Source organism: Schistocerca americana, chromosome 1 (genome assembly GCF_021461395.2).
Source record: "Schistocerca americana isolate TAMUIC-IGC-003095 chromosome 1, iqSchAmer2.1, whole genome shotgun sequence".
Lineage (NCBI taxonomy): Eukaryota > Metazoa > Arthropoda > Insecta > Orthoptera > Acrididae > Schistocerca > Schistocerca americana.
The window spans coordinates 489,043,320-489,115,408 of NC_060119.1; the positions used below are offsets into that span (position 1 = coordinate 489,043,320).

Genomic DNA, 72,089 nt, shown 5'->3' on the forward strand with positions numbered 1-72,089 from the left:
TCCTCAGCAGTTAGGAGGCCTAAGTCAGTTACAAAGTCTAACAGAAAGAAGAAGGTTCTGCTGCTAGGTAGTTCGCGCGGTAGAGGTGTGGGGGGTGAGTACCAGGTCACCAGTATTGTGAAGCTTAGTGCAGGGTTGGCTCAGGTGACTGACAGCATAGGGGAGTTATGTAGGAATTTTACGAAGGAGGATCAGGTAGTGATACTGGATGGAGCAGGGAATAGTCGTGATAGGGATGGGGAATATGATGTAGGTGGTGACCTGGTAAAGGTGGCACTAACTGGTGGCACTAATGTGCATTTCGTGTAATTGTTTCAGCGCCATGATCGGTCTCATCTTAATGCGGCTGTTAGGCACGTTAACATGGGGCTGGAGACGGCGCTGATGGCAGAGGGCATGGCTCACATTTCAGTGGTGCCAGTTGTGTCTGTCAGTAGATCGGGCTTCACTAGGCATGGTCTGCATTTCAATAGGCATGGGAAGGAGAGGCTGGCAAAGCTTATAGGTGACAGTGTAGTGGAAGCGCATGGATTACTGCTCAGGTTTTTGCATTCTTGTGGTAGCTTATTGAAAATGGATGCAGCAGTACACTGCACACCTTTCTGCACAAGATCACACATGCAAAAATTCCTGTAGTAGTTGGTGCACCTTTTTTAGACAAGTCAGCTGATGGGTATACCTGAGTAAAGGAAGTCCCTATAACCAAGGGCTCACCTTCGGAGGACGTCATGTTTCCAAGTAGAGAAGGAATTAGCACATTTCATCAAAATATAATAGGTATTAGAGAAAAAGTTAGTGAACTGCTTATAGACGTTGACTCTGAAATTATTGGTATATCGGAGCACCTCTTAAATAATTTGATAATTCAGAGGCTTCCTTTACCAGAATACAGATTGGTTGGCTGTTTTTCAAGGAGTTCCTCGCGGGGTGGGGAGTAGCCATGTATGTAAAAACAGTATTCCATTTGAGTCCATAGACGTGTCACAGCACTGTACTGAACAGATATCTGAATGTTGTCCAGGGGCACTTGAATTTAATGAAACTAAACTTCTAATTGTTGTTGTTTATAGGTCCTCTAACTCTGACTTCAGAGTATTTCTGCTCAAGCTAGAGAAGGTTCTTGATTCACTTTACAGGAAGCACCAGAAGTTAGTTATATGTGGTGACTTCAATATTAATTTTGTAAATGATAGTGCAAGAAAAAGGATGTTGGTGGATCTCCTAAATTCATATGATCTGATGCTGAATGTGTTTTTCCAGCAAGGGTACAGGGGAACTGTAGCACAGCCATAGACAATATTTTTATTTATTCTTCATTTTTAGAAGGGGATTCTGTAATTGAAAGAGTGAATGGCTTTTCAGACCATGATGCACAAATTTTAACACTGGAAAGCTTTTGTACTCAAACAAATGTCACATACAATTACAAACTATGTAGGGAAGTTAATCCAACAGCAATAGACTTTTTTAAACCTCGTCAATGAACAAGAGAGGCAGGATGTTTATAGTGCCGATAACATAGATCACAAATATAATGCTTTACTTAATAAATTTCTCATGCTCTTTGAGAGTTGCTTTCCATTAGAATGTTCTAAACGGGGTACTAGCAGTAAAAGGCAGCCTGGGGGGCTGTCTTGTGGGATAAGCATATCATGTTAAACTAAGCCGGAATTATGTCAAAATGTTAGAAGTACTCATAATCAAGCTACATTCGCCCATTACAAACAGTACTGTAAGGTGCTTAAAAATGTTATTAGGAAGGCAAAGAGTATATGATACGCATATACAATAGCTTACTCACAGGATAAAATTAAAACCATATCGTCAGTTGTGAAGGAAGTGTCTGGTCAGCAGCACAAATCAGATATATTTACAGTATTTAACAATCATTTTCTTACCATTGCTGGTGAATTAAATAAAAATTTAGTTTCTACTCTGAATCATATAACTTTCTTGACAAATGCATTTCCGAGATTCATGTCTGAAATACTCCTCTGTGATACAGACAAGGGGGAGATTGAGTCAATAATTAAGTCACTGAAGACTAAGGACTCTCATGGATATGATGGAGTGCCTAGCAGAATATTATAGTACTGTGCTGCACATGTTACCCCTGTATTTAGCCATATTTGTAATTTTTCCTTTAGGAATGGTCAGTTTCCTGAACGATTAAAGTACTCAGTAATAAAGCCGTTTTATAAAAATGGAGAAAGCGATAATGTAGGCAGTTTTAGACCTGTTTCTATGCCATCAGTGTTTGCTAAAGTTATTGAAACGACTGTGTATGTAAGGATCATTGATCATTTTGCTTCACAGGATTTGCTATCAAATGTACCGCTCGGCTTTAGAAGTCGTTTAACAATTGAAAATGCTATATTCTCTTTTCTCTGTGAGGTACTGGATGGGTTAAACAAAAGGTTTCGAATGCTAGGCATATTTTTTGATTTAACTAAGGCGTTTGATTGTGTCTATCACAAAATATTGCTCCAGAAGTTGGACCATTATGGAATATAGGGAGTAGCTCACGGTTGGTTCACCTCTTACTTTAGCAACAGACAGCAGAAGGTCATTATTCACAATGTTGAGAATGACTGTCATGTGGGGTATGAGTGGGGTACAGTCAAGTGGGGGGTGCCCCAGGGATCAGTGTTTGGGCCACTCCTGTTCCTTATTTACATAAATAATATGCCCTCTAGTATTACAGGTAACTCTAAAATATTTCTGTTTGCTGATGGCATGAGCTTGGTAGTGAAGGATGTTGTGTGCAACATTGGTCCAGTTTCAAATAGTGCAGTTCAAGACGTAAGTTCATGGCTTGTAGAAAATAAACTAACGCGAAATCACAGTAAGATTCAGTTTTTACAGTTTCTAACACACAATTCAACGAAAATTGGCGTTTTAATTTCACAGAATGGGCATATGTTTACTGAAACTGAACAGTTCAGATTTCTAGGTATTCAGATAGGTAGTAAATTGCCGTGGAAATCCCACTTTCGGGATCTTGTTCAAAGACTTAATGCTGTAATTTTTACTATCCAAACGGCATCTGAAGTGAGTGACCGTTCGACGCGAAAATTAATCTACTTTGCTTATTATCGTTCGCTTATGCCGTATGATATTATATTTTGGGCTAACTCTTGCCAATGTAAAAGGATAATTTTGGCTGAGAAACGGGCTGTTAGGGCAATAAGTGGTGAAAATTCACGAACCTCTTGTCGACCCCTATTCACAGACTCTGGGTGTTTTGACATTGGCCCCTCAATATATATATGTCATTCGGGAGGATGGCGGTTCAATCCCGCGTCCGGCTATCCTGATTTAGATTTTCCGTGATTTCCTTAAATCGCTCCAGGCAAATGCCGGGATGGTTCCTTTGAAAGGGCACGGCCGACTTCCTCCCCTAATCCGATGAGACCGATGACCTCGCTGTCTGGTCTCCTTCCCAAACAACCGAACCCAACCCTTACTGTCATTACTTGTTAACAATGTTAGCTTATTCCCAAGAATAAGCAGCTCTCATTCAGTTAGTACTCGGCATAAATCAAACCTGCATTTAGATCGAACTTCCTTAACTCTTGTGCAGAAAGGTGTGCAGTGTACTGCTGCATCCATTTTCAATAAGCTACCACAAGAATGGTGAAACTTTAGCAGTAATCCATGCGCTTTCAAATAGAAACTGAAGAGTTTCCTCATGGGTCACTCCTTCTACTCTGTCGAGGAGTTTCTTGAAAAATTCAGCTGATTCTTGTTGTATTGTTGATTGTGCTTACTTAAACTTATGGCTTGACTTATTTCGGGTTCATAAACATTTTATTTTTATCTGTTATTAATTTTATGTTGTAATTTCATGTACTGACACGTTCCACGACTTTTGAGATGTGCTCCTCAATTTGGTGCTGCGGAACTTGACGTGTAAATAAAATGAATAAATACCATTTCCCCATATGCCAGTGACGAAAATGTTTAATTCAAGCTAACCGTGGCTGTATGTTGTAGGATTTCATTACAAGTCCGATGATCATGTATTTGTGTATCCCTACATTGAACTCAATGCAGAAAAACGCTCAGTGAAATTGTCTCACTTCAGTACCAATTCGTGGAAAACCACGTCAGTGGAACTGAGACAGTGACATGTTTTTCCACAGATTATTGCACAGTAACAAAACAGCAACAACGTTATGGTGAGATATTTACATTTTTTGTTGACTAGAGGATGTTTGGACATCATCCGCAGTCTATTCCCAACCGAAGGTGACTGTAATGTTATCCGTACAGAGTTAAAGAAAGGAAAGCTAGATACTGCTTACACGGTAAATCAGTGGGTTATGACACTCCAGAAAGTTCTAGTAGCGTAAGCGTAGTTGATGTTGAGCAGTTCATGATCAAAGATTACAAAACCTTATTTTCCAGTTTAAAAGAACCTGAACCGCTGACAAATAATCAAGGGAAGTAGAAATGATGACGTAAAAATCACTGAAGCCATAAGAGCTGTGTGACTGTAAACAATACTGCAAGTGGTCTGGCCTCTAATCCATATAATTTCCAACAGGAACGGATTGTTAATTATCTGTTGCTTGAATATGGTTATGAAAATGACATACCAGTAAAAGCTCCTACGGCAAAGGACTTTCCGAAGTATGTAGCATCCAGTGATCCCCATGCAGGAATACGAAACGCAAAAGGACAAACACGTTGATTCAGAAAGTGAAGTATAGGGCTCCGACTGAATGTGTGAATGTATTGTTTACACAAATGTAAACCCATTTAAGTCAAAAAACGTGTTGTTTATACACGGTGTGATCAAAAAGTTTACGTCTGAGGGCGTTATTGCAGCTTATAAGCAACGTAGCGCGACTACGATGCGGTTATACAGGGTGGTCCATTGATCGTGACCGGGCCAAATATCTCACCAAATAAGCGTCAAACGAAAAAACTACAAGGAACGAAACTTGTCTAGCTTGAAGGGGGAAACCAGATGGCGCTATGGTTGGCTCGTTAGTGGCGCTGCCATAGGTCAAACGGATATCAATTGCGTTTTTTTAAATAGGAACCCCCATTTTTATTACATATACGTGTAGTACGTAAAGAAATATGAATGTTTTAGTTGGACCACTTTTTCGCTTTGTGATAGATAGCGCTGTAATAGTCACAAACATATGGCTCAAAATTTTAGACGATCAGTTGGTAACAGGTAGGTTTTTTAAAATTAAAATACAGAACGTAGGTACATTTGAACATTTTATTTCGATTGTTCCAATGTGATACATGTACCTTTATGAACTTACCATTTGTGAAAAAGCATATGCCGGCCTCGGTGGCCGAGCGGTTCTAGGCGCTACAGTCTGGAACCGCGCGACCGCTACGGTCGCAGGTTCGAATCCTGCCTCGGGCATGGATGTGTGTGATGCCCTTAGGTTAGTTTGGTTTAAGTAGTTCTAAGTTCTAGGGGTCTCATGACCTCAGAAGTTAAGTCCCATAGTGCTCAGAGCCATTTGAACCATTTTTGAGAACGCATGCTGTTACAGAGTGATTACCTGTAAATACCACATTAATGCAATAAATGCTCAAAATGATGTCCGTCAACCTCAATGCATTTGGCAATACGTGTAACGACATTCCTCTCAACAGCGAATAGTTCGCCTTCCGTAATGTTCGCACATGCATTGACAATGCGCTGACGCATGTTGTCAGGCGTTGTCGGTGGATCACGATAGCAAATATCCTTCAGATTTCCCCACAGAAAGAAATCCGAGGACGTCAGATCCGGAGAACGTGCGGGCCATGGTATGGTGCTTCGACGACCAATCCATCTGTCATGAAATATGCTATTCAGTACCGCTTCAACCGCACGCGAGCTATGTGCCGGACATCCATCATGTTGGAAGTATATCGCCGTTCTGTCATGCAGTGAAAGATCTTGTAGTAACATCGGTAGAACATTACGTAGGAAATCAGCATACATTGCACCATTTAAATTGCCATCGATAACGTGGGGGCCAATTATCCTTCCTCCCATAATGCCGCACCATACATTAACCCGCCAAGGTCGCTGATGTTCCACTTTTCGCAGCCATCGTGGATTTTCCGTTGCCCAATAGTGCATATTATGCCGGTTTACGTTACCGCTGTTGGTGAATGACGCTTCGTCGCTAAATAGAACGAGTGCAAAAAATCTGTCATTGTCCCGTAATTTCTCTTGTGCCCAGTGGGAGAACTGTACACGACGTTCAGAGTCGTCGCCATGCAATTCCTGGTGCATAGAAATATGGTACGGGTGCAATCGATGTTGATGTAGCATTCTCAACACCGACGTTTTTGAGATTCCCCATCCTCGCGCAATTTGTCTGCTACTGATGTGCATATTAGCCACGACAGGAGCTGAAACACCTACTTGGGCATCATCATTTGTTGCAGGTCGTGGTTGACATTTCACATGTGGCTGAACACTTCCTGTTTCCTTAAATAACGTAACAATGCTGCGAACGGTCCTGGCACTTGGATGATGTCGTCCAGGATACCGAGCAGCATACATAGCACACGCCCGTTGGGCATTTTGATCACAATAGCCATACATCAACACGATATCGACATTTTCTGCAATTGGTAAACGGTCTGTTTTAACACGGGTAATGTATCACGAAGCAAATATCGTCCGCACTGGCGGAATGTTACGTGATACCACGTACTTACACGCTTGTTACTATTACAGCGCCATCTATCACAAAGCGAAAAAAGTGGTGCAACTAAAACATTCATATTTCTTTACGTACTACACGAATATGTAATAAAAATGGGGGTTCCTATTTAAAAAGAAACGCAGTTGATATCTGTTTGACCTATGAGAGCGCCATCTAGCGGGCCAACCATAGCGCCATCTGGTTTCCCCCTGCAAGCTAGACGAGTTTCGTTCTTTGTAGTTTTTTCGTTTGATGCTTATTTTGTGAGATATTTGGCCCGGTCACTATCAATGGACCACTCTGTATAAGCACCGACATATAGTGCAAGGGGTTAGTTTGGCATTCGTGTCTTCCCGACGTACCTGCGGTAAATATGGTAACGTGAACTATGGCGACGTTATTACCAAATGCGTCCAAACAGGACCAACGTGCTGTTATTCTTTTCTTGGTTGCCGAAGGTCACACGTCGGTAGACATCCATAGGAGAATGAAGAATTTGTATGGCGAACCAGGACTTTCGAAAATCACCGCCGAGGAATGGTGCACCAAGGGCCCCTACTGCATCATGATAAAGCACGTCCACCTTCCGCAAAATTAACGTCGTAACGCCCAAATTACGACATCTCAAGTGGGAGACACTCGAGCATCCGCCCTAAAGACCTGGTCTCTCCCTGTGGGATTACACACCTTTGGTCCCTTAAAAAAGCCTTGAAGGGTCGACGATTTCAGCCGGACGAGGACGTGCAGCAGTCAGATACGGCGTTTTACCAAACGGTTATCTTCAACCTGGTGCGTCGGTTGGATGATTGCCTCAGTGCTCACGACGATTTTGCCTGACTGGCATACCGATTCTGGACTGTTCGACTTTCGAACAGAAACGTTTTGATCGCACCTTACGTCTTTCTAACTTAATTTGAGCTCTGTCATTGTGAATTTTCACAACCTGGAATATAAAGACTTTTAAAACAGCGTGAAACAAGGTTTTTAACGTTTTTTCATACTTAAAAAAATGGTTCAAATGGCTCTAAGCACTATGGGACTTAACTTCTAAGGTCATCAGTCCCCTAGACTTAGAACTACTTAAACGTAACTAACCTAAGGACATCACACACACCCATGCCCGAGGCAGGATTCGAACCTGCGACCGTAGCATCAGCGCGGTTCCGGACTGAAGCGCCTAGGACCGCTCGGTCACAGCGGCCGGCTTTTCATACTTAAACCATTAATTGGATTTCACTGATATGAAACAAGTTATGTATATCTACATTAGTTATCTACGTACGAAACATCGGTATAATAAACTAGATAGTTTCAAGATATACAAAAATAATTGATATATTTGGAAGGAGAGACAGCATTGGTCGTATATTTTTGTTTATTATTGCAAAATCGATTTTCGGTCACTGGTGTCAATACTAATTTAAGTTATATATTACAGCACTGAAGATGGTCACTAAGTGACCGAAAATCGATTTTGCGATAATAAACAAAAATATACGACCAATGCTGTCCCTCCTTCCAAATATACCCATTATCTGGTCGTAGTGCACAGGACACTATGGAGTCGCCAATCAATAAAAATAATTGATTTTCTTAGAAGTAAGATTGGTGGACTTATGCTGTTCTGGGAGTCACGGCTTCTGATTGGCGTTACATCTGACGAGTTGTGACCGGATTAGTTTATATACCGGTATGTCTAATAATGATGTTCAGTGAAAAGAAGAAAAATTTTTAATCTTTAATAAAGGTAAGACGCTTTTTCTTGATTTGCACAGAAATACCTTTATTTACATACTACACATGTTGATCAGACAGCAGTCCAAATTATTATATTGTATTATATTGCCCGGAATACCTGTTATCATAAAATGCAAAGAATTATATCCATCGACGCCATTGCATTTGCTTCGCTCTGACTTAAGTTGTGTAATTCCAGTGGCGTCAGCCATCTCGTGGAGTCACTTTTTCGTCTGCACCTGGTACAGCATGTTGAACAGCGTATACGATCCATTCAGTATCTGTGGGATAGAATACGCTTTGTAATATCCAAGTGAGACTGTCATAATTAATAATCTAACCTTACACTTACAATTTGTTCTGGAAACTAAAGCCAGAAGCTAAACAGTGATCCTTAGGCGCACGGAACTGCTTTCCTTCACTTGAGATTTCACGTTCCTCCATGCATCCTTTTAACAGCGGGAAGATGACGACTTTTACGCGTCACCGCGGCCACCTTTATGCGCAACGCGTACACTGACATCATGGTTACTGCTATTCGCAAGCGCCCTTTACATCGCATAACCGCAGTAGTTATGTCTGTAGAGTCATTCTTTAACGGAAATAACAAAGGATCCCGCACTCTTCTCAAGAGTTCTTGAAAGAGTCCTTGAAAGTGAGCACAAATGTGCCCCGTCGGCTTGAGACCCTCAACAGACTTCCAGAACCGTATTTTAGTGCGAAAGCGCGACTTATCAGTATCTTGCATGGGATTGTTTGTGTGTAGGCCTGCTGTAGTGCACCCACCGATGGTCCAAGAAGACGTTTCTGAATGTGGTTTGGACACGAAGTTGAAGCTTAACATCCCGTCGACAACGAAGTCATTAGCGACGGTTCGCTAGCTTTGTTGGACAGCGTGTGGAAGCCAACACATTGTTGCTTTCATGAAGTATAAAGATCACACTATTCACTGGTTGTTTAAGGAAACAATGAAAAATTAAATTTTGATTGCCGGAAATTGCGCCTCCAGATGCTGTAACCGACTAACAGCCTCGTCATAATATATGACTCGTCTCTAAGAAGAGCCTTGTGTTTTCAGCGCACCGAAACACGAATCATAGAGGTGTGGGCTCTTCACACTCGTAGGTTAAGGGAGTGATTATGTGGACTATCGTTTAGAGACCTGCGCGAATACGGACGTGCGCGGGTGTATCTGGGGGACATCTGCAATAATAAATAGTTTGTAGTTAAAGGTGCCAGTAATACGGTTTTCGTCTATTTTTGCATTGTACGCGATAGATAATAATAATTATTGACATATTAAGTCACTCGGGATGGAAAGCCGCTATATTGGCTTGAATATGCCCTGTCATGAAGAGCCTAGATGCGTTGCTGACATCAGTTGGCGATATGCTTATCTCACTGGTTTTCTGCAACGTTTGCTCGTTCAGAGGCTGCCTTACATCTGAGTCACTCCTGTTTCGTTTACATTAGCAGAGCTCGCCTCTCGTATTTACCGCAAGCTAATTCAAAGCGAACTGAAGGCTATTTTAGCACACCCAATCCATTGGAATCTTCGCTTCATGGCCTGATACCTGTTTATTTAATAATTACAAGTTCAGTATACATAGTGTTTCACGATTCTTATTTCACGCTTCCGGGCATTGTAGAGGGGACAGTAGAAGATAAAGTTCTTATAAGGAACGTATGTCCATGAAGGTACCATAAAACATATTTGGAGATCGATCACTTTCGAATCTCCCGCTTAGCGGCACGTACACAAACTGAGAAGCGAGCGCCGTCGTAAGTTCCTATAGTGATTGTGATGTAACATAACATTCTCGTCCTTGTACGATAACGGCTGCGGGAGGCTGTTACGTTGGCAAGTAGGAGGGGTTGACAGAGTTTCTCCACGCCTGCATCGCACTCTCGACTTTGAACAGGAATTTCTTCGTCACGTAGAAGAGAACCCAACGACGAGTACTCGAAACGTTGCCCAAGCTATGGAGTCCTGTAGAGCACACAGGACTCTGCTGTGTGCGTGTCATGAAGCGGCAGATTTGAAAGTGATCCAAACATACTTTACACCCAAGCGGTAGATTTCCGGGCATGGATGCCTTTTCAAAATTTTATCTACCAAGTTCCCTCTACAACCCATAGAAACCTATAACAGGTATTGTGAAACGCCCTCCATAATCAGCGGTGCTACCAAAGTTTCTCTTGGAAATACATTCGAAGAAAAAAAAAAGACCCATCATGAAGGAAGTATCCGAATGGAACGGAAATCGGTAAAAGTGATGCACTTGTACAGACAAGCAAATGATTACAATTTCAGAAAGTGGATGAGTTATTCATGGGAAAGAGCTTCACAAATTGAGCAAGTCAGAAACGCGTCGGTCCACCTCTGATCCTTATTGAGTTATTCGGGTTGGCATTGATTGATAGAGTTTTTAGATGTCTCCTGGATGATATCGTGCCAAATTATGTCCAAATGGCCTGTTAGATCGTCAAAACACGAGGTCGTTCGAGAGCTCTGCTCATAACACTCCAAAAGTACTCACCCGGGGAGAGACCTGGCGACCTCGCTGGTAAAGATAGGGCTTGGCAAGTACTAAGATATGCAGTAGAAACTCTCGCCGAAAGCGAATGGGCATTATCTTGCTGATATGTAAGCCCAGGATGCCTTGCAATGAAGAGCAACAAAAAGAGTCGTAGAAATTGTCGACGTACATTTGTGCAGCAAGGATGCAACAGATGACAATCAAAGAGTCCTGCTATGAAAGGAAATGGCAACCCAGACTATCATTCATGGTTGTCGGGCCATATGGCGGGCGACAGTCAGGTTGGTATCCCACAGTTGTCCAGGGCGTCTCCAGACATGTCTTCGCTGGACATCGAGGCTGAATTCGAAGTGAGGCTCATCACTGAAGACACTTCTACTCCACTCAATGAGATTCCAGGCCGAAGACCTGTGCTGGAGACGCCCTGGACAACGGTGGGATACCAAGAGCGATTGTCTGGGATGCTGCTTCTTTTCATATCAGGGCCACTTTGCTTGTCATCTGTGTCACCCTTACAGTACATTGTGTAAGTAGGCTGTTTATGTTTTCTTATTGGCAACGTTACGTAGCGCTCTGTATGAAAATCACTGGCTGTGCTGTGTGCAGTCTGTGGCTGGTTTGCATTGTTGGCTGCCATTGTACTGTTGGGCAGCTGGATGTGAACAGCGCGTAGCGTTGTGCAGTTGGAGGTGAGCCGCCAGCAGTGGTGGATGTGGGGAGAGAAATGGCGGAGTTTTGAAATTTGTAAGACTGGATGTCATGAACTGCTATGTATATTATGATTAATTATTATATTAAGGTAAATACATTGTTTGTTCTCTATCAAAACCTTTCATTTGCTAACTCTGCTTATCAGTAGTTAGTGCCTTCAGTAGTTTGAATCTTTTATTAAGCTGGTAGTAGTGGCACTCGCTGTATTGCAGTAGTTCGAGTAACGAAGATTTTTGGTGAGGTAAGTGATTTGTGAAAGGTATAGGTTAATGTTAGTCGGGGCCATTCTTTTGTAGGGATTTTTGAAAGTCAGATTGCATTGCGCTAAAAATATTGTGTGTCAGTTTAAGCACAGTCATGTATAATTGTTCAAAGGGGACATTCCATATGGCGACCCTGCCAGGATACCTCACTGGAATCTTCTGATTTTTCTTGTAGTTTGTGTAATTAGTGTAGTGATAATTAAATAGACACCTTAGCTGCAAGCAGGCATTGATACACTTCATTGGGGACATGTTGAAAATGTGTGCCCCGTCCAGGACTCGAACCCGGGATCTCCTGCTTACATGGCAGACACTCTATCCATCTGAGCCACCGCAGGCACAGAGGATAGTGCGTCTGCAGGGACTTATCCCTTGCACGCTCCCCGTGAGATCCACATTCCCAACATGTCCACAACACTACACTACATTCGTAGTGCGCCTAATAGATGTTTGCCCATCATACTCATTACTCGTGGCAGATTAATCTACCAAGTCCCGTACAAGTTTGGGCATAGTGTGTGCGTTCGCACAAGAAGGTCAAAGGCCGGGAACCCATATTTTGAACTATATATGACGGTAGTATCTGTTCCCGAAAGAACAGTTACCGTGGATTACCATGCAGCTTTGCTAGACATGAAATGATAATTAAATAGACACCCTAGCTGCAAGCAGGCATTGATACACTTCATTGGGGACATGTTGAAACTGTGTGCCCTGACCGGGACTCGAACCCGGGATCTCCTGCTTACATGGCAGACGCTCTATCCATCTGAGGGCATAATTACATTAATCCTCAGGGGGGTACACGCCTACTTTGTGTACCTTGTGTTTGGCAAGCACAAGGAGCCCTAGCTAATACGGCATTTGCTTATACAACTTATACATTGGTACCATATTTCTCTAACACATAAATTACACAGCTATCCGATCATTTAACTGAGAGATAAACTTTTTTTTACTACATCAGTGACACATGTTTACACAATTACACAGTTGGATAACTTCACACTTATGAAACTGTATTTTGTCTGTACTGTGTGAACTGTTCATATTTTTTCGGAACCATTGTGATACTATGAGAGCTTTGAATGATGTATTTGGTATGAGATCATGATTTTTAAGGTACGTTTGAGGTAGATGACACTATTGAAATGAGCAGAGAATTTTGTTTAGGTTTTGAAATTATTGCAGAAAGCTACGACGTTTTTGAAATTTGACCGTGGTGTTATGATGTTATTATTATGACGACGATGTGTATTATGCTGCTGAGGTATGTTAATGATCAATAAGCTGATGCTACATAGCTGATGCTACATGAGGAATTTGATTATGCTACATATTTATAATGATGAAATATTGAAGAATGTCTAGGAATATGCATATGCATAATAAGGTAAAGAATAATGAGTAGTGGTTAGGGACGCTGATTTGTGAAAAAGCATGTTGGAAACCAAGAATCGTACTTTAAGAGTTATGAAATGTGTGTAAATGCGTGAATGTATTACAATGCCGACGAAAACGTTTTGGACGCTATTGTATTTATAGGATTTTGTTTCTACACATTTGTAACGCAAATTCTCGACCTGTGAAATTTTTTATATGAGACTGTCACTGTAGCGCAAACTGCTGTCATAAATATTTCGGTAAGAAAGCTAAGTGACCTTGACGTAATGCGTTATGGGCGACCAGCTGTGCGAGTCGCCTGGAGAAAAAGCCATTTGGTAAAAAAAAAGGGACCATTAACCTCGCTATTGACATTCCATTGTAGAAAGCGTCGCAAATACGACACGCTCATTACTTGGAAACATATCGTACTTTGTGCTACTTACTGAAATGCTTATGAATTGATGGGAAATATTCTTACATCTGCAAACCTGATAATGACAAGTATCTTTCTACAGAGTTGAGAGCTACTGACTTACGAAATGCCACATAGCTATTTAATGATGTTTTTATGCTTTGGTTTGCGTAATTGCTTATTTCATTTGATATCTGTATTCCAGCTGTGTTGCAGCATTGGTTTTATAAAATAAACTTAAATGCATTTGCTAATGTGAAAAGTTTCTGTCAACAGATCTATTAAATAATTATTTTATGATCCACGTTCTTCGAAAAAAGGCGCTCTTGGAATGGAAAGAACAATAAGAAGGGACTAATAACAGTAACTGCATATATAATTTTCTTTTCAAGTAATTTTCTTGGTAATTTTTTGTAGAATTAGTTTTTGTGGTGCACCACTTTAATGACATAGATATTAAGGTGTGAACAGACATTTCCCTTATCTGCATTGTTGTCTTTAGTGTACTATTTTTTCTGCTTGAGCTTTGTCATGTTTAGGTATAAGTTATTGCATTTGCTGCTGCTGTTTGCCAGGCATAGTATTACTGAATTTGACTTTGTATTATTTTGTTAAGCCAGTTTTCCTAATGATTTATTTTTATTGTTTGCTGCACGTTGCCTTATATTAGTTGTAATATTGCAATTGCTCTGCTAATTTATTTTAGTGCTGCTTGCTTTACCAATTTGAATTTTTTTGTCATTGCTGTTTGTGTTAATTTGTTATGTGCTGCTGCATTGCCTCGTTCCTTGGTGTAGATATCTGAGCTCAGTAGATTTAAGTTAGCTTAAGAGGGGGTAGACCATATAAGAAACTATCTACAATGAATTGGAAGAAATGCATTGAGAAGCTACAAGAAAATGGTTTGGCAAAAAAGAAGTACTATACAGTGAAGAAAAACTATTTTTGAAGGAGGATGTGAACAAAATACAGAAAGCATGTTTGGACAGGACTTTTTGGAAATAATTAAGAACGAAGGGAGATCTCCAAGAAGTAAAGAAAGTTTTGTCTGCAAAATACTGCAGTAAAACAAACCCTGTCCTTTCCTTGTGTAAACCCACTATGTGTTTGTGTACTCTTGTATATTTGTCTTTTTCCTGTCTTTATGTGTTTAGCTAATAAGATTTATGTTGTAGAATTTTTCAAATACTAAGTTATTTTCTTTGTAAAGATGTTTGGACATTATTTATTCTGTTCTGTTTTAATGCTCATGTGTGAAGTTGATGTTTCAAAAGCTATTCTGATCTTTTATGTATTTACTTATATCATAATTCCTGTACCACTGCTGTATATGTTATTTCGATTCTTTTGTAAAGCCTGTACTACAAATGTTATCTTTATTGTTATGTTTTTAATGATGTATTTTGTACCTTTGCAATTGTATTCTTATGTTATAAAATTGTAATTGACACCAGTTCATCATATTATTAACTTGTAAGTTCCATTTCACTGCACACGTTTCTGTTGGTCATAGTATATGGACAATATGTGAGAAGTAGGGACTGTTAGTGTTTGCACGTGTGTTAATAATTCAGCAAGGGACTGGTTAACAGCATTGCTGGTTCTAAGGACAATTAGATAAAAACTTTGTGAGTGCACAAGTGGTGGTTAATGGACTTGCTGTATTCTCCGCAAGACTCTTTGATGATGATTGTGCACCTGCACAGTCGCAACGGATGGCTTCTAGCCATCTCTACAAGGACTACAGTGGGGCTGCACCTCTGGTGGCCCACCAATACCGTAATCTCTACCAGGACTACAGTGGGTCTGCTCTGTGACGACCTACCTACCAATATTCTTCAAAACTTCGACTGACTCTGTGGTGGGTTTGCTCTGTTGTGGACCATTACCTGTCTGCATGTCGAGAGTCAGCACTGTCTTTCCGTTGGAAGGACAACACTACTTCTTCAAGACTGCATGGAAATCCACTACTTCCGTGTGCATTTTCTTTTACTGCTCAGCCTTTGAGAAAAACACTGCAATTTTACTGTGATGAATGATCAGGACTGTCTTTATGGACTGCGAGAAAATTTTAGCTTTTGACCAACATTGTATCAATAAGTGTGTGCATTGGATATCTTTGTTATTGTAATTATGAAAAATTTTATCAAATCATTATTGGCCACTGCCCAAAACAATTTGTAAAATTTTTTGTGGGGAGCATGGGCTGTTTGTGTTTTCTTATTGGCAACGTTACGTAGCGCTCTGTATGAAAATCACTGCCTGTGCTGTGTGCAGTCTGTGGCTGCCATTATAGTGTTGGGCAGCTGGATGTGAACAGCGCGTAGCGTTGTGCAGTTGGAGGTGAGCCACCAGCAGTGGTGGATGTGGGGAGAGAAATGGCGGAGTTTTGAAATTTGTAAGACTGGATGTCATGAACTGCTATGTATATTATGATTTTTCAACACTATTAAGGTAAATGTTTGTTCTCTATCAAAACCTTTCATTTGCTAACTATGCCTATCAATAGTTAGTGCCTTCAGTAGTTTGAATCTTTTATTTAGCTGGCAGTAGTCGCGCTCGCTGTATTGCAGTAGTTCGAGTAACGAAGATTTTTGTGAGGTAAGTGATTTGTGAAAGGTATAGGTTAATGTTAGTCAGGGCCATTCTTTTGTAGGGATTTTTGAAAGTCAGATTGCGTTGCGCTAAAAATATTGTGTGTCAGTTTAAGCACAGTCATGTATAATTGTTCAAAGGGACATTCCAATTGGTATGTCGACAATATTTGACGCCCCTATTAGTTGCCTTTCATGGCAAGGCATCCTGAATTTACATTTCGGGTAGATAACGCGCGCCCGCACACGGTGAGTATTTCTACTACTTGTCTTCGTGTTTGCCAAACATTACCTTGGGCAGCAGAGTCGCCGGATTTCTCTCCGACCGTGAATGTTTGGAGTATTATGAGCACGCGTCTCTAACCAGCCACGGATTTTGACGATCTAACGCACCACTTGAATAGAATTCCGTACTATATTCGTCAGGGAATCCTCCTGAAGTGGCCGTGCGGTTAAAGGCGCTGCAGTCTGGAACCGCAAGACCGCTACGATCGCAGGTTCGAATCCTGCCTCGGGCATTGATGTTTGTGATGTCCTTAGGTTAGTTAGGTTTAACTAGTTCTAAGTTCTAGGGGACTAATGACCACAGCAGTTGAGTCCTATAGTGCTCAGAGCCATTTGAACCATTTGAAACCTCCAAAATATCATACACTGCCAAGTCAAATATATGATTGAGTAAGGGCGAGAGGTGAACCCACGCATTATTGAGTTACTCAATTTGTGAAGCTCTTTCTCTTGAATAAACATCTAATTTACCTGAAATTGTAATGCGGTTCTAGGCGCTACGGTCTGGAACCGCGCGACCGCTATGGTCGCAGGTTCGAATCCTGCCTCGAGCATGGATGTGTGTGTTGTCCTTAGGTTAGTTAGGTTTAAGTATTTCTAAGTTCTAGGGGACTGATGACCTCAGCAGTTAAGTCCCATAGTGCTCAGAGCCATTTTGAAATTGTAGTCATTTGTTTTTCTGTGCATATGCATCACATCTATTGATTTCCGTCTCATTTGGATAATTCTTACGTGATGCCTGTTTTTTTTTTTTGTCTTAGAGTTTATGCACAGTTCATAAGTTTATGCGTTTTATTATTATAATTTGAGAAATTCTTCTCTTGAGCAGATGGAGTTGTCGAACAGACACGATTTCAGTTTTTGTTTGAATTCAAGGTTATCATGTCGTAGCTCTTGACATTACTGGGAAAACGACCAAAGATTTTTATGGATGAATACCTCATTCCTTCCTGTGCAGCTTTAAGACTAATTGAAGGATATTGTTAAGATATTCCTACTACTACTGTTTTTTTTTCGACCTGACCTGCTCGTACAGCTTGCTGGCAGCGCGATAACTTTCCAGGCAAGGGGCTGAGACAGACCCAAACAGGTGTGGGTAGATTGGCCATTCCTATAGTAGTTTTTAGACGGTTTTCCACGATCATTTAGGCAAATCGCTGCCTCCTAAAATACACTGCTCTACAAAACTGAAGGAAGAGAAAGATGTGGGGTGATGTCAGATGTCTCCCAGTCGTGCACAGAATGTTGGAGATCACGCGGTGTGAGGTCAACATCACTATAGTGGCAAATGGGGCTGGTGCTGCAACACGAGGTGGTTGAAGAAACGACAAAAGACAGGTGTGCCAGTCAGTAAGCTGTAATGGTGGTGTTCTTCATTACAACATGGCCTGGAGACAATACTTGGATGACTTCACACGCGGAAGAATCATGTGGAAATTGGTATGAGGACGAAGTGTGGCGAGTGTTGTCAGGAGTATGGTATTGTTCACAGCATTGTTTCACGTGCATGGGGAGTGTTCCAAACCATAAGCATTGCTGCACCAGGGAGAAGAGGTGGTCGACCACAGTCAACTCTAGAAGCAGATGACCGCTACATTGTGCAGCAGGATGAAAGTACCACATCAAAAAGCAGGTACAATTGGAATCACACTTAACACAACTTCAAAGCACGCAATATCACACAGTAGCGTGTCAAGTCACCACTGTGTTGCGTGCCGTTGACACTTCGGCAGCACCGTTTGTGATGATGCCAAAAGCAAGGGTCTGGGCCAACGAGAAGTGGATCGCGTGTTCTTCTCGGATGAGTGCAGATCAGTCTGGGTTGTGATTCTGGACGTATTCTCACGGGCGAGAGGTGAGAACACGTAATACACCCAGGAACATTGTCAAACACCATCGTTTTGGTGGTCTAGATGTTATGGTGTGGAGAGGTATAATATTGCATGGGCATACTCATGTGCATTTCTTTGAACACCGCACATTCGCTGATCAGAGGTTTGTGATACTGTAGTCTTTCCCACGTGCGTCTTTCCAGAGATGCATTCGGCCCTGATTTCTCTTTTATAGGGGAGGGGGGAGGAGGGGGAGGGGGCAATACGCGACCGTATCGGAAAGAGCAGGTGCAGTGGCGGCAGATGAACTGGCCTGCCCGTTTTCCCAACTCGGATCAGATCCTATGGAGCACGTGTTGGATGCATTGAGGAGACGCAACGCGTCCACATGCACCAGCGACCATCCAGTAGTCCTGCACCACACTGGTGGAAGAGTGGAGCTCCCTACCATTTGAGGGAGCTGCACTCCGCAGCAAATTTTCGGCCAGCAGGGGAGCACGTTGCAGAGCATGCATTTCTCTCCGTATTGACCAAACACTGTATTAAAGCCATATTCCTTATTTTGTGATATCCAGGGGACCATTGTAAATCGCGGTGATTTCAATATCATTGGTGTATTTGAATAAGTGTCATTTCAGTTCATCTCATTGCGTACTTCTTTTTTACCTTCTGTACTAAACTGTGATATTCCTTTCTATGTGTGGTCCAAGTTTCATGAGCTATATTAGTTGGCAGTGACACATATTCCGAACATTACTTTCGTCCTTAAATCTGCACGTGACTGTACGATACACAAGCATTTAAAAAACGATATCATACACAGTACAAACCTGACATGATCCACAGAGAGATGGCGCACAGGAGTTCCCTCAGCTAGGATAACTGACCATTTTGGCGACGACATGGCCATGCGAGCAAAAGTTAAAGTAAATTATGTTTGCCAAACCATGAAAACAGGGGACGCTGTACGACAGAGTAAATGCTGTGAAAGAGACAGGCTGCTGTTTTAGAACTGTGATTGCCTGTTGACAGCATACGAAGCACACCGAACAAAGCATGAGCCTCCCCTCCCCGCCCCTCATCTTCCCCTCAGGAGACTTCATGATAATATCGAGTAACACCGCCTCCAGCGTTCATACTGGCCTCGGTTCACGAGGAAGATAGTCCACAGGTTTCTTCAGGCAGGCCGTAAACAGCCGACGCTACTCACTGATGACTGGACCATGTGTAGCTACCAAACTGAGGAGTTCTGAATGCAACGTTTCACCCGTTGTTAGAAACAAGCCCAGATATGTTCTGGTGTACTTGTTATGGTGTGACTTAGCGGGCTTGCGGGTTCTTCCAACCAGGAACGTATGTATGCAGCCCTGCGCAAGCGACCTTTGTCACCTTGGATGACGGGAAGATCGGTAATGGACAACATCTTTACAGTGAACCTAATACGAGAAAAAAGCACAAAGGTTGGACTGGAGGACGCATGACCTAGAGAAAGCATACGATAATGTACTCACTTTCGAACTATGGGAAACGTTGAATGAGAAGAGTGAGATCAAAGATTGCTGAAGTATGTTGTGAAATTATATCAAAATAACACAGCGAGTGTAAGGATTGGGAATAGTTACACACAAGAATTCGAGGTGAATAAGGGTCTGCTGCAGGAATGTGGGCTGTCACCGACCTTTTTAAGATGTATCTAGGAGCAGTTCTGCTGACTTGCCATAAAAAGTGCCATCTTATGGGAATGAAAGTAGAGGACAGCAAGATATTTAGCCTGCATTTTGTAGATGATCAGATTGTATTAGCTTATGATGAAGACGATCTGACCTACCTGATAAGAAAGCTTAAAGAGCGATAAAATAAGGCTGGTCTGAAAATTAACATGAAGACGTGTGAGTACTTGGTTTTTGGAACAAAAAGTAAATAATTTGGAGGTAGATGAAATGACAAAATATCTTGGCGTATTATTTACTAAAGAGGTCACAAGGAATCATGAAATCACTAATAGGATTGATAGAGGACGAGTGGTAACAAGGGCAATGAACTCTGTTCTGTGGAGCAAAAAGATTAGAAGAACAACGAAGGAGATAATGTATAAGACTACACTCCAGACTGTAGTTTTGTACGGAACAGATGTCTGGAACCTCATATATGGATTACTGAATACAAAGCTCAAGCTTACTAGAATGGACGGAATAAGAAATGATGTAATCCGAAAAACGATGAGAATAGCTAATTTGGTTTGGCCATGTGAACAGAATGAATGAAGACACGATACTCAAAAGAATACTATGACGTATGTCGCTCCAGTGGAAAAAAAAGTGTCGCCGATGACGCAACTGGAAAAATTATGTGCAGGAGGCAATGCTAGCCAGAAAAACGAATGTTGAGGGAAGTCAAGAAAGAAGAAGGTGGCGATGGCGACTGGGGGCGGAGAATCGGCGGCAGCAGTAGATAATCCACAAGCAGAAGAAGAAGAAGAAGAAGATGGAAGACGGAAGCGTCCGCAGCATACTCATGATCAAGATGTATAAGATAGGGCTGCACTTGGTCACGGGAATATTGAAATAAGCCTCCCGATTCATGTTCATGGTAACCTGGAAGAGTGGGCCCAAGTCACGGTACGACAAACACTCCCAAATCACTGTGAGTTAAACGCCTTAGTGGCCATCAGTGCACTCGATGCATTGCATCATTTGAAAAGAGGCAAAACCGCAACTCGTCGGATCACTGAACACGTCCCCAATCAACTACTCTGCAGTTTCTCCGTTATTTGGCCCACTGAAGACTGCAGTGTCGCTGTGAGCAGTGGTACTTCTGGGTCCAAATGTCCATGGCATTCAGCTCTCATCGCAATGTTCACTCGAAAAAGGTTGAAAGGGGCCTGCATTCATCGACACACAATTGTAGTCGGGTCTGAATCCCACTCTCACTGAAAAGGCGTACCACTCATCTCCTTTCATTGTCGGTTAGAATATTTTTATGATCACCTTTCTTACTTCATGTTACATGACTGGTAGTTGTACACCGTTCCTCGTAGACATGTTGGACGTGTTGATACACCAACAAATACGGTAACTTCATGCAAGGTGCGGCCATGAGCACGTCCGAACACGACAGCTCCTTTCATTCTTTTTATCACTTCTCCATGTCGATCCATTTTCCTGGGCTGACTGCAAAAAATTATAAAATTGTCTGCCACAAATACTCCACTTCACTGCCACAACTCACGTTAGCGGTGGAGAATCACACGATCGTCTGGTACCAGTTGTACAACAGTACAGATCTAGGGCGACTGCGATAGTTTGACAATTTTTTCTTCAGCATAAAATATACATTACTGAGCCACTGTCACTTACAGAACGAGAGATATGATAATATCCATTTCACCCACAGGGCCGGCCGGAGTGGCCGAACGGTTGTAGGCGCTACAGTCTGGAGCCGCGCGATCGCAACGGTTGCAGGTTCGAATTCTGCCTCGGGCATGGATGTGTGTGATGTCCTTAGGTTAGTTAGGTTTAAGTAGTTCTAAGTTCTAGGGGACTGATGACTTCAGAAGTTAAGTCCCATAGTGCTCAGAGCCATTTGAACCATTTTGATCACCCACATCTGAAGAAAAGAGTCAATTAAAATTGAATATTTTTATTTGGGTAATGAATACAGAATTATAGTATTAAATGTTTCAGTCCAAAACAATATTATCAGTTTATTATAAATCTTGATTGAACATTGGTTTTTCTAATGAGCTATTGGTTTTTTTCAAGCGTTAGCCATATTTCTCTCACCACAAATAGTTCAAATGGCTCTAAGCACTACGGGACTTAATATCTGAGGTCATCAGTCCCCTAGACTTAGAACTACTTAAACCTAACTAACCTACGGACATCACACACATCCATGCCTGAGGCAGAATTCGAGCCTGCGACCGTAGCAGCAGCGCGGTTCCAGACTGAAGCGCACAGAACCACTTGGCCACAGCGGCCGGCTCTCTCACGACAGCAGTGACGCATTTGAACAACATTCATGTACTCATTGTGATTGACAAACACACTGAAACCTATCGTAATTTTTATTAGTTCCGTAATAGATTGCGAAATATCCAACACAGTCATCTTCATTCCATTCATCAATGTTATTTTCGTAATCTTAGATATTGTCTGCGTCTGATAAACACGGTAACTTAGTTACAGTATTTTTTTAGCTTCTTCAGTCTCTGATATTTGACTTTTGTGATGTTTCTGTGCCTTGTTTCCGTTTCCGTTTTTTTGTTATTCCCCTTTTTGTTTCAGTTCCAATGTTTTCATCAGAGTTTAGCCATTTGGATACAGCTGCTTCCATCCTCTTAAAATTTATAGTTTAATCGATAGAATAAACAGATGACATTCCTCCAAAACGTTTTGTCTGTATTGGCTTAGGAGTAGTCAGCTCTGAAATGGTGATCTTGGATTTCTTAGATTTAGTAGCAGTGGGAGTAGGAGTAGGAGCTGGCAGAATTTAGCAACGGAATCGTAAGTCACATCAATATTATCGTAGATTGGAGGAGGGCCTAGAAGCATTTACGTATCCAGAGAAAAGCTGCCCTCCCCCCTGCCAAATGAAAAAAAAAAAAAAGAAATCTTCACGTACAAAACTTGCATTACCGCCCCACTACACAGACAGATGAATCAACTCAGTACCCATTTGAAGAAAACGAGAACGTGTAATGGATACCGGTTGAAATTTTACACGGAGGCATCTGCCATGAAATCTCAGGGTTGTTTCGTTGTTCGTCTCTATTCTCTTTGGAACTGAAAGTGTCAGATAGTTCTGAATTCTTAATGTTCCATGTACAGTGACTATTTTCCTTGTGACTAGTTAATGTGAAAAACTTCTACAATATGAAGAAAGAAAGTATTCGTACGTATGTAAACAGTACATGCCTGACAAAAAGTAATATGTACAAATGTCACACGAACTATACCCTCCCACTTAAGGACATTGTAGGTAGTAGGTACCTACCTACAATGAAGTGGTAGTGTTAGCAAGTTTCATGGTTAAAGTTTCTTAGTAGGAAACGTAAAAATAAACACCAGTGACGGGTTAGGGTTTTGACCTGTTCCGACTGGCCGACTTCTGCCTAAAAAGCAGTACGAGCAGCGATTTACGTCCTTGCGACACGTGTTCTGCAAGTCACCAATTCCTCCAGACGCTGTTGCCAGTAAATGAATTATAATAATGCCGATGTTTCTTTATTCGAACACCTCCTCGTTTGACCTCACGTGGCTGAGTGGACAACTTACAGTCCTCTCTATGTCATAAAAGACTGAGGATGTATCGATAATCGAATCCGAGACTTTCTGCATCGAAAGCACAGACGGTGACCATTTGGCAGCCGAGGCTTGTCTTAATAGTTGGTGATAGTAGTTCTGAATTTTATTTTGTAAAACATTTTCCTTCGTTTCCTCCACCCCTCACACCCTTCGCAAAACTGGTTGGAGTCTCCCCCACACCATCCCTACCTCCCTTCCATCTGCAGCTCAGATCATAGCAGTATCCAGATCTGATCGTCTATATCGTTCTCGTTCCAAAGCCATTACGTTGCTACGGGATGCTCTTGTGAGTCACTGCGTACTGTGTTTATGGCGGCTGTAACTCAGCCAGCATACCTGGAGAAACGTGTGCCTGGAGAGCACGTACAGCTTGCCCACGGTGAGCTTCAGTGGCCTGGACGAGCGAAGCATCAGCACGAGGAGTGCTTTGCGCATGCGCGCGTCGCCTGCAGGCCAGTCCCCACTAAAGGCCGACGCAGTCAGCTGCTCACCCTGCAACAATTTACACCCCAGGAAAATTAGTAAAACGAACAGCAAATGGGGAAATAATTTACAAAGTTCTGAAACGCGGGGAAAACACTAAAATGCGGTGTAGTAGTAACAAGCAGAAAAGTTCCGCCTCTTCACGAAAAGTAAGTTTCTTCCAAATTTTAAATTTCTGCATAAAATGCATCATATTTAAAAGAGATCTGTAATTACGTAAACCTTTCCTCGTAAAACTCTATACAAAGACGATCTTTTGCTTCGAGTCAGACGAATAGGTTAACAGATGTAAGAGTTAAATTAGGATCCTTTTAATGCATAATTCTTACAACTTTTGTTGCTTAGTCAGTTATCTATAAGAAAAGAGTAATTAAGTATAAGGAAATATTTCGTATGTTTTCTGGTTGATAAAATCTCATGTGTGTTCAGTATTGTTTAAATCGGGATTATATGTCCAACAATGAAAACGTCACGTTGGTTAGTTTGCTGATTTGGAGGAAGGGATCATATAGCGAGGTCATCGGTCCCATCGGATTAGGGAAGGATGGCGGACGACGTCGGCCGTGCCTTATCAAAGGAACCGTCCCGGCGTTTGCCTGAAGCGATTTAGGGAAATCACGGAAAACATAAATCAGGATGGCCGGACGCGGGTTTGAACCGTCGTCCTCCCGAATGCGAGTCCAAAACGTCACGTTCCCCTTCCGATTCACTCATCGTTCCCCTACCAATGTCGCTGTCGTTTTTCCCTACGCAAGTCCAGTTTAGCTGAGGTTACGTTGGGAGACCGTGCGCACGGTTCACGTGTGTTTCTTGTTGCTGAGGACTTAGAGAAGAATAATGCTGGGACCTAACACCTGTTATGTTGGCGGTAAATCTATTTCGGAAGGTGAGGTATCAATGTTGGCGACATTGTTGACAACTTTAATATGTATCAGCATGGAACTGAGGGATGAGGTTCAAATGGCTCTGAGCACTGTGGCACTTTATATCTGAGGTCATCAGTCCCCTAGACTTAGAACTACTTAAACCTAACTAACCTAAGGACATCACACACATCCATGCCAGAGGCAGGATTCGAACCTGCGACCGTAGCAGCAGCGCAGTTTCGAATTACAGCGCCTAGAACCGCTCGGAAACAGCGAGGGATGAGGCTCGTGCTGTTCTACAAAACGTTGGAATGATTGAAGTGCGTAAGGTATGTCGACGTAAATATATTAATCAACGTAATGTAAAGAAACTAATTAACCAGAAAGCTTTGCAAATGATTTTATGGTAGAAGTTTAGCGTTGTATTCGTTATATCCATTCAGTTTCAAAAAAATCTGTTTCATATGTGCTGAAAAATTGACTTGCAAGCTGAAAGAAAAACCACTCCAAAATCGTGGTGAAACGTTTGAAGATCGTTCTTTAACTATGTAACAATACTGCTTGAGAAAGCAGAGAAATGCGATGATGATTTTAGTAGAAAGATTGCCTTAATCAACAGTGTTTTGAGTTCATTGGCTGCGGAAGTCCGTTATCATCAAGATTGCTATGATCATTCCTCTATCGATTTCACATGAAACGACCATCAGCTCCAGACAAAATGTTAATACTGATTTTATTTGCTGCACTAAAGGTTCCGGAAGAAAATGCAAGTGTGTGAAGACTGGTTTGCTCTGCATACCCATGTATAAAAGCTGTCAACGACGACGCTGCACTAACGTGGCTCGCAGTGATTGGATAGGATTGCGGGGTGGTTTTCTGTATATAATTATACGCAATAGCTTATGTACTCAAAATATTTTGTAGTATTTTAGTTGTGTACGTGCTGTACATACGATGATTGTAAATGTATTATGAATATGATTGATTCTACAACAAATCTTAATTCTCATGACAACTGATTTTGATTGCAATATAAATTTTAAGGGGGATAATACTGAACAAAAAGGGTATAGCAGAATTGTAATGAATCAATGTCAGTTGTGAAAGGAATTTCTCTCTCTCTTTTTACCTTGAGGCTTCAGTACTAACTTTTACATCCTGAATTTAAGTTTCTATATCTTCAAATGCAAGTACCTGTGGAGAAACAGACGAAAGATTTAATTGAATTAAAATCGATACCGAAAACTATGCCAGACTCATAGGCTAATGGATTTTTAATTTGTCACGTAGAAAGTCTCGAAAACCTGTCTTCTTCAAAACGTTCTTGTGACCTGCTTTGGACAGAATTTTACTAGGCATATTTTTGTCAGTACAGGTGTCTTCGAAAAATGAACGGTTTTCTGTAAAAACTAAAAAAAAGCACAGAAATCTAATTAAGCAGGAATCGAATTAAGAGGTGGCGAAGGGGGATGCTCAGTCGTTAGAACGGGGAACTTCTCCTTTCTTACTACTACTACGTGCCCTACGAGTGTTCTCTCAAAGCTTCAAAACTTTATCAGTTATTTCCATCATTTTCCCTAATTTGCCTGAGGTATTACGAATGTACAGTAAATTCCTCTACAAGCTTGTTATTACTGTTGTCATGTGCATCAAAAATACAAATAATGGTTCACTATGAAAATTTCAGCGCCCTTCATTGGTAGCCTGCAACAAGATGCAGTTGCAACCCTGTATCGAGAAAGTTGTCTACGAAGTGCAAGGCAGACTGAACAGGGTCACAATCATACATACAGGGAACTGCCTCGGTTTTACTTACAAGGGAACCTCCGCATCGCACCCCCCTCAGATTTAGTTATAAGTTGGCACAGTGGATAGGCCTTGAAAAACTGAACACAGATCAGTCGAGAAAACAGGAAGAAGTTGTGTGGAACTATGAAAAAATAAGCAAAATATACAAACTGAGTAGTCCATGCGCAAGATAGGCAACATCTAGGATAATCTGAGCTCAGGAGCGCCGTGGTCCCGTGGTTAGCGTGAGCAGCTTCGGAAGGAGAGGTCCTTGGTTCAAGTCTTTCCTCGAGTGAAAAGCTTACTTTCTTTGTTTTCGCAAAGTTATGATCTGTCCGTTCGTTCATTGACGTCTCTGCTCACTGTAATAAGTTTAGTGTCTGTGTTTTGCGACCGCACCTCAAAACCGTGCGATTAGTAGACGAAAGGACGTGTCCCTCCAATGGGAACCGAAAACATTTGATGGCAAGGTCATAGGTCAACCGATTCCTCCACAGGAAAACACGTCTGATATATTCTATACGACACTGGTGACGGCATGTGCGTCACAGGAGTATGTTGTCGACCCACCTAACTTGTACACTTGGCGAATGGGTAAAAAGATTCTTCTACCTTGCCCGATTTAGGTTTTCTTGGGGAAGTTTCGATGTTTGTTTAGGTGCAGCGTCCCCATACTACGGCGCAGTTACCTCGCATTGGACGGACGGATGGACGGATAATAATTGTCTGAAAATAAAAAAAAATTGAACTTTTCACACTAGGCAAGACTTGAACCAAAGACCTCTCGTTCCGCAGCTGCTCACGCTAACCACGGGACCACGGCGCTCCTGAGTTCAGCTTGTCCTTGACGTTGCCTATCGTACACATGGACTACTCAGTTTGTACATTTTGCTTATTTTTTCATAGTTCCACACAACTTCTTCCTGTTTTCTCTATTGATCTGTGTTCAGTTTTTCAAGGCCTATCCACTGTGCCAACTTATAACTAAATCTGAGGGGGGTGCGATGGGGAGGTTCCCTTGTTAGAGTCCGGAGCTAAAAGTCGCATACTTGCGAGTTGAGATGATGTTACGGCTGTGGAAACCAACGAGCTAGTGCAGCAGTTTGTGAGATACTGTCGCCACTGCTTATCAACATTCGTTCTGAACCACTTTTTCGGTCTGAATCAGCTGAGTGCGCTCCTACCATTTCAGGTGGACGTACAAAGTTAGTTTCACAGATTTTGTGTTGCTATATTATTTGACATATTGTCACAGGGCTTTGCAAACATTGAGAAAAACTCAAAAAGTTTTTTTGACGTATTACAAGTGCTTCGTACAAGGCCCCATACTGATTCTGCAGATATGAAGTCGATAATCAAGTTCTTCCCACGTTCAGCGCAGCGTGTCCGTGTCAATCTGTTCAAAAGCGCTGTCAATGTGAGCTAGCAGTTGTAGTAGATTTGTTGGTAGAGGAGGTATAACACTGAATCTTACATATAACCACAGTGTGCCATTCACAAAAAATGTTGCTTCATGACTGAATATGACTTTCTCACAAAACCCATGATCCTCCACAAGCTGTTGCGACTGTGCCGAACATTCGAAGCGTCTGACTTTGTCATTGGGAGTCAGGCTTGCAGCTATTGCAGGGGGTAAGGCTTCAGCTTCGGTCGTTTCCTTAAGATCTTCCAAACAGTCCGTTGTGGTACGCTGAGCTCTCTGCATGCTCTGTTAGTAGATTTCTGTGCGCTACGTCCGAAACTCGTCCTCACGCGGTCAACAGTTTTTGTTCGCCCACTGCAGGCCGACTCGTTGATTTCAACTGTGCGTATCATTGCTGAATGGAGTTGGCAGTTGGTGAACCTTTGCTGAACTTAGTTCTGAAGCGTCCATTCCAAGGAAGAGACTGGAGCGTACTCGATGATCACAGCCTGCCTCCCCGGTATTGGTTCCAGGGCAACACCAGATATAGCACTTGCGTTGTACGTAAAACAACCTGTACATTTCTGAAATGTTCTTACCAGTTGTACTTCTTGATACTGTGGTTACTTCCACGTGACAATTAAGTATTCTGCAGCTTTTCGTATCACACACTCTACGACAAAAAATAAAAAAAAAAAAAACTACAAACTACGAGGGATTTATCCTGAATAGACGTAAATCGGAAATGAATACAATTTCAGAAAAATTGGATGATTTATTCAAGATAAAGGACTTCATAAACAGAGCAAGTCATTACGCGTGGCTGGCCGCTGTGACCGAGCGGTTCTAGGCGCTTCAGTCTGGAACCGCGCGACCGCTACAGTCGCAGGTTCGAATCCTGCCTCGGGCATGGATGTGTGTGACGTCCCTAGGTTAGTTAGGTTTAAGTAGTTCTAAGTTCTAGGGGACTGATGACCTCAGACGTTAAGTCCCATAGTGCTCAGAACCATTTGAACCATTTGAATAACGCGTTGGTGCACCTCTGGACCTTATCCGAGCAGCTATTCGGGGCGGCCTTGGTTCACAGAGTTGTTGGATGCCCTCACGAGGGATAACGTAGCAAATTCTAACTGGCGCCTTAGATTGTCAAAAGCCCGAACAGGTTGGAGGGCTCCCTCCTCCAGGGAGGGCTGGGGAGTGATCTGGTGATCTTGTAAACATGGAGTAAAAACTCTAACCGTGTGCGGGCGAGCTTTATCTTGCTGAAATGTAAATACAGAAAGGAACAAAACAGGGCGTAAAATCTTAGTACTCGTACCGCTGTGCTGTAAGGACGGCAACCAAAAGGGTTCTGCTATTGATAGAAACGGCACGCCACACTCACACCATTGTCAGGGGCGTTTGCAGATCGGTCTTCGCTGGTCTTCGGGGCTCTGTTCCAAGCGGGACTCATCACTGAAGACAGTTCTGCTCCAGACAGTTCTGCTCCAGACAGTTCTACTCCAGTCAATCAGAGTTAGGGGAGGACGTGTCTGGAGACGCCCTGGGCTGCAGTGGAATACCAACCTGATTGCCGCCTCCCATATGGCCCGACAACCGGAAGTGATGGTGTGGGGTACTGTTTCATTTCATAGCAAGACCCCTTTGGTTGTCATTCTCGGTAGTCTTACAACGCAACAGTACGTCGACGATGTTTTACGACCCGTTTTGATGCTCTTCTTGGCAAGCCATCCTGGGCTTAGATTTCAGCAAGATAATGTCCGCCCGCCCACGACAAGAGTTTCTACAGCTTGCTTTCGTTCTTGTCAAACCCTACCTCAAGCAGTGCCAAGCCAAATAAGTGCTTGTATAAGGGCCACAGGTGTACCAACGCATTATTGACTCGCTCAATTTGTGCAGCTCTTTAGAATAAATCATTCAGTCTTACTGAAACTGTAAAGATTTGTTTTTCTGTGTACGTACATCGCATTTGCCTATTCCCGTGCTATTCAAAAAATTTCTTCGAAGTACGAGGGTTGTTTTTGGTCTTAAAGTGTAGATTCTCGACAAAATTTAGAAATAATCGGTCTACTGAGGTGCGAGTAAACATTGCCTTTGAGTATATTAAATTGAAATGACTACTTGTTTTTAATTTTTTTATCTTTCTAGACCAGAAGTTGGCAAATGTCGGCTGAAACCGATTATTTCATAAGAAACAGTGATTGGTCCTGTAAATTAATCTTTAAAAAAAAAACGTTTCGAAGAAATAGGCCATTAGTAACACGACGTCGCATTACACGCTTCCTGACCCACCGTTAGTCTACTAAGTTTGTATTCCTCAAGATACGTTTTCAGTGAGAATGGAGTAGTTCAGCGGATGGCAACGCTAAACTCTGCGGACTAGTTTCTGCTTTCCGGCAGGACTGGTTTCTTTTCCCGGCATTTCCATACTCTCACGTTACAAAACAGGACGCTACAGTTAACTTGTCATGATTGCAGTAACCCAGACGGCGTAGGTTGCTACGTATCACGCCACGTTCATCACCTCAGAGGAAGGCAACGGCAGTTCGCATAGCGGACGGGATGCGAGAAAATATGATCAGAAGTGTAAGCGCCATGTACTTTATACAAATGTTGGTACAATATATAGTCTGTGTTTAGGAATAAACGCCGAAAACTGTATTATGAAAGTTTGAACCAGTGGGTGCAAAATGGCGTCTAAAGGGCACGTGACGGCTGAAAATATGCCCGAAAGTATTGAAAAAAAAATGAAAAAGAAACAAATGATGAATCTATAGAATACTAATTTCCGTATCAAGTACTGCCGGGTGGAAGAATGTGAGCAGTAATATGTCTAATTGGGATATTGCAGAATATACAGGTAAAATGCAAAACAGACAGTGTTCCGATGTATGTAGGGTGTTTATAAATGAATATCGGGGTTTTAACGCTTTATAATATTTATTATATTAAACTTACAGTTGTAAATGATATGTCAAATGAAAGAGCAACGCAAACAGTTTCACCAAGAAACTTATAAATGTTCAATGTGAGCACCATTTGTCACACGGCCTCCGACACCAGCAGACCTCCCTGAGTTAAGAAACCGGCTTGAAGCAGCTGTTGCTACAATCACTGAAGACACACTTTTCAACGTTTGGGAAGAACTCGGCTATAGACTTGATGTGTGCCGTGTGACAAATGGTGCTCACATTGAACATTTATAAGGTTCTTGGTAAAACTGTTTGAGTTGCTCTTTCATTTGGCATATCATTTATAACTGTAAGTTTAATGTAATAAATATTATAAAGCGTTAAAACCCCGATATTCATTTATAAACACCCTGTATTATGTTGCATCTAGCGATCCGAATATCGATACATGCGATCGGTTTTGCGCGGTCCCACTACCAGCAGCAAATCACAACAGTTACACCGCGAGCGGCTCTAGAAATCAGCAACACGCCTCCCTGCACCATGTAGGATCACGTGCCGGCTAACAGCTTCTTCCGTGTTGGAATAAAGGGATCGACATGCCTTGCGGAGAACCGCTTGCATGTTGTCCTCGGTCAGTGCTCAGACCCTGTGATGCAGCTGTTGTTTATATGACGGCTACTGCAACAGACATGGCGCGGTTTACTGTGCCGGCCCGATTCTCATCTACAGCTCATATACAGATACTCACATATACTGTCGACGACCCCTGGACTTGGTTTCGAGTATTATACTTGTGTTCTGTGCAACCAAAGTATTGTGCTTGAAAACGATCCGTGTACCAGCACTCAACATATTTTGCAAAATAATTTGTGGTTATTTGTTGTTACTAGATGTAGACACTGTACAAAAATAAGAAATGTGCATGTTGACTTAATCTAAACATCAATCTTTACTAGATGGGAAGTATGGATTCTCAGGTATTCTCACCTTCGTCGTTTGTCTGCACTAAACTATAAAGAATCCTTTTTTTTTTTTAATGTAACTGTGTATCTCTACTAATTTGCTTTCTGTGACATCAAATTCAAGAGAAGACTAAAATTGATGGATATAAACAAATGATATTTTTATAATAAATTTACCACAAATATAAATAAACAATAATAGCGTTGTTACTTAGTCTTAAAGAAACATTATTTTCTGAATTTATGTTTTTGTAATACAGAATCGGATAGAGGCATTGTGTTTTACATGCGAAGAGAAGTATTTTTGATGCAGCAAAAAATAATATAAACCAAAAGCTGTTTATAAAAAAGCTGTCATTTGTACAAGCAGAAACGTTGTCGTTTGGCCTACTCCAGAAACAAGTAAACCATTTCCAGAAATACACTCTAAGGCAGAACAAAAGTGGAAAGCAGTTTCAAGGAAATTGAGAGATTTTTGAGAAAAATGAAACTTGGCTCTATAACAGTCAAACGTTTTTTATTATCATGTGCTACGAAACGCTAAATCAAACTAAAATGAACATTGAACTTCTTTTCTCGTAATGAACGATCTAAACGTGCCAAAACAGAAGAAAGTAGGAAACATACATTGAAGGTATTTGCATGTGCATCTAATTCACTAAATGGTTCGGATTTACAAAGTATTTTAACATGTGAAGTAAATCATATTGTAGCTGCTATTTTGAATTTTTATAAAATATTTTTATTTGTATACTCTAATTAGAAAACATACATTTGTACCAGTTCTTGTGTAAATGATATGCCTTTTGGACTTTTAACCACGTTCAGGATATTTCGGTAGCTGAAATGTACGGAGTGTCCGGGCAAGAGCTATACAAAAACATTCGTTTATATTTCAGTACCTATTAAGCTGTACCCTTATTTGTCCAACATTGTACACCGGAGCTCAGACATTCCGGGCTAGAGATATACGAAAACATTTGTTTATATTTCATTACCTATTAAGGTTTATACCTTCATTTGTCCGACATTGTACACAGGAGCTCAAGCATTTTTATGCAGGTTGGTACAGTTTAATGTGGGGGCCCTTTGTATCTCGACAGATCGCGAACCTTTACTCTGTAAACAATATCCTTGATAAACCATCATGCACTGAAATCCATCGGACTCAAATCGAGAGAGACAGAGGGCGAGGCAATGTGATCTCCCCCCCCCCCCCCGTCCCCTCCCCCCTACCGATACAGTTCTCAGGAAACGTCTCATGGAGAAATGTGGTAACATCGTCATGATGTTGGGGCACAATCCTGCTGGAAAATGTTAATCGAGAAGCATCTGTAGAACTGCATAATTGACTTGGGCAACAAGTCGAGATAGATGTGCCCTGTCACTGTAGATACCAAGAGAAATGAACCAGTCACGCCATGTTTATACACCCCCAACCACGCATTAAGTTTTGGCGTGTATCTTTCGCACTCAGATACTTTTTCTGGAGCCTCACTTCCTCATATTCGACAGTTATGTCGGTTGACTTTGTCACAATCGTGGAAGATAGATTCATCACTGAATAGCTTCGCATTTACGTAGGCGTCGTTTTCCTCTATTCGATGCAACATTTCAGCAACAAAATCACATGGTCCGCGGTGATCCTCAGGCTTAACGCAGTGCAAAAGTTGAAGCTGCAAGCAGCGACCAGAGACGCTTGTGCGCAATGTCATGCACCGTTGACTGGAGGACGGCTAGTTTCCTACTAGCTTGTGTGATGGATATGCATGGTCTTCTAGCGGGTGCTTCGAGCACACGTTCCACATTCTTTTCATTCAAATGCGTTGTAGGATATTTTACAGCAATTAAATCAAACTTGCTGTTTGTCAAAGAGCTCTATCCAACTGATAAATGGATTTACGTGTGGAGGGTTGACGTTCCATTCTCTTCTTGCACGCCGCTAAACATGTGTTAGAGATTTTAACTCTGCTAACCATAGCGCACACTGCACCTTTCGTTATGGCGCCCACATATTGACTGTCAACACCCTGCTTCACAGTAAACATTTGTGTGTAAGCGCGAACATGCGTGCTGGCCGGTGTGGCTGAGCGGTTCTAGGCGCTTCAGTCTCGAACCTCGCGACCGCTGCGGTCGCAGGTTCGAATCCTGCCTCGGGCATGGATGCGTGTGATGTCCTTAGGTTAGTTAGGTTTAAGTAGTTCTAAGTTCTAGGGGACTGATGACCTCAGATGTTAAGTCCCACAGTGCTCACAGCCATTTGAACCATTTTGAACATGTACCATAAGACTCACAAGGGGAGGCCGCCAATTGTGAAATTCAGATTCGATTCATACTGCGCACAATAAAACCTCATGGCCAGAGGTGTAATGTGGCAAAGCACCAAGATGCACTTCTCCGCCGTTGTCGGGAAAATCGACAGTTAAAGAAACCGTCGCGGTGAAATACTCTCTAACGATTAATAATTTTCTACAGCGTCGTGGTGCAGCGGTAAGCGCTCGGATTCGTAATCCGAAGGTCCCCGGATCGAATCTCGCGGCATGCAGTTTTTTTTATTAAGTATCTGTTATTTGTAATTCAAATGTGTATATATACACACACACACGCACACACACACACACACACGCACACACACACACACACACATATATATATATATATATATATATATATATATATATATATATATATATATATATATATATATATATAATTCCCGTCAATCAGTTGCAACAATTATGCATATAATAAGTTGTTGAAAGTCGTTTCTCGTGGAAAAACTGGCGACTTCGAACATCATTACGTTTTCCGCAAACAAAGTTGTATTTCACAAATGTTATAAATTGTCTTCATAATGTTAACCACGTATAGTTAACGGAAGACTTGGAAACGATATTCCGAAACGAATACGTTTAGCGTAAGTCACACGTTCGAATTAGAACAGAGACCCCACGAACACAAATTTGCTGTGGCAGGTATGAAATATAAACTCCGTTACTCGCTCGTTACACTTGAAGGACTGATGTTGAATGGGCCGAAACGAGCAACCGCATAACAGCGTAGTTGCCTGCTAACTTCGAAAGAAGGTAGTTGCCGTCCCTAGCGCAACTTATAACATCGTCGAAAATCAGTGCGGACGGGAGAGCTTTGGTACACCCTGTTAAACAAACGGAAAAATGGAGGCGGTACAATTGGAGAGCGATCCACCATCACCAACATGCATAAGCAAATCATTAAGAGTTTATATGTATTTGAATTACAAAAAACTAATAAAAAAATTGCTTGGCGCGAGATTCGATCCGGCGACCTTCGGATTACGAACCCGAGCGCTTACCCCTGCGCCACGACGCTGTAGAAAATTATTAATCGTCGAGAGTATTTCACCGCAACGGTTTCTTTTAACTGTTTTAACTGTCGATTTTCTCTACAACGGCTGACAAGTGCATCTTGATGCTTTGCCACATTACACCTCTGACCATGAGCTTCTATTGTGCGCAGTATGAATCGAATCCGAATTTCACAATTGGCGGCCTCTCCTTGTCAGTGCTGTTCACGAAGTGATGAGGATCATATTTTGGAGAGTGTCTCTGTCGATTGCGTATTTACCCAACATGACATGTCAGGTTCTTTTGTTATTGTCATTTGTTTGTGTAGGACACCCTGTGCATGGCCGGCAGAAACACCTTGCGGCATGATTGCTCGGAATTTCTGCCTTCCTGTCTGCTTTCTAAAACTGGTACGAGTCTCCAGATCTAGTGACTTTGTATAAATAATTTACATGTCTGTGTTACTACTTTATGATGGTGTGATTTTATTCAAAGTGATGTTTTAAGTGAGTTGCAACTGTCTGAAAAGTGTTGCTTGTTGTTACCTGTACATGGAACAAGCGTTTTAGAGTCAGTTAATATGGTACTACATTACTTAAGTTGTCTCGTCCTGCTACTGTTGCAGCTAATGGTGGTACACGACTTCCGTGTAAGGAATTGTGCACTTACTTTGGCGTCAGGTACGTCGAACTCATAACATAATTATGATGGCTGTGCATATGCTAATTGCAGGCAATTTAATTTGGTATCAACGCTGGTTGGATTTGGTAGCATCTGTTGTAAACAACACTAATGACAGTGCTACACTTATATTCTGTCTTCCACTATCATTAAAGTTTTCTCAAGTCGTCAATGCGGAACTTCCGCCCTCGATGTAATTCCTAGGCGGTGCTCTGCGATGGCTATAATAGAATGTCTCCCATCGTCGATGCTTAACAATTGTTATTAGTCTATTATCTGGCTTCCAATTAAACATTTGCTTTCATATAAGTATATCGACAGTAACTAAAACATTCTAAACCCATATAAAAGGACCCTCTTCGCAAGGTTTTTATTTTTCATATGTTTCCTGAACTGGAAAAGATGCTAATAATCATCTCATTTATACCGCATCTAACTTGTTCGAAGAAACGTGTAATAAAATAAATTTAGTGGTTTGCTTTTGGGTGCAAAGAAGAATAAGTTTCGTGGTGTCCAACAAGCGGACGTACTACGTAGACTTGTCGGTACGAGAAACACGATTCTTTCAACTTCACTCCTCAACTTGGAATGTTTGGTCTTCTGCTTTTGTGACAGTTGTGCTGCACGCTTATCTACCAGAAACTGAAGTTTTTAAACCTGATTTGTAAGTTATGAGATGAGTGGATTCGTGGAATGGATACTGACTTGCTTTTTCGTTTCCGACACATATTTCTGCTTCTATGATGTAGTCTATGAGATTTTATGCGAGGGTATACGGGGAACATTGAGCGATTTTAGGAATTTTGCTGGGAAGTTTACGATTTCGTCTTAGTTGATCATTGCATCAACGGATTTAAATATTTTTCTTCGCTCGATATCATATACGCTGATTTGTTTGTTGAACTATGTTTTTTTGTTAGAAGTATTCGCTCACAGAACCAGCCTCTGTTGATATCGTTGCTCTCTATAGACGGATACACTTTTTCGATGAATTGTTTATCTGCACACCTCATCGGTTATGACGATTTTGTCCGAGTGCGGCTCAATGCGATATGTGCCCTTTCGATTACAGAACATTCGAGAATATTCTAGAACTATCATTAACATTCGAGAATATTCTTAAAAGCTCGAGAACGCTATAGACCGATCTGAAATTAATTCCCTTGAAAAATACATTCATGCAAATAGAATGGAGTGATGAGGCGACTGCAGTCATTTCTCCATAGCCTCAACAGCTGTCACCACACGAACATTATAGTAGACAACGTAGGCCAAGGGTGGCAAGAGACGCAAAAACCAATGATTCACGGTGTGTGTTTTTGAAGATATCGTCAACGCAGCCCATATAGAAGGTGCGCCGAGAACGTGAGTATCGTTTGGCAAATAAATACAAAACGAGTAGAAATGCAGAAGAACTATCTACGAAGTAAACTGCAAATCTTAAACATATCTTATACATAGTTCTCACCATTTCACAGATACCTGTCAAGTACGCGTTCCCCATAGAACGTTGCCCCCTTTGTTATCATCCACGTGATAACACGTTGTTGAATTTTTGACCGCCATGGAACACTTTCAGGTGCAAAAGTCGCTGCATGGAGAGTGGGCAAACAGACTCTAGACAAAGTCCTGTAACGGTTGTCGCATCTTGTTCGCAGTGTGGTGTCGGGCATTGTCACGAATTAATTGAGCTTTACGTGGCGCTTAATCTGTATTGCGCGACGCAGTTTCATAAGCGCTTCACGGTAAACAGTTGCACTGACTGTTTCACCTCGCGGAAAAATAGTATCAGTAGAATGTCGTATCTATCCCAAAAGACTACACAGATGGCTCTTCGAGATGTCAAGATCCGCTTGGCGTCAGCGTGTACTTGGGCGCAAGGTGTCTCTTTTCCATTGATTGTCGATAGGATGGAGGGGTTTCGAAGCGACAAAAGACACGTCCCCGATCACAGCCTTGCTTAGAAAATCATCATCATCTTTGTTCTAATGTGCGAAAAAATCGAGTACAGTGCCCTGACTCTGTTTTTTGTGTAGCTATAATAAGAGTTATGGTAGTCAACTAGAACACATTTTTCTAAAATTCAGTTTTCAGAAATAGATTCATGAAGAAATTATCTTAAAATTTGCAGAAAGTTCATACGATGGTCATGTTTTACTTTACGAGTTCTTCAACTGAAGGAACCAATTCTGTATTAACGAAACATGACGCCAACTTCGTTGGTTATAGTGCGTTTGACTACGCCCTTCATTGAATTGTCGGGACCACTTCTCTATCACTGAACCACTGCATTTTCTCCCTAAATCTTGCAAATATGTCGCTGAATGTAGAATGCTGTATGTTCTTCGCGTTCAGAAAACGAATTACAGATCTAATCTCATAAGCGGCAGGTTTTCAACCAACTTCGCCATTCTAAACAAGCGCTGTACAGCGTACACAACATATATCTCTGCAAGCCAAACTTACTTTCTAGAGGTATCTCGTATATACCGGGTGATCAAAAAGTCAGTATAAATTTGAAAACTTATTAAACCACGGAATAATGTAGATAGAGAGGTAAAAAATTGACACACATACTTGGAATAACATGGTGTTTTATTAGAAAAAAAAACACCCCATATTGCTAGACGCGTGAAAGATCTCTTGCGCGCGACGTTTGGTGATGATCGTGTGCTCAGCCGCCACTTTCATCATGCTTGGCCTCCCAGGTCCCCAGACCTCAGTCCGTGTGATTATTGGCTTTGGAGTTACCTGAAGACGCAAGTGTATCGTGATCGACTGACATCTCTAGGGATGCTGAAAGACAATATCCGACGCCAATGCCTCACCATAACTCTGGTCATGTTTTACAGTGCTGTTCACAACATTATTCCTCGGCTACAGCTATTGTTGAGGAATGATGGTGGACATATTGAGCATTTCCTGTAAGGAACATCATCTTTTCTTTGTCTTACTTTGTTATGCTAATTATTGCTATTCTTATCAGATGAAGCGCCATCTGTCGGACATTTCTTGAATGTTTGTATTTTTTTTGTTCTAATAAAACCCTATGTCATTCCAAGCATGTGTGTCAATTTGTACCTCTCTATCTACATTATTCCGTGATTTATTCAATATTCAAATTTACACTGACTTTTTGATCACTCGGTCTATTCCCCACATTCTCTTAAACAAAATACTATGTTAGTATCAATAAATGACGCACTGAGTTAGTCCCAGAAAATTAAAAATAACTCACTGCATCTTTGAGCCTAGGTTATATTAGAAACGCCTGGGGACGAGAGGAAAAGACAGTCCACCACAGCTTCTAGACTAGTGTTGGCTGCAGAGCTGCTTTTCCGGAGGCACAAGTTCCGGCCATTTGGCTCGGAAACTCTGACTTTCTCTGCGTGGACGGGACGTGTATTAAATTCAAATGGTTTGATAGACCTGACTGCGTCCTGTTTTCGTCACACATTTTTGATACATTTGGGTAAAGAAGTACGAAAAGTATCGTATTTGTGTGCGCTTTAGAGGGACTGGAAATGCATAAATGCGCGGAAGTAAAACGCCCAAATTCTTAATGGTGATTTATGTACAGAACTGGCTTTATATTCAGTAGGATATAAACAGATTTAGTTTTCGACGACGATGAAGGTGTCAGAAGTATATGGAAGAGTTTGAAGATCACAACTTAATTTAATGTAACAGAAAAATTGTTAGTTTTGGTGAGGAAAGCAGGTAAGTTAGGATTAAAGACAATGTTAAAATTAATTAAATAAAACAGTCTTCATCGCATGTATGTTGTATATTTAGTTTGGTGACCCGTTTCGGTCTTTTTAAAGATCATCATCGGATCATTTTTTACTCCATGGTGACAGTAGCAGCCGGTGGCATGGAGCAATCTGCTCTGTAGGCATGTGGACCACCAATCGTTATTTTTCCTAAGAACAATCTACCAAAACTTTCTTAAGAACAATGTAGTACATGTTTTTCTATGTAATAAGAAAAAATAGTCGCTTTGGCCAATTCTGTTAAAAGAAAACCGATTTCTGACGGTAAACTTTGAGTGCCTCAAACATGACAGACATTGTATGCAGGAAAAAATGCTTCTCTACTGTTCTAAAATACTGCTAAGTATCTCATCGTCGTTTTTACGTAAATGACAAAACCACAGTGCTTTGCAAGACACAGTCCTATTGCCTCTTGTACGTCCTTATTTTCTTCCGACCTAGCAATTTACTTACCAAGTTGGAAGGGTATTCCGTACTGCGATGTAGCTCGGCATTTTTCACACTAACAAATCATAGCCGGACACGAAAAATCTGTGTGTCAGAGCATGAACAGCGTTTAGCAGATGCACTACAAACAGTTGTATGTTTCTGTTAGAAGTAGATGCATCTTGTAATTAAACCAAATGTTACCCAAATAGACAAACGTCAACAGAACACCACGTTGGTCAGCGTTTGTTGTTAACGACATGAGGCATGTACCATGACACATGTACGTACTATTGTTCATAGTACACCTGTATGAGACTTTTCATGTGGCATAACGATACTCACAGAGTGCCACTTAAGTTGGGCCCGTGATACGACACCGGTATACTAAAAGTTTAAAAAAGAATACTACGCAACTCATGGTCGACTTTTAATCATTATGAAGTACGTGAGATGCGCGCGGGATACGGAGCAAAATGTGTATGAAATTTTTATACCGCAGAAATCTTACTTGCGCAACTCCTACTATTCTACCATTCTAATGAACTAATTTCTTGGCAATATGTACTTCTCTCTAGAAATGTCCGATGTTTTTATAACTGTCAGCTTTTTGCTCCTCTTTTTTCATTTGGGAGTAATATCAAAATTTTCTTGAGCACTTACCTGGTCAATAATTGTCTGGCCGAATATGCAGTACAGCCCCGTTTCGTACATATATATTGGGAGTGTACACAACATCTTCGACATCGTCGTGCGTTCCACGTCTTTCTGTAACAGCTGTTGGATAACAATTAACGTGTTAGGTTCAAATGGCTCTGAGCACTATGGGACTCAACTGCTGAGGTCATTAGTCCCCTAGAACTTAGAACTAGTTAAACCTAACTAACCTAAGGACATCACAAACATCCATGCCCGAGGCAGAATTAACGTGTTAGATTTACAGTAATAAATCATTATAATATGAAGTACTTCACGCATGAAATTACGAGGCAATAGATACACAGAGGCGACAAAAGTCACGGGATACCGCCTAATTTCGTGTTAGACCCTCTTTTGCCGGGCGTACTGCAGCAACTGGACGTGGCATGGACTCAACAAGTCGTTGGAAGTCCCTGCAGAAATACTGACCCATGCTCCCTCTATGGCCGTCCATAACTGCGAATGTGTTGCTGGTGCAGCATTATGTCCCAAAAATGTTCAATGGGATTGATGTCGGGCGATCTGAGTGACCAAATCATTCACTCAAATTGTCCAAAATGTTCTTCAAACAAATCGCGAACAATTGTAGCCCGATGAATGGCGCATCGCCATCCATAAAAATTCCATCGTGTTTCCGGATCATGAAGTCTACGAATAGCTGAAAATGGTTTCCAAGTAGCTGAACATAACCGTTTCCAGTCAATGACCTGTTCAATTGGACCAGAGGACCCAGTCCGTTCCACGTAAACACTGCCCACATCATTATGGAGCCACCACCACCTTGCACAGTGCCTTGTTGACAAAATGGGTCTATAGCTGCCTGATGTTTGCGGCACACCCGAACTCTCCCATCAGCTCTTGCCAACTGAAATCGGGCCATAGTATTCCTGTCATGTGGGGTGCTACCGACATGCTCACGAGCCCAGGGGAGGCGCTGCAGGCGAATGTCGTCATGTTAGCAAAGGCACTCGTATCGGTTGTCTGCTGCCGTAGCCAATTAACGCTAAATTTCGCCGCACTATCCGAAAAGATACGTTCGTCGTGCGTCCCACATTTCTGCGGTTCTTTCAAGCAGTGTTGCTTGTCTGTTAACATTAACAGCTCCATGCAAATGCCGCTGCTCTCGGTCGTTAAGTGAAGGCCGTCGGCCACTGTGTTGCCCGTGCTGTGAGGTAATACTCGAAATATGGCGTTCTCGTCACACTTTTGACATAGTTGATCTCGGAATATTGTATTTGCTAACGATTTCCGAAATCGAATGTCCCATGCGTCTAGCTCCAACTACCACTCCGCATTCAAAGTCTGTTAATTCCCGTCCTGCTGCCATAATCAAGTTGGACACCATTTCACATGAACCACCTGAGAACAAATGACAGCTCTGCCGATGGACTGCCCTTTCATATCTTGTCTACGCGAAATTACTGCCATCTGTATTTGTGCATACAGCTGTCCCATGAGTTTTGTCATCTCATTGTATGTATAGCTACTGCAGATTGCTTAAAACTGTAATTTCATCATTTCCATAACTTAGGTGCCTGAAAAAAGAGATAGAAAATGATTCGAGGGAACCTCAAAAAGTAAGTTACACATGTCGTCCACACCAAGACCATTGTGGAATAATAGTGATACACTGACAGAGGGGTGTACATGTTCTGGGTTTCCTGCAGGCTCTATTCTTTTGCGTTTCTGATAATATGCGCATCGCAGTGTGGGGGTGTAGTGGTGGTGCAAATCGAAACGTAATTCAAAGTTGAAGTACGCATGATACTACGATTCTTGCAGTGTCGCTTCCACCCGTAATGAAATGGTGCCAACAGTTTGACCAAGGCCGCGCAGACTCAGGTGGGGATGGGTGTGAGAGAAGGCCATCTACATCTGCCACAGACGACGTTACCCAGGCCATCGAGGAACTGATTCACAGCTGTCTCAGATTTTCCGAAGATGAAGACGTTCACACAGCGGTTCTAGAATGGCACCGTAACCAGAGAATCGAATGGCTGGCAGAAGATTCCAGCCGGTGTTTACAGAGGACTGATGAATATGCTGAAAAGTTTAAAGTTTAATGCAACATTCATAAAAGGTACTTGGGCCGCCATGATAACGTGCAACTTAGTTTTGAAGTTACCTCGCGTAACGTAGACAGTTTCACTTTCACAGCAACGTGTATTACGTTAGAAAGTTGTTTGCAAGAGCAGATGAGAAAAACATACGAAAGAATCTCTTTTCCTGTTTTTACCTAACAGATGCATACGTGACTTTCCGTCGCTTCCCATGTCAGAACTTCATATTTAAGCTGCTCACCAATTGTTGTTCGTTTAAAACGTATACAACTATTATAAATATTGAAAATTTATTTTATGCTTACCACTGATGTAACGAAAATGTGTACACAGATGTTCATCATATTCAGAAAAAGGAGGACGAAAACGGACTGTGACATTACTGACTCCAACTCCTCGACACATCTGAAATGGTATATCGGTTAGTGTGCATTAATTAGATAGTGGAATAGGGCAATTAACTGCATTCCCAAAATTTCTGCGAAAGATAAGATGGTTACAGTTCAAGCAAACATTTTCTCGTAAGTGTAACGGTTAAAAATGATGTTTTCCCTAGTGATTTTTGTTGCAGCTTCTATTTGAAAATGTGAATCAAGTTTAACAAACTTACAAAAGCGTAAATGTAAATAATAAAATTCAAATGGAAAAGGAGATTCAATTTTTAATAGTATTGTTTTAGAAACATCTGCTTCTACGTACATACTATTCAAACCACTATGAAGTGCATGGCAAAGTGTACATAGCATTGTACTACGCAAATTCTGCTGTGAGAGATAGCTAAACGGCATCTCAGCATTTAACTCTGCATTTGTAACGAAAGGCGTTATGTAATTTCCGTGATGTAACTTCTGTTTAAATAACGTATGTTCACTGACGTTAAATCACTTTATAATTGATACCATACATTTTCTGGTGCCGAAACCGCGAACGGGACCACGGACAGAAACTTTTGAAGTCTCTGTCTGCTGTAATTCAAGAGGCCTTTTACGTCTATTTCGAGCGCGGTCCCAGTTGTCATTTAAGCATTGTGGCCTTCAGATTACTTGCATTCATTATTAAAATTTATCAGATTATTGTCCGTGTACAAGCTGCTGAAGTAATATTTCAGTAGAGCGTACAGAATAAATTGTCGAATTACATAACAAATGCATATCTGAACTCTGGTGTGTAGATCTAATATTAAAGCTTGTCCAGTGCTGCAACCTTATAGCGACGCCACGCTTGTGACTAAACGTAAGCAAACGTACTGAAACAACGGACAGTCTAAGTTGGAACGTATTCTGGTGCTGTTTTCTAATGGAATCTGAGTCCTCTCTTCAAGCCTGTTACAGCTGGTGGCTTGGGTCTTGGCAAAGTTGTGAGTCTCTCCCCCACCAAAAAGTGTGCTCGGGAAAGCACTTTGTCTTACTTTTAAGCGATTGGCCTCGAGTTGAGGGCGGTTTCAATATTCACGAGCACAATCTGTATGTAGCCTTTTCTCGTTGTGGAGCGTTCGAGTTCTTTTCTGACATCTTCCGACTGAAGCTACCCCCTGACCAACACGTCCTACTAAGCCGCACGCGGAACTTTAAAATTTAGTGTTATGCCTTGTTTTGCGAGGTAGTGATAGGTCATACAAACATGGACGGCCGTCCACAGTTCCATTATCTCTTTGTTCACTTCATGGAATGTCTGGATATTCCCATAGTAGATGGTGTGTCGAACCTCGCGTCTGCCAATAAATCTTTGTAATGCCAGCAAATATCGATCCCTTGTTGCATTATGAACTGGTTGTGTGAGCGGTTCTAATCTCAGCATACGTGAAATCACTTTATAACTGGCCCCACATAGCAGAGCTTGTCTCCACTGCACTAATTGGCTTTAAATACTTTTTATAAACAGAATTTCGAAGTAACTGAGCTACCTCAGTCGAAGCAGGAGGTTGAGGCACCTATCTCCCTACACAATATTTTGATTGAAGTGAATTAATTAAAACATCGATACGAAAATATGAATAATTTTTCGAACGCACAACTACACAAAATTGCTACATCTAATATACAGCACAAAATGTTCCAATAACACCTTGCACTTTAGCAGAAGGCAGCCCTCTGAAGAAAACTCGAAGGTGTCACTAGCGTACGTCAGTTGTCGCCACTGGAAATTCCGACATGTTACGCACTATGAGCTTGATTTTATCCATGGGCTACGCGTTGAGGAAAGTTTACCCCCATGAACAGAATATAATAGTTGTATTTCATCAGGAACAACTAAATTTAGCATTCAAGAGCATCTTAGGATGCCGGATGTGTGGAAATTGAATATGTATTGTAATTTTTAAGAGAACTGCTTTTCGTATTTTCACTGTGGTGCGAACACCGTAGATGTGTGGTTGGAGGGGACTAGGTATATTCACGACTAGCCTTCCGAACCGATTTCTTGGGGGCTATGCGTGAAAAACTCTCACTCGTTCAACACGTTCTTCAGTCACTCTTGGTCGTTCCATACTGTCTGACTAGCTGTCTAGCTGTTTCATTTGATGTATTGTTTGCCGCGCTGGATTAGTCGAGCGGTCTAAGGCGCTGTAGTCATGGACTGTGCGGCTGGTCCTGGCGGAGGTTCGAGTCCTCCTTCGGGCATGGATATGTGTGCTTGTCCTCAGGATAATTTAGGCTAAGTAGTGTGTAAGCTTAGGGACTGATGACCTTAGCAGTTAAGTCCCATAAGATTTCACACACATTTGAACATTTTTGATGTATTGTTTATAATTATATTAGCAGTTACAGTGACGGCTGTGTGGAGATTTTTAAGGAGACGCTTACAACCATGCCTTTATCGTTTGCAGTTGTTCTTTCATTTGAAGTATTATTTGTAATTATACGTTGGGTGTAATAAATGCTGCAAAGCTTTAAAACCCATATACTCATTTTCAGATGCCCTATATTTTCTCGGTTTTTTTACTCTGCAAATGCAGGAACGTATGTTTTCTAAATGGCCTTATCACCATGCAGGCTCAGGTGTTAACGGTACCGCGAACCTTTCTCATAACACTTGTCACTCTTAGCGTTCTACCAGGAAAGCTACTATTATATCTAAATTTATGGAAATGTAGTGTCTGTCTGCAGGCACAAAATAAGAGCTTTCGTCGCAGAGTCTGACGTTGATTCAACCGGATATCGACAAGGCCTAAGTATTTCCTTACGGAAGCACGCCCTTAGCAGTCCCCTGGCAACATCCTTGAGCCGTAAGCACGGCTTTGTACGAGGGTCGAATGAAAAGTAATGCTTCCACCTTCGTTAATTGGGTTTGGATGGGAATACTTTAATAAATCAAACACAGAAATAATCCTTAAAACGTGATCTTTAATTACCAATATTCACATTCCCACAATCATCAGCCAACCGGATACATTTCTGCCGACGATTAACAAGTTTTCTGAAGCCGTCACCGAAGAAGTCGACACTCTATTTCCGCAACCACAGTCTCACAGTTCTCTCAACGTCTTCATCAGAAGCGTAATGATGTCCCCGCAGATCGCCTTTCATTATCGGGAACAGATGGAAGTCAGACGGTGCTAAATCTGGACTGTATGGAGGATGCCGTGTGGTGGTGAGATTTAGTCTTTGAAGTTCTGCTGTTGGGGCACGTGAAGTGTGTGGTTTGGCACTGTCATACTGCAGGAAAACATTTCCATTTTCCTTTAGGACCTTTGTAAGCCGTCGTTTCAGAGTTCGAAGCGTTGTGATGTAACGCTCTGATTTTTTTTTTTTTTTTTTTTTTTGTTCCACGATCAAGGAAATCAGAACACTGAGGCCATGATTTTTCCAGCTGAGGGCTGCGTCTTGAATTTCTTTTTCTGGGGCGAGTCTTTGTGTCGATATTCCATAGACTGAAGTTTCGTCTCCGGTTCGTAATGGTGTACCCACGTTTCTTCTCCTGTCAGAATTGAATGGAGAAAGGCGTCACCTTCATTTTCGTAACGCGAGAGGAGTTCCTGACAAATGCTGTGCGCTTTCATTTGAGGACTCAGCATCCGGGGTACCCATCGTGCACAGATTTTCCGATAGCCAAGAAAGCAATAATGTGACCCACACGTTCTTGTGAAATGTCGGTTGTGCTTGCAGTTTCTCTCTGAGTGATACGACGGTCGTCCTGAATCAATCTGTCAACATTTTGCTTGTGAAACTCGGTGGTTGCTGTCACAGGCCGTCCAACTCTTTGTTTGTCATGCAGGTCAGATGTTCCCGCCTCAACATCTTTAAACTTACTAGCCCAACGACGCACAGTACTCACATCAACACAGGCACCATAAACTGCTTTCATTCTCCGATAACTCTCCTTTGGGATGACACCTTCTGCTGTCAAGAATTCAATGACTGCATGTTGTTTAAATCGCATTGACCGACCGTCTGCGCGGGGTTGCATACTTTACACTGTAACAACACAGCCGTTCAATGCTAAGGCTTACCGCCAACTGGAGCTGTAGAATCGAGGTTACGGAACAAGCCAGAACCTGCTCAATGCTGCCAACTGTTGAAGAGTTACGAAGGTGGAGGCATTACTTTTCAGTCAACTCTCGTACATTCAACTCTTTCGGTGAGAGACTGTGGCAGCGTCCTTGAAGTTGGTGTCAATACCATGGTTGGGAAAACTTACCACACGACAGAACACAGATAAAAGAAATACGCACAGTAGCGGTGACGATGCTGTTACTATGGTGATGATGTCGTTCTACACTGAAGAGCATGCGAAGTACTCACCGAATTATGGCTTGATGGTGTTTTATACTCTTCACCAGCACGCGGTACATCTCTGTACCTATCCTATTCGTATCGCCAGAGATGATGGCAGTACTCTCGCTGCGTTCTTCGGTTGACTGATGACCGTTATAAGCAATCGCACCTCTTGGACTACTGAGTCCAGAGCGCAACCAATTTCCATTCATCACATTGGTCACTCTATACGAGGCACTATAAAGTGCTGATCTCTGAAACGTAGAAGAAATGAATGACAGGAAACTGACAAAATACACTTACATTCGCGAAAAATGCACACCAAGAAAAATGCATTTAAGTGAAATGAATTTCATACTCGGTCCAGACACGTTAATGTGACCACCAGTACAAAGCCTGAACAACCGTCTTTTGCAGCGCATGCGCGGGGGAAGAGAGTCAGTGAAGTTTTGGAAGATACCAAAAGGGGTGTGAAGCCGATCTCCAGTGCCGTAACCAGCTGCGCCAAGTTTCTCGGTCGAGAATCCATGGCCTGAACGGCCCGATCGAGGCTGTACCACAGATTCTCGATTGGGTTTATGGTGACCAGGAAAGTATAGTAAACTCATCCTGAAGTTCTTCGAACCACGCACGTACACTGCGAGCTATGTGGCACATTGCAATGTCCTGCTGGTAGATGCCAGGGCGCAGAGGAAAAACAAACTGCATGTAGGAATGGAAATGGTCACCAAGGATAGATGTGTACTTGTGTTGATTCGTCATGCCTTCCAGATTGACGATGTCGCCCAGGGAATGCCACAAAAAGATTCCCAAACCCAGAATTCTCCCTCCTCCGGCCTGAATCCTCACGGCAATTGTTGCAGGGCCATGCACTCCAACGGCCATCTGTCCAATGGAGCATAAAACGTGTTTCGCCTGAAAAGGCCACCTGTTGTGGCTCAGTGGAAGTCCAGTCGCGAAACTGGCGTGCATATAAACAGCAGTCAGCATGGGTGCCTGAACCAGGTGCCTGCTGAGGAGGCCCATCGACAGCTCCGTTCGCTGAACAGTCGTTGAGAAACTTTCGGTAGCCCCTTGGCTCATCTGGGTGGTCAGTTGCTCAACAGTTGCGCGACTGTCCGCCCCACACATCTTCATAGCGTCCTTCACCATTGTCGTCTATGACCCGTGGTGCGCTTCTTTTGGATAGCGCCATTTTGCCAGGCATGGCATACTTTAGGCTAATTGGCACGTGAACTGTTTAGAAACTTAGCCGTTTCTCAAATGCCTTCATTCTTTGCCCGAAAACGAATGATCACGCTCTTTTGGACGGAAGACAATTGCTTCGTTTCTGGATTACGACAACGACTCGCTTTTCCCTGCGTCCCCCGACATGGCTTATATATCTTCCACTGCTAGTGCCGCCATCTGTCGTCTGTGAGTGGTTATTGCATGTTGACGGCGAATATTGACGGTAGTCACGTTAATGTGACTGGACTGTGTACCGTAAACTAGGCCTGTGACAATACACAAACATTTAGGAGTATCGAACTATTCATGACCTCCTACTTCAAGAGTAAAGTAAGGTGTGAAACTGAAGTGTAGTAACTCGACTCTTTTTATAATTTGAGATAACGTGAAATCTTCGATCCCACGCTGTATTTCGAAGCCCACAGAACACTATAATTTTTAATTTTAATTTATTTTCAAGGGATAAGTTTTTCAGTATGCATAAATGCAAAGCGATATTTTTTGGAGGTAGAAAAATGTAATTACCTTGGTAATAAGCGAAACGAGTAGTCTGTACATTAATTAAAGGAGCACACTGCATAGTTTTCGCTCATAGGCGGGAACAGCTTGTAGCATCGTGTCAGAGGATGTCGTGGGAGGCGTAGTCTTGGAGTTGAAGGGAGAGGCGAAGCCGGAACATGAATGGAAGGTGTCCAAGCGGAAGCGCTCTGCAGTACATAGAGATTTTTCTAGGACATGGCCTTTGGAGGACATCTGGTTTCCAGAATATGTAAGACGCAACAAATGTTCGATGTCCCTCAGCCGAGAGGATGGACTCGTCCATCGGATGGAGGATGGAAGAAAAATAGCGTGGTACAAATTAATACAGCGTTAACGTAATAAAAATGGCCGGAAAGATATTTCGTATACTTTAATATAGGCAGCGTAACTTATGTCACCCTCTCAGGGAGCCTATCGCAAGATGCGTGAAATGTTTTCCAGGCCAGTTTTATTTTGCCTAGCCTATACGATCGATGGTGAGATAAAGTATCCGCCATAACATCGTGATGAAGTTAAGGATCCAACGTAGGTGTTACTTACGCCTAAATTTGCATCAGTGACAGTATGTTTAGCGAAGTCACAAGGGTTGGCCACGATAGCAAGTAGCCGGCCGCTGTGGTCGAGCGGTTCTAGGCGCTTCAGTCCGGAATCACGCGGCTGCTACGGTCGCAGGTTTGAGTCCTGCCTCGGGCATGGATGTGTGTGCTGTCCTTAGGTTAGTTAGGTTTAAGTAGTTCTATGTCTAGGGGACTGGTGACCTCAGATGTTAAGTTCCATAGTGCTTAGAGCCATTTTTGATAACAAGTAGTGATAGTCGCTTACGCGGGGGACTGTGACCAGTTAGAGACTGATTTGCTGACAGAAGAGTTCGCGTCTCCTGAGACCAAATGCCTAGAGTGGTTGCGCAATGATTAGAACATTGGACTCGTATCCGGATGGACGGCGGTTCAAATCCGCCTCCGACCATCCAGATCCAGGTTTTCTTTGATGTCCCTAAATCGCTCCAGGCAAATGCCGGCATGGCTCCTTTGAAAGAGCACGGCCGATTTCCTTCCCCATCCTTAACAAAACAGTCCGAGCTTGAGCTCCGTCTCTAATGACCACGTTGTTGATGGGACGTCAAGCTCTAAGCTTCCTATGTTCCAGATCAAGTAAGTAAGCCTGTATCACGGTAGCTTGCGTTTCTTCCTTTTCTCAGTGTGACTGCTATAGAGCTGTGATCAAAGGGTTGCAGTACAGCGCGGCTTGTGAATGCGTAATATTAGTCTTGTGAAGCGAATTTTCTTCTGATAGGCACCATATCCTGAATCCCGTACACTTTTATTTAAAGGCCTGCTTTGCAGCTCCGTATTTTTGTGAGCGTAAATGGATGCTCGCTTCTGTTTAGATTATACGCCCCATGGTTCCGTAAAAATCGCGGGGAATGCGCGTTCTAACTTTATGGTTCTCCATGACAGCTCTCTGCAATGTGGTGCCTAGCACAGACTACGTATGACCTGTAACCTATGAGAAGCAAGGGTATTAAACATCACACCTCGATAACGTACAGTAGTAGAAGTCAGTATAAAGACAGGATTCCACGACAGTAATAGTACGATGACTGAAGCATACATGTACCGAATTTACTATGAAAGCAGTATATACATGTAAGACGGAATTACATAGTTTCTTTCGTAGAAAAAGTAACAAAATATGGCGTTTGCATTTCCTGGATGGAAATTAGTATAAAGGCACTCACTATCCTGTTGTGTTATAGCACTGTCAGTACTTTTTCCACCCTCCGTTCGCCCCAGTTAGCTCGAAAATTCTCTACAGTGCTGATTTAGTTAGGGTTTGTAGTTCTTGCAGTAAAATTGTCGCCCACTCTTCTCGTATCGCTCTTTTCAGTTCACACACGACCTCAGATTGCGTTCCATTGTTTGCAAGTACTCCCCAAAGGTTTTTCGTGGGTTTCAAATCCACGCTACGTGCAGGCCAGAGCAAGACATCGATATCCTTACCTTCGAGCCACTCTTTGGTTGCAGGAGAACCCTACACAGATGCATTATCTTGGTGAAACATTAGACTTTCGTACCCTTGGTTCTCATACATTCTTATCAATTCTGTCTCTAGAATTTCAGTATGCATTTGAGAATTCATTCGAGTGTTCAATCAAGCAGTGCATGGTTTACCTTTAGTAGTGAAGGCAGCCCAAATCATAACACTTCCACCACCAACATTTCTGCTCGTTCTTACCTACTGCTCCGTTCTCAGATCATGTCAATTATATTGAAATCCATCTGGCTCATCTAAATTACACTTCTTCTCGTCACTGGAGATCGCTTTATCTAATTCTGAAGTCAACAGTCTAGCCTGTTTATGTTTGCGTGTCGGAGCGGCTTTCTGTAGCTGTTTGTTGAATGCAAGATTTTTGTCATGTGATAAAATTTATCGTACACGTATGGCAGTTACTGGCAGCTGTATATCAGCAACAAGTTGGAAAGAATAACTGCCATACGTGTTATCTTCAGGCCCCTATGGACGCTATGTATAAAGCATCAGATACATCGATGCATGCATAACTGGAGCCATCAGTATCTAGATTCCCAGAATTTTTTGTGGAGTGTGTACTTCGAAGATTTGACGACAACGGGTTGCATCTGTGTATCTGATCCCTGTACATAGAGAGCAAAGGGGCCTGAAAATGGCATTAATGACATGCCGAAACCGGCCATATAATAAAGTAACTTGTGAAAACATACGGCTGTTGGCGATTTTTCTTTGATAAATATCTGACCGGTCGCTGTCCTGAATCCACAGTGGAACAACAATGTCCTGAAGATGGGGGACAGTTAGATCCCCGAAATATTGAATCAGATTGATTTTAGGATCCGACAGCAAACACGATTAGACTTTCAAAAAAAAAAAATCACTGCAAAATTATTTGTGAAGAATTGCGAATTTATCACCAATTACAGACTGCGGACTGATACGAGTACATTCGTGTACGCGTTTTAACTATTATAGTACATGACAAATTATTTCTTTTATAAGGGACCATGTTTGCATTCAGTATATAGAAAGAAGTCATGAACTATTCCCTGTGAAGTAACTCAAAAACGTAATTTCAAAACGTGAACTTTTATGTAAGGAACTGATAGAAGTGGCTAAACGGAAAATGTGGTTGTTGAGCAAAGTGCGACTGTTTAGGTCTCAAAACATTGCTCTAACAAGCTGTAATAATTATATATAACTCTTTTCTTTTTTTGTCCAGATGGATCAGAGTACAAAACTGCAGTAATTATTTAGAAAGAAATTACTGCACCAGTTGCAAATCTACCGGGTGATTATAATTAAAGTACAACTACCCACAGATATCCAGTTTGGGATGTAATTACCGTATGACAGCGAAAGTTGGTAGAGATGCATTAATGTGGAGCCTATGTACACTGCAAAAAAATATTAGTTCCAATTGCGGCCGCCAAGCGCAAATCTGGCGCTGTGCGCTGTTTGTACCACGGTATGGCATCCACGCTGTCGTTTGACAAGCCATAATGAGACTAAAGAGAAATTGAAAAGAGAGAGACCGCGTGCTATTAGTGAAACTGTTTTATGTGAACGGCAGCAATTACAGAGCTGCGTGAGAGAGTATGCCGACTGACACATCTGAGGAGAGGCCCGATGTCATTAAATGGTTTAAAGAAGGTGATAATGAAATTCCAAAACGCGAGGTTGCTGAGGCATCTGGAAGAGGAAGGTATCCTGCCCCGACGGAAGTAATGGACGAGGCTGCTGTTACTTTAACTGGCCATGCAGCACGAGCACACGAGCAGTGACAGTACTCGTGCAGTGTCATGAGCGTTGTCCATTCCATGGTCAACAGTACGGAAAGTATTGCAGTCTATTTTACACTGGTACCCGTACACGATCCAGATGGTGCAGCAGCTGTAGCATCTGGATCCATGGCAACGTTCTGAATTTTCTCTTCGGTTTCTGGCACTGATCAAAGTTGATGATATGTGGCCAGGCAATATTCTGTAGAGTGACGAGACACATTTTACATTACAGGGTGTAGTGAATACAAAGAACTGCCAAATTTGGGGTACTGTTAAATCAAGTGTTGTTCACGAAGAGCTATTGCACTTGCCGTATGTGACTGTGTGTTGTGGGTTCTCGAGCACCTTTTTTTCTCCGTCCGTTCTTCTTTGAATATGATACACCCAGAGGGTCTGTCAAGTGTACCGTGACGTATGCACGTTACCGAGACCTCCTTGTACAGCATGTGATTCCTGCATTGGAAGAGCCCAGCTGTGTGGGAACCACTGTTTTCATGCAAGATGGGGCAACGCCTCACGTCACTCGCACAGCGAAAGATCTGCTTAATGCAAACTTCCACGAACGCGTTACCTCCAGAGGTTTTTCAGATGCTTGGCGTGCAAGATCGCCTGATCTAAATCCATGTGATTTTTGGGTCTTGGGATATCTAAAAGAAAATGTTCACCGGGGACATGTTCGGTCTTTACCTGATGTGAAGGCCAGTATTCAGGAAAACGTTGCTCAGATTCCATTGGAACTGCTGCGAGCAACTGTTTGTCACTCCGTTTTACGGGTACAGCATTTCGTTGACGTCTCCGGTGCTGATACTGATCAAATCGTGTAAACGGCGGTTAACAATAAAATGAACGTTATGCCTTTCCCATCTGTCTGAGCTTTTCTACCCACATTCCTTTCTTAACCTATTACATATGGAAATATTTCTATACATCTCCCTTGCACACAGCGCAAAATTTACAACTTTTGGCAAAAACTCGAAGTAATTTTCTTACAATGTCAATTGGTTCCACATTAACGCATTAGAATGTCTACCAAGTTTCGTTGCCATAGGATAATTACAGCCCACACTGTACCTCTGTGAGCAGCTGCAGTTTAGTTATAACCACCCAGTATTTTGTAACACCACGCCGGTTTCACCCATCAAGGACATTTTCAATTCGTCATGAGCCTAGCGTTGTGGTGTTATAAAACAATTTGTTTCCAAGCATATTATTCAATGACTTTGCATGTTGAAGCACTCCGTCATCAGGCCATAAGTGACCCATCGGGACCATCCGACCGCCGTGTCATCCTCAGATGAGGATGTGGATAGGAGGGGCATGTGGTCGGCACACCGCTCTCCCGGTCGTTATGATGGTTTTCTTTGACCGGAGCCGCTACTATTCGGTCGAGTAGCTCCTCAGTTGGTATCACGAGGCTGAGTACACTCCGAAAAATGGCAACAGTGCATGGCGGGCCGGATGGTCACCCATCCAAGTGCCGGCCACGCCCGACAGCGCTTAACTTCGGTGATCAGACGGGAACCGGTGTATCCACAGCGGCAAAGCCGTTGCCCTTACATGTTGAAGAAATACCATTATTTTATTTCCCCCTAATAATAGCAATCAGAACACACGTTGGTAGTTTAGATGATGGCGACCCGTTTTTCTGATGTAACAAACCCCTTTACTCGTCCGATTACCAATAAGTCAAAGTGAACAGGTTAAAAAATAGTTATAATAACTACGCACCCATACTGCAGACGATTCGAAAATAAATTATAACACTGAAGTATCTATGTTACTTCGACTTAGAATTCAAGACATATTATTTAAAGTTTGTCCTGATCGTGAGTGAGATTATGTAGGAATGCTGTAGGCAGTTTCAGTCACCCATATGAGATTTACTTTGCATCAGGACTGAAACATTCAACATTTGATTAGGAAAAAGCGTTCTGAGGATAGCCACTTAGCAGAACTTAACAACTGGCTGGCTAAGTCTTCCCAAAGGGCAGTTCCACAAATCTGCCTACGAGAAAGGTCTTAACTTCATGCTCCTTCTACGCCGTTAAATCGTTAAACTGTGGGTCGGCCGTGCAACACGACTTTAACATTCAGAAACATCATAACTGCCATATCACTATTGCTCCTGCTTATCGCACCATTGACACTCTCGAAATTTCATAACTTCACTCTATAGAAACTACTGCTTGTCAACCGCAATTACTTGCAGTGATACTGACAACTAAAGTAACATCTGCTACATCAGGGTGAACAAAGTGCAAACCGCGTCTACCTAATAAGCTTTATGGGCATCTATGGGATCCAAAACGCTCTGAGTTATCATAGCAATTTATGTAGAAAACAATGAATGGTGATCCAGTGACTTATACAATTTCAGCAACTAAAACGAATCTTTGAGAGATAAATGAAAGTAGGTAATGTAGTCTTAATTATTCAAATTAAAAAAATTACAGGATATAGAATAATTTTCAAAGGAGGGAAATTTGTAGGATATTTTCATATGCATCAAACGAATCTTGGACGCATCAGTCGTGTGAGTGGAGCATTGCAATTGTGAAAAATGCGTTTCCCTGCTTAGAACAGCACCTATCCTGTTAAACGAAAATACTCAACCAAGACTATTTCATGGATCTGACAATTTGGCTTTCCTTTCAGTACGATCAAAGGTATGGTCGCTAAAGCCACCACATAATCTCACTACGCTTTGCAGGTGGAAGAATACAGTAAGGGTTGTGCGCTTCCCTCGATGTTCTCCATTTGTTGGGGTGGGGATTACCTCATATATATCCGATTAAAAGTAATCTGAATGTAATGCAGAATTGGCCACTATATCAACGTTCCGCAACCTTTTATTAATCACGATACACCCAGAGGGACCTGGATTCAACACGTCGCACCAAAATGTCTGTCTCCTCAAAATCGTAATTATGTTTGTTATGTCGGAGATAACTGGCTGTTTCTGTTGACTGACAAGCAAAATACATCCAAGGGCGCTTCTAAAATTTTTCATTTCAATGTCTGCTTTCAATTCTGCCAGTTCCTTTTGTAAGCCTAAACCTAAATTATAATCCACGAATGGGTTGCGAACCCATTCAAAATCTTCAACACTTCCTCCAAAATATTTTTTGAAATTCTGCTGCAAGAGTATCAAATGGTCTTTAGGCAAGTCCATCAAAATCTTATTATAGTCAGTTACGAACAACTCACTCAATTCAGTTTCTATTTTCTGTGTCCACAAATTTATCTTATTAACCGATCCTTGAATATTATCCATACTAGTCAGAATGTTTTTGTTTCTGCCTTTTATTTTTCTGTTTCGTTCATGTAAATGTACGAAAATATCGGAAAGCTATGCCAGCTTAGATATCCATTCATCAACTGCATATAAGTCCGCATAGTCATGCCTCTCAGTAGTTAAAAACGCAAGTACCTCATCTCTTAAGTTCAGACATGCTTGTTAACACTTTATGTCGAGATACCCATCGTATTTTCGCATGTAGCAGAAGTGTAAAGTGCTGAGATCCAATTTATTGACATAAAACGTTAAAAAGTCGCATATTTATGGGCCGCTATTTAATGAAGTTCACGGTTGGACTGCTTCGCCCATCACCGTTTTTGGACAATAAAATTCCTGAAATGGACTGTCCTGCCCAGCGTTCTGACCTGAGCTCCATGGATCAGCTGCGGAATGAGCTAAGAGTGTCGAGTTCACTCCAGAACCCAGCTTCCAACATTAATACTCTTCCCGGCTTTGGCTCTTGAGGAAGAATCGGTTATCATTCCTCCACGGACACCTCGTTGAAAGTGTCCCCAGCGGAATTCAAACCGTTACAAAAGCGAAGGGTGGATCCCTCCCATATTAAAGTCCAGTAATAGATTTCATCAAATAGTGTATGTGTCCGATGGTGGATAGCCAATGTTTCGTGCTGAAGTCAACTCAGTAGTACCTACTTTTCCATTTGAGGAAAGAACGCTCTTTAATCTCCTGTGTCAGTAAGTTGATTCTTTCTCCCACTAGTGTTACCAGCAGACGAAGTTTACCCATGAAGCCTTGATACATGATTCTAGAAATACGGACTGTAGATACACCTAACAGATTTTAAGGTGTCTGTAGTTATTTGAAGTTTGTAGCGTTCGGTATGACAGATGAGTGACATAATAATCTCAGACGCCTTGAGTCATAGAATGGTACTAGAGATGTCAGGCAAGAGTTGTTTAGAAGAGAGAGATGCTGTCAAATTTATGTCCAATTAGAGCAGTTACTGACCAGAACTGCTGGAGCCTTGATGGAGGCAACGGCGTCATTGAGCACGTGCAGCTCTGCGGAGACGCTGAGCATGAGAACGACAAAGCAGACGTCGAGGTAGAGCGACGCTTCGACCACGGTGATCATGGCGAGAGCCTGGAAGGCGTAGAGGATCTGGTGACCCGGTGAGGAGCGCAGGCCCGCCGGTACCCACATGGGCATCGGGAGGCGCCGCGCAGAAGAGCCGGCGCCCACCAGCGGGTCCAGAAGCCACAGCGTCGTCGGTACAATCACCATCACCTGCAAGCCATCCGTGGTTCATCAGTGTACCTTTCCTTTACTTCTGCTCGACCACTTTGCAATTCACACTTACGTGTTAGCCAGAGGACTCACAGAACAGCTTTAAGCCTACTTCTCCACCGTTCCACTCACGAATAGCATGTGGTGAAAAAGAACTTGCAATTTGCGATTTCTGATTTATTTTATTACGATTGTCCCCCCTGGTAGCCGCACGTACTGGCATGTCGCTTCTGGGATGCGGGGAGACGAATCGGTCGCGAATCGAACTGGTGGACTAACGACGAGGACTGGTTAACAGTCCGGCCTATATGTGGCTTTTAGGAGGTTTTCCGCATCCGAATGGGCCTCTGTTAGACTATTTGCGCTTGCTGTCTGTGGAGGGACTGAAGTTAAATCACGCATTAAGAAATTTCTAATATAGACTTCATCATGGTTTTTCTTAACTCAGCCAGTAAATGTCTATCGTAAAAGCAAGTTTGGGGGAACCATAACGAAGCGCAATGCGACAAATAAGTTTTTTTATGTCGTTCCCCATAGCCACAAATTTATCAAAAGATAATTCAATTTTCCACCTTGGCTGTATTACGATCACAGTCATTTATCTCATACGATCAACTGATTTTGGCGTTGTGCTATTTTCAGGTGTTTACTCACAGTCTTATGATTTTATATCATTACCTGTGTGTGAGTGTATATATTATGCTCTGAGGTGATAAAGTCGTGGGATATCGATATGCACAAATACAAATGGTGGTAGTATCACGCACACAAGGTTTAAAACGGCAGCACATTGGCGGAGCTGCCATTTGAGCTCAAGTGATTCGTGTGAAAAGGTTTCCGATCCACTTTGTCAAGAGTGCTCCGAGGACACCAAATTTCGGGCGTAACTTCTCATCACGTACAACGCAGTGACTGACGGCCTTCACTTAAGGACCGAGAGCAGCGGCGTTTGCGTAAATTTGTCAGTGCTAATAGACAAGCAAAATGCGAGAAATAACTGCAGAAATCAATGTAGAACGTACGACGGGCGTATCAGTTAGGACAGTGTGACAAAATGTGGCATTAATGGGCTACGGCAGCAGACGACCGACGCGAGTGCCTTTGCTAACAGCACGACATCGCCTGCAGCGTCCCTCCTGGGCTCGTGACCATATCGATTGGACCCTAGACAACTAGAAAGCCGCGGTCTGGTCAGATGAGTCCCGATTTCAGTTGGTAAGAGCTGACGGTGGGGTTCTAGTGTAATGCAGACCCTACGAAGCCATAAATCCAAGGTACAGATATCCTTGAAACTGTACCGTAAACAGTTCCTACTTAGTCAATATTCATGATACAATACACCAGTGGGGCGCAATACAGAATAATGTAGCAACCGTTGAAATATAAGCTCGAAGCTATTCACACAGAAATTTAATTATATTCCCTTTATTTTATGTTGCGTTTGTTTGATTATATTTTCAATATTCTGCTTTGTCTCTATACCAGTGTTAACAATAGTTGTTGTTAACATGCTATATTTCATTATATTGTATGTTAACCAGGGGCCTAGAAACGACGGAGAGGCTCCGTCCCCGCCGCAGCCGCAGTGGTCCACAACCCCACGATGACTACCGCAGTCCACTTCACCCCTCCGCCGCCTACACCGAACCACTCTTTCAGGGCTATTGTGCGGTTCGGCCCCCGGTGTACCTCCCCCCCTCCTCCCCCCCCCCCCCCCCCCCCGCGAATGTCTCACACAAGGCGAGTGTAACCCCTATGTTTTCGTGGTAGAGTAATGGTGGTGTACGCGTACTTGGAGAACTTGTTTGCACAGCAAACGCCGACATAATGTAGCTGAGGCGGAATAAGGGGAACCAGCCCGCATTCGCCGAGGCAGATGGAACACCGCCTAAAAACCATCCACAGACTGGCCGGCTCACCGGACCTCGACACAAGTCCGCCGGGCGGATTCGTGCTGGGGACCAGGCGCTCCTTCCCAATCCGGAAAGCCGTGCGTTACACCGCAACTATTGTTAATACTGACACTGAAACCAAGCATATAGTTGAAAATATAATCAAACAAAAGCAACATAAAATAAAAGGAGTGCAATTAAAGATATGTGTGAATAAGATCCAGCTTATGTAGCAATTGTTCTTACATTATTCTGTATTGCTCCCACTGGTGTGGGGGGCCATGACAACAATCGACTATATAGCTTCTATTAATAACATTTTATTTGTAGCTATCACTCTCTGGTATGAAGAAAACGCTGTTTGTTGGTCTTCTATCTTGTTCTTCTTCTATATTGACGTTGTTTTGATGTTCAGAGCATTCACTTAATCTTACAGAGTGAAAATTGAGCAACTGATTTTTAGGATTACAATGTGCAATCATATGTTTTGGTAGTTTACAATTGTTTGTAGATCGCAGTCTAGTTGTCTGCATTCCTCTCTACATGGAAAAGGAGACAACTGAAAACGACATGATCAACTTAACCTTCCTCTCCACATTCACAGACTGAAGTATTACTGCATCCCAGTCGATATAAACCGTTTGGGTCGTGGACTATGACCTGTTTGTTGATAGGTGCACCATACGTCGACTAGGGTCAAAGACGCACTTACTGAGCCTGTTCTTAATGCTTGGAAATATACTGTACAGCCGCCTTGCAGTGCGTCTAATATTCCAATCAGACTGTATTCGTCTAACCTCCAGGCACTTACGTGTCTATTATTAAAAATATAACCTCCTGTGATATTAATCGTATTGTTCTACATCTACATCTACATCTACGTCCATACTCCGCAAGCCACCTGACGGTGTGTGGCGGAGGGTACCTTCAGTACCTCTATCGGTTCTCCCTTCTATTCCAGTCTCGTATTGTTCGTGGAAAGAAGGACTGTCGGTATGCCTCTGTGTGGGCTCTAATCTCTCTGGTTTTATCCTCATGGTCTCTTCGCGAGATATACGTAGGAGGGAGCAATATACTGCTTGACTCTTCGGTGAAGGTATGTTCTCGAAACTTCAATAAAAGCCCGTACCGAGCTACTGAGCGTCTCTCCTGCAGAGTCTTCCACTGGAGTTTATCTATCATCTCCGTAACGCTTTCGCGATTACTAAATGATCCTGTAACGAAGCGCGCTGCTCTCCGTTGGATCTTCTCTATCTCTTCTATCAACCCTATCTGGTACGGATCCCACACTGCTGAGCAGTATTCAAGCAGTGGGCGAACAAGCGTACTGTAACCTACTTCCTTTGTTTTCGGATTGCATTTCCTTAGGATTCTTCCAATGAATCTCAGTCTGGCATCTGCTTTACCGACGATCAACATTATATGATCATTCCATTTTAAATCACTCCTAATGCGTACTCCCAGATAATTTATGGTATTAACTGCTTCCAGTTGCTGACCTGCTATTTTGTAGCTAAATGATAAAGGATCTATCTTTCTGTATATTCGCAACACATTACACTTGTCTACATTGAGATTCAATTGCCATTCCCTGCACCATGCGTCAATTCGCTGCAGATCCTCCTGCATTTCAATACAATTTTCCATTGTTACAACCTCTCGGTAGACCACAGCATCATCTGCAAAAAGCCTCAGTGAACTTCCGATGTCATCCACCAGGTCATTTATGTATATTGTGAATAGCAACGGTCCTATGACACTCCCCTGCGGCACACCTGAAATCACTCTTACTTCGGAAGACTTCTCTCCATTGAGAATAACATGCTGCGTCCTGTTATCTAGGAACTCCTCAATCCAATCACACAATTGGTCTGATAGTCCATATGCTCTTACTTTGTTCATTAAACGACTGTGGGGAACTGTATCGAACGCCTTGCGGAAGTCAAGAAACACGGCATCTACCTGTGAACCCGTGTCTATGGCCCTCTGAGTCTCGTGGACGAATAGCGCGAGCTGGGTTTCACATGACCGTCTTTTTCGAAACCCATGCTGATTCCTACAGAGTAGATTTCTAGTCTCCAGAAAAGTCATTATACTCGAACACAATACGTGTTCCAAAATTCTGCAACTGATCGACGTTAGAGATATAGGTCTATAGTTCTGCACATCTGTTCGACGTCCCTTCTTGAAAACGGGGATGACCTGTGCCCTTTTCCAATCCTTTGGAACGCTACGCTCTTCTAGAGACCTACGGTACACCGCTGCAAGAAGGGGGGCAAGTTCCTTCGCGTACTCTGTGTAAAATTGAACTGGTATCCCATCAGGTCCAGAGGCCTTTCCTCTTTTGAGCGATTTTAATTGTTTCTCTATCCCTCTGTCGTCTATTTCGATATCTACCATTTTGTCATCTGTGCGACAATCTAGAGAAGGAACTACAGTGCAATCTTCCTCTGTGAAACAACTTTGGAAAAAGACATTTAGTATTTCGGCCTTTAGTCTGTCATCCTCTGTTTCAGTACCATTTTGGTCACAGAGTGTCTGGACATTTTGTTTTGATCCACCTACCGCTTTGACATAAGACCAAAATTTCTTAGGATTTTCTGCCAAGTCAGTACATAGAACTTTACTTTCGAATTCATTGAACGCCTCTCGCAAAGCCCTCCTCACACTACATTTCGCTTCGCGTAATTTTTGTTTGCCTGCAAGGCTTTGGCTATGTTTATGTTTGCTGTGAAGTTCCCTTTGCTTCCGCAGCAGTTTTCTAACTCGGTTGTTGTACCACGGTGGCTCTTTCCCATCTCTTACGATCTTGCTTGGCACATACTCATCTAACGCACAATGTACGACGGTTTTGAACTTCGTCCACTGATCCTCAACACTATCTGTACTTGAGACAAAACTTTTGTGTTGAGCCAACAAGTACTCTGAAATCTGCTTTTTGTCACTTTTTCTAAACAGAAAAATCTTCCTACCCTTTTTAATATTCCTATTTACGGCTGAAATCATCGATGCCGTAACCGCTTTATGATCGCTGATTCCCTGTTCTGCGTTAACGTTTTCAAATAGTTCGGGTCTGTTTGTCACCAGAAGGTCTAATATGTTATCCCCACGAGTCGGTTCTCTGTTTAACTGCTCAAGGTAGTTTTCAGATAAAGCACTTAAAAAAATTTCACAGGATTCTTTGTCCCTGCCACCCGTTATGAACGTTTGAGTCTCCCAGTCTATATCTGGCAAATTAAAATCTCCACCCAGAACTATAACATGGTGGGGAAATCTACTCGAAATATTTTCCAAATTATCCTTCAGGTGCTCAGCCACAACAGCTGTTGAGCCAGGGGGCCTATAGAGACATCCAATTACCATGTCTGAGCCTGCTTTAACCGTGACCTTCACCCAAATCATTTCACATTTCGGATCTCCGTCAATTTCCTTCGATACTATTGCACTTCTTATCGCTATAAACACGCCTCCCCCTTCACTGTTCAGCCTGTCTCTACGGTATACATTCCAATCTGAGTTTAGGATTTCGTTACTGTTTACGTCTGGTTTCAGCCAACTTTCTGTCCCTAGTACTATATGGGCATTGTGACCGTTTATTAATGAGAGCAGTTCTGGGACCTTTCTATAGACGCTCCTGCAGTTTACTATTAGCACATTAATATTGTTATTCCCTGTTGCATTTTGCCTACTCCTACCTTGCCGCGTCTCAGGAGGCGTCTTGTCGGGCCTAGGGAGGGGATTCTCTAACCTAAAAAACCCCCATGTGCACTCCACACGTACTCCGCTACCCTTGTAGCCGCTTCCGGCGTGTAGTGCACGCCTGACCTATTCAGGGGGACCCTACATTTCTCCACCCGATAGCGGAGGTCTAGAAATTTGCACCCCAGATCTCCGCAGAATCGTCTGAGTCTCTGGTTTAAGCCTTCCACTCGGCTCCAAACCAGAGGACCGCGATCGGTTCTGGGAACGATACTACAAATTGTTAGCTCTGATTCCACCCCGCGAGCGAGGCTTTCCGCCTTCACCAATTCCGCCAACCGCCTGTACGAACTGAGGATGACCTCTGAACCCAGACGGCAGGAGTCATTGGTGCCGACATGAGCAACAATTTGCAGTCGGGTGCACCCAGTGCTCTCTATCGCCGCCGGTAGGGCCTCCTCCACATCTCGGATGAGGCCCCCCGGCAAGCAGACAGAGTGAACACTGGCCTTCTTCCCCGACCTTCCAGCTATTTCCCTAAGGGGCTCCATCACCCGCCTAACGTTGGAGCTCCCAATAACTAATAAACCCCTCCCCCCCTGTGCCTGCTCGGGCCTTGCTGAAGGAGCAGCCACATGTCCACTCACAGGCAGAGCGGGCGATGCCACACGGCCAGCCTCCACATTGACCCTCCGCCTCGTGCGCCGAGAACGCCGCTGAACCCGCCACTCCCCTTGGGGAGAGGGTGGCCCAACCGCACCCGGTACCGGCGAAGATGTCTCGACAGCAGGGACAGTGTGTGAAGCATGTAACACCTGGGGTGTACCCTGCGACGCACCAGACTCCCCACTGCCGCTACACTCCGAGGCAGCAGCCTGAAGACGGCTGACCGCGGCCATCAACACGCTCAGCTGTTCGCGAACAGTGGCCAGCTCCTCCTGCGTCCGTACACAGCAGTCACACATCCTATCCATCCTAAGGAATCAATTTACTGAAGAGAGTTGTTCAACCTTTAACTAGACTGCTAATTCACTAAAGGCGGCTGTTTATTCACTAAACTGGGGTTGCTAGCCACTTCTTGTAGAAAACAATGAAAATAGCACTACCTGTCTCTGGACTGTATTGAAAACAAACACTAGCACTACTGGCACTATGGCTGACTAAAGGGACTCTCTCTGACTGTATTCAAAACAAACACGAAATCTATGGAACACTATTAATAGCACCAGACAATTAAAGCTTCCTAAAAGCAAATACACACGGAAGAAGTGACAAGTGAGAAAAATACAGTTAATACTTAAATTAAGGTAGCTCGCTGCACAGCAGACGTGAAGCAGACGGCAGTTACGACGACACTGACTCTACTGGCACTATGGCTGACTAAAGGGACTCTCTGACTGTATTCAAAACAAACACGAAATCTATGGAACACTATTAATAGCACCAGACAATTAAAGCTTCCTAAAAGCAAATACACACGGAAGAAGTGACAAGTGAGAAAAATACAGTTAATACTTAAATTAAGGTAGCTCGCTGCACAGCAGACGTGAAGCAGACGGCAGTTACTAATCACTATAATGCTGCTCTACAACCTACTACGATAGTTATCAGACATATCCCGAGAGTTATCAGTAAACCAGAGATAGGTGTAGAAACAATATCCACCCCATCTAACAGATGTAAAAGGGGATAAGTACTAAATCCCAGAACAATGGACCAATTATCGAGTCGTTGGATCAGCCCCCGATACCGTTTCTAACTACTTTACACTGTCGTACAAGCTGTTGAACACAGTGTGAACGTAAGGTGATACAGTACTTAGCTTTAAATTGTACCTCTGCGTCAGGTCTGCTTACTAGGGGACGGACCCTTTGATTGTAGGTCACCGGTCACCACTGACTGCAGGCGTGTGCCTGAAGACGGTGCCCACAGTGATCCAGGAAGAGGTGCTGTCATCTTGGCCAACTCATACTGCATCATGCATCGATGTAACGCGGCGTCGGTACCTGTATGATGAACACCTTGTCAGACTGTGGCCCCCGCATAACGTGGCTGGTGAGACCTACCCAATGTCGAGCCCAGGCTCCCTTCGAACTGTGTTCCTGAATGTCCCTGATGGCGGGGAGTTGGTATATTGACATTGTATGTTTACAACTCGTATTAATGTGGCTTCTCTCACCATATCTGATTAGGAAAGATCGATGACACTTGCATGTTTCCTTCGCTGCACATCACATCCTGCCTGGAGACGCCTGTTACCCTTAGGAACGCAAACATGAGCATGACGGACAATTTTAGACTGTTTTATCGGTGATAGGTGTGTGGTTTGCCAACGGGCGACATTGTGTCTCCAGACGGAACTCTGAAACCAGTAACTCACACGTGTGGCCCGGCACCGCAATCGACAGCCCTACCCTGTATCTCTTTCTCTACTGTAAAAAGCCCGATGCCCATGATGCCACGCCATAGGATGAGATAGATGGCGATCGTTTTATGGATAAACATCTTATGGTTTCTCAGAGGACTTCGTTGTGACCACAATGAGCCTGAAATTTTTGTGGTAATGACTATGGGACCAAACTGCTGAGGTCATCTGTCCCTAGGCTTACGCACTACTTAATCTACCTTAAACTAACTTACGCCTAGGACAACACACCCACCCATGCCCGAGGGTAGACTCGAACCTCCGACGGGGGTGGTGTGTGGGGGGGGGGGGGGGGAGGCAGAGAGGGGAGCCGCGCGAACCGTGACAAGACAGTGAGCCTGAGATACTAGAAAATCTCACACGTTCACGTGACATGACACCTCAAATTAATGCTCCATTGCTTACATACCTTTATCTGTCACTTCGTCACTTCATCATTAGTGTTAGCAAAATCCATCTCACTGAATTTGACGAATCGGTTGCTGAGAGTGCTTTAGCGAAATCGCTCTTGCACATCTAATGCTAACAAGAACGGCTGTTTTCCTAGCTTGTGGACACTAGGAACTGGGTAATCGGCCAGCTTTAAGATACTCGCCAATTGGTCTGAGAAGGGACTACATCATGGTTGAACCTTGAATATTAGATATACATAGTGCATGGCCTGGCACCTCAAACACTAGCCCCAGCTATACTCTGATCCCATGATAGGAAGCCGCTTACTTAATATATATTCTGCGGCAACTCCGTGTATTACAAGGTTGGGGGATCTCTATCCACAACATGGGGAATACCCAGGGGAGTGGGCATCCGCCCAGTTGCGAGATGTGCTCCCCTAACATGGCCGACTCATCGGGTTTGTCCCCGCGAAAGATATCAATACTAGAACGTCAGGGTGGCTCAGGGACGAGTGTCACTACTGACCTGCATGTAGACCACGATGCGGCGGATGTGTCGCCTGTAGCGGGCCCGAGTGTCGCCGGGACCGCTTCCGCTACTCACGAAGCGACGTCTACAGTCCGCCAACAGCAGCGCCAGCCGCTGCGTCCGCTCCTGCTGCCACAGGAAGGCTGCAACCTGGTGGCACAAGGCGCAATGTGTCCACCCAACTAAACTGCTAGCAAGCTGTATTTTATTTGTATACACTGAGCTGACAAAAGCCGTGGGATACCTCCCAATGTCTTGTCGGGACTCCTTTTGCCCGGCGTAGTGCAGTAACTCGACGTGGCGTGGACTCAAAAAGTCGTTGGAAATCCCCTGCAGAAATACTAAGACGTACTGCCTCTATAGCTATCCATAATTGCGAAAATGTTGCCGGTACTGGATTTTGTGCACGAACTGACCTCTCGGTTATGTCCCATGAATGTTCAATGGGATTCATGTGGGGCGATCTTGGTGGCCAAAACATTTACTCGAATTGCGCAAAATATTCTTCAAATCAATCGTAAACAGTTGTGCCCCAGTGGCATGGCGCATTGTCAACCAAAGTATTCTACCGTTTTTTGGGAACATGAACTCCATGAATGGCTGCCAATGGTCTCCAACTAGCCGAACTTAACCATTTCCAGTCAATGACCGGTTTAGATGGACCAGAAAACACTGTCCATTCCATGTAAACATAGCCTACACCATTATGAAGCCACCATCAGTTTGCACAGTGCCTTGTTGACATACTGGGTCCATGGCTTAGTGTGGTCTGTACCACACTCGAACCCTGCCGTCAGCTGGAATTGGTACTCATCTGACCAGATCACAGACTTCCAGTCGTCTAGGGTGCAACCGATATGGTCACGAGCCCAGGAGAGGCGCTGCACGTGATTTCGTGCCATTAGCAACCGCACTTGTGTTGGTCGTCTGCTGCCATAACCCGTTAACGCCAAATTTCACAGTTCGTCGTATGTTCCACATTGATTTCTGCGTTTATGTCGCGTAGTGTTGCTTGTCTGTTGGCACAGACAACTCTACGCAAACGCCACAGCTCTCGACCTTAACTGAAGGCCGTCGCCCACTGCGTTGTCCGTGGTAGGAGGTAATGCCTGAAACATGGTCTTCTCGGCACCATCTTGACACTGTGGATCTAGGAATATCGGATTCTCTTACGATTTCCGAAATGGAATGTCCCATGCATCTAGCTCCAACTACTACCCTGCGTTCGTAGTCTGTTAATTTCCCTCGTGCAGCCATAAACATGTCGGAAAGCTTTTCACAAGAATCTCTTGAGTACAGATGACGGCTTTGCCAGTGCATTGCCCTTATATACCTCGTGTACGCGATACTACCGCCATCCGTGTATGTGCATGTCGCTATCCCATGACTTTTGCATCTCAATGTATTCCTGCCACTATATGAAACATACAAGAGCAACTGTTCTAAAATTAGAGAGAAACACCGCCTTATGCAAGACACGGTTTGTTTATTTTCGCTCTACTCAAACAAGTTCCGTTAGTTTTTGTGCCATCTTCAGTGGTATTTTGTTTATTAATCTGTATGACAATCATTTTGACATACTGGGTTCATGGCTTAGTGGGGTCTGTACAACACTCGAACCCTACAATCAGTTGGAATTGGCACTCATCTGACCAGATCACGGATTTCTTAAGTAATGGAACCCAGTACGTTGTCCTCGATGATGAGTGTTCATCGGAGGTGAGGGTATCATCTGGAGTGCCCCAGGGAAGTATGGTAGGTCCGCTGTTGTTTTCTATCTACATATGATCTTTTGGATAGGGTGGATAGCAATGTGCGGCTGTTTGCTGATGATGCTGTGGTGTACGGGAAGGCGTCGTCGTTGAGTGACTGTAGGAGGATACAAGATGACTTGGACAGGATTTTTGATTGGTGTAAAGAATGGCAGCTAACTCTAAATATAGATAAATGTAAATTAATGCAGATGAATAGGATAAAGAATCCCGTAATGTTTGAATACTCCATTAGTAGTGTAGCGCTTGACACAGTCACGTCGATTAAATATTTGGGCGTAACATTGCAGAGCGATATGAAGTGGGACAAGCATGTAATGGCAGTTGTGGGGAAGGCAGATAGTCGTCTTCGACTCATTGGTAGAATTCTGGGAAGATGTGGTTCATCTGTAAAGGAGACCGCTTATAAAACACTAATACGACCTATTCTTGAGTACTGCTCGAGCGTTTTGGATCCCTATCAGGTCGGATTGAGGGAGGACATACAAGCAATTCAGAGGCGGGCTGCTAGATTTGTTACTGGTAGGTTTGATCAACACGCGTGTGTTACGGGAATGCTTCAGGAACTCGGGTGGGAGTCTCTAGAGGAAAGGAGGCGTTCTTTTCGTAAATAGCTACTGAGGAAATTTAGAGAACCAGCATTTGAGGCTGACTGCAGTTCAATTTTACTGCCGCCAACTTACATTTCGCGGAAAGACCACAAAGATAAGAGAGAGTAGGGCTCGTACATAGGCATATAGGCAGTCATTTTTCCCTCGTTCTGTTTGGGAGTGGAACAGGGAGAGAAGATACTAGTTGTGGTACGAGGTATCCTCCGCCACGCACCGTATGGTGGATTGCGGAGTGTGTATGTAGATGTAGATGTAGATTATGAGGTGATAACAACTTGTCAGGCTATATAGATTTCGGCTTACTGTAATTTCATTTTATAAAGGTGTGACAATCATGTGTTAATCTTTGCGACGTTTACACTGCCTGACAAAAAAGTCAAGCCGCCGAAAGGCACAGCCTAATGGTAAAGTGACTGAGTACGCATACACATAACCGCCGGGTATGCAGTGGTTAGAGTTACCATTCTCTCTGACAGGCAGAGCGATCACGAGAGTGCACTAGTGGCTCAAATGGCTCTGAGCACTATGGGACTCAACTGCTGTGGTCATCAGTCCCCTAGAACTTAGAACTACTTAAACCTAACTAACCTAAGGAGATCACACACATCCATGCCCGAGGCAGGATTCGAACCTGCGACCGTAGCAGTCGCACGGTTCCGGACTGCGCGCCTAGAACCGCGAGACCACCGCGGCCGGCAGTTCACTAGTGTTTCTCGCGTTTGGTGCTGGCCTGGTAGGGCATTATTGGGCGTGAACAGCATCAGATCTTGAGTAGTCAGTATGAAGGAGACAGAGTTGCCGCCTACTTGTGTGAGATGGTTTTCTCAGTTCCTGGCAGACTTCGCAAGCAGCCTCGTTGAGGGCTCCATTTAGCGGCCTGCTCGAAACGTTCAGTATCCAGATTTCTGGGGCATTCAGATGCGACTGTGGCCTGATGATGAACTGCATGGACACGTGCGTGCTGGCATACGCGTCCGCACGGTTACGGTCGACAACGTCACCACCACAACAGAGGATCGCCGTGTAGTGCACCAACCACATCTTGACCACTTCAAGTCTGCGTCGCGCTTTCGAGAGCAAGTAACCGACTTCCTGCAACCTAGTGTGTCATCCCATACTATTGGCCAGAAACTAGGAGCAGCCAGATTACGGAACAATCACCACAGGACAGACAGCTAAGTTTCGAATGGCTGTGTGACCGGGAAGCATGGCCTGCTGATGAATGGCACCGAACTGTGTTCAATAATAAATCGCATTTCTGCACAATCCCGTACGATCATCGTCAGGGAGTATGCTAGCGACCTGGGAAGAGATCCCATTCTTCCAATGTTTTGGAGAGGCATTCTTGGCATCATTCTGTCTCGAGACATCGGATATGACTCTAGATCACGGCTGGTAGCAACTGACGGAACATTCACGTCACAACAGTAAGTCAAGGACATACTGCGTCCCCATGTGTTACGTTTCGTGCGACAGTGCCGTGATGCCATTTTACATAGTGAAAATGGTCGTCAACACGTGGCATGTGTCTCTGTGAACTGTTTGCGTGATTTCTGAGGTGCTTCCGTGGCCAGCGAGATCCAGAGATAAGTGCCTATGGAACATGTGTGGGGCCAACTGGGATGTCAACTCCGTCCCACCGCCAGTACTCAGGAGATCATAGTCCGTTTGAAACAGCTGTAGGAGAGCTTGCCTCAAAATAGGATACAAGGGCTTTGTGACTCCCTTCCCAATTGAATCAGTGTATGCATCCGGGCCAGAACGAGTAAGTCATACTGATAAGTGGGTTCATACTGTTAAGTTCTTTGTAAATTTGACTTGATTGCGTAATCATTGAAATGACAACACATAAAGTTTCATTTCGTTTCTGGTCTCCTCTTGTCAGACTGACACATATTACACAACTGAGACATGAAACGTCATTTTTATGTTGTATTGCAAATTAGTGCTACAATAATAATTGGAATATAAGTTAACTATACAGATACTCACTTGACCTACTCATACAGTGCAACGCGCATAGCTCTAACTTGCGATACTTGGAGGTGAGCCAAACCTGGATCGTAGCCGCCCGATTTGTGTTTTAGGGCTCGTATCCGCCCGACGGATTAACGACTGTGGGCAGGTACGCCGATCAATCTGTGTATGGTTTATAAGCGGTTACCCAGGCTTCTTCTAGGCAAATGCTGGGTTGGTCCCCAAATTCCATATCACACGATATAACACACACAAGGAGTTAAAACACGATACTACACAGATCAAAGTTTACACGATCCACAGACAGATGGCGAACACGACTTCCCTCCCTTAGATTAGCCTCTTGACTGTGGCTTCAGGAAGGCCATCTGGCTACACTGTTAAATAATGAAATAAAATTTGCCAAATTCTGAAAAAAGTAGACGCGTACTAGACGGCATAAATATTAGGCAAAAGAAAGAAACGATTACTTACACACCTGACAGTGATTTTGTGCTGGTAGTTTTATATGTACCACATCCTAGTATTATACAGCCTCTTATTTCAGACTGAAAATCGTCAAAAACGTGATAACATATAGCGCGATATCAAGCTGGTGAATCCGTGTAGCTTTGTCAATAGATTCATTACGAAGAACTAATCGAGTTTGCGCACAGTGCTTAGAAGATTATGTGGCACAGAAACTTCCGCTTGTCACCTCACTCTCACACGAATTAAATCACGGTTCGATAATGGACCTTAGTGATTTGGCCATGGTTCGAGAACATATACCATTTCCAAGAGTCCTTATTTTGATAGCGTTCTCAACCTTCTTTACTTCAC

At 43.0% G+C, this 72,089-nt stretch overlaps 1 protein-coding gene across 1 annotated transcript; it reads right to left on the minus strand.

Annotated features, from left to right (window-relative positions):
* Positions 1–8,635: 8,635 nt before the first annotated feature.
* LOC124566636 (odorant receptor 49b-like) lies at positions 8,636–57,964 on the minus strand. Its single transcript, XM_047131029.1, has 3 exons — positions 57,689–57,964; positions 24,080–24,235; positions 8,636–8,695 (listed from the first exon to the last, which is right to left on the minus strand). The coding sequence occupies exons 1-3, from the start codon at positions 57,962–57,964 to the stop codon at positions 8,636–8,638; spliced, it is 492 nt and encodes a 163-aa protein (XP_046986985.1).
* Positions 57,965–72,089: the final 14,125 nt, after the last annotated feature.

What these genes read in the sequence shown, in the direction of transcription:
- LOC124566636 (XM_047131029.1), bottom strand. Translation starts at nt 57,964, where the DNA reads ATGGTGATTGTACCGACGACGCTGTGGCTTCTGGACCCGCTGGTGGGC. An exon ending in TCAAGGCTCCAGCAGTTCTG is followed by an intron (nt 24,236 to 57,688) that starts GTCAGTAACTGC and finishes AAATTGTTGCAG; the next exon opens with GGTGAGCAGCTGACTGCGTC. An exon ending in CCAGGCACACGTTTCTCCAG is followed by an intron (nt 8,696 to 24,079) that starts GTATGCTGGCTG and finishes TCTATCCCACAG; the next exon opens with ATACTGAATGGATCGTATAC.